General features: G+C 50.3%; 3 protein-coding genes across 4 annotated transcripts in view; 1 reads left to right on the top strand and 2 right to left on the bottom strand.

Annotated features, from left to right (window-relative positions):
* Positions 1-249, bottom strand: part of Rbpms2 (RNA binding protein, mRNA processing factor 2) — a 32,304-nt gene extending 32,055 nt beyond the window's left edge. For both annotated transcript variants that reach the window (XM_059268125.1, XM_059268127.1), the window contains exon 1: positions 1-249. This exon is cut by the window's left edge and continues 120 nt beyond it. The gene's annotated coding sequence lies outside the window, so the exon portion shown is untranslated.
* A 31,741-nt stretch (positions 250-31,990) lies between these two features.
* Pif1 (PIF1 5'-to-3' DNA helicase) lies at positions 31,991-38,292 on the bottom strand. The gene is made up of 12 exons (XM_059266987.1): positions 37,714-38,292; positions 37,232-37,364; positions 37,019-37,144; positions 36,785-36,938; positions 36,567-36,681; positions 36,338-36,444; positions 34,805-34,944; positions 34,439-34,545; positions 33,514-33,601; positions 33,269-33,414; positions 32,260-32,451; positions 31,991-32,050 (listed from the first exon to the last, which is right to left on the bottom strand). The coding sequence occupies exons 1-12, from the start codon at positions 38,257-38,259 to the stop codon at positions 31,991-31,993; spliced, it is 1,914 nt and encodes a 637-aa protein (XP_059122970.1). The 5' UTR covers positions 38,260-38,292.
* A 6,408-nt stretch (positions 38,293-44,700) lies between these two features.
* Plekho2 (pleckstrin homology domain containing O2) lies at positions 44,701-69,669 on the top strand. Its single transcript, XM_059266986.1, has 6 exons — positions 44,701-44,818; positions 50,979-51,128; positions 59,757-59,873; positions 64,548-64,652; positions 66,583-66,681; positions 68,290-69,669. The coding sequence occupies exons 1-6, from the start codon at positions 44,807-44,809 to the stop codon at positions 69,310-69,312; spliced, it is 1,506 nt and encodes a 501-aa protein (XP_059122969.1). The 5' UTR covers positions 44,701-44,806; the 3' UTR covers positions 69,313-69,669.
* Positions 69,670-70,028: the final 359 nt, after the last annotated feature.

Genomic DNA, 70,028 nt, shown 5'->3' with positions numbered 1-70,028 from the left:
CGCCCGGGCCCCGAGGTGGGCAGGGGCGCGGCGAGCGGTGCGCCCCCCGAGGAGCGTGCGGCACGGCTCGTGCGGAGACGGACGGCTGCCGCGTCCAGCTAAGGAGAAAGGAGGGAGGAGGAGGGGGGGGGTCACATGAAGTTTGGAGGGTGCGGGAGGCGGCCGAAGCGGGTGGGGGGGGAAGGCACCGGGAACCCGCGCGCAGCCCGAGCGGCCGCCGCCTCCGGCTTTTCACTGCGGCCCGCGAGTGCGCCCGCGGCGGCGGCGGCGGCGGCGGCGGCGGCGGGGGGCGGGCGCCGGGGGAGGGGGCGGGCGCCGGAACCGGCCTCAGCTGGGGCCCGGCCCGCCCCGCCCCCGCCCCGCGGTCTCCGGGGGAACGCGCAGCCAATCCCCGCAGCCCACTGCGGGCTCGCCCCGGCCCCGGCCGCCGCGCTCCGGCCTCCCTGCCTCCCGGAGCTCCCGGGCGGGCGGGCGGGCGGTTTCCCGTCGCCGCTCCCTCGGCCGGCCGACCCCCCTCTCCCTTCCTCTCTCCCGCACCCGGCTCTCCTCGCCGCCGCCACCCCCACCACCCCGCCATTCCCTTCTCCAAGGCGAGTTTTTAAACTTTGATGAACTCTGCCAGAGAACTTTTCTTAAAGGAGCCGCGCGGGCTTGGGTGGAGCTGGAGGTGCCCGGCACGCTGCATCCCCAGCCAAGGCGGCGGTGCTCCCGGGTTTCAAACCCTGACGTGGGGTTGGAGGCTGTCATGAGCACACACACACACACACACACACACACACACACACACACACCCCAAATTCCGGTGGGGGACCGGCCCGGCGCGTTCCCCTCGCGCGCGCGCGGCGACGGCGGCGGCGGCGGCGGCGGCGGAGGGCCGAGTTCTAGGGGGGAAGGCGGGGAAGGGGGAGGGCGGCAAACACCTGATCTTGAGCGAGGCACGGAGTGGTTCTGCTGAGTGACCTTGAGGAAATCACTTCCCCTCTCTGGCCCGAGGCTTCCAGCCCCGAGGGTTGGGAATTAGAATACCAATTCTCACCCCCCACCACCCCCTATCAACTCTAAGAGGAGGGTTAGGGAGCCTGCTCGTTTTCACCTACAGGAAGAGGTACCTCCAATGACCTAGAAGGTTCCCATTCGTTACCTCCACCCCACTTTTAAGACTCCTCACGACTCGCTCTTTTTCCGCTCCAATTCCGAACCCCAGGGTGGGGGAGGGAAGAGCATGCTGACGCCTAGGGCGGGGTCACCTAGACTCCCACCCAGCGGGGGCTGGGGCGCGGCCTTAGGGTCGGGTTTTCCCCCCGCGGTGTAAATACTGACCAGGACCGTCTGCTATTCTGCACCTAGTGAAAACCCGCCCCTACCTGAAGTCGCACTGGAACAGCAGTGGCCCTGACGGCCCTGCGGAGCCCCGGAGCCCTGGGGTCCTTTCCTGTGCCCCCACCCCCCGCCCCCCGATCATGCTTCAGCAGCCAGAGCTGAGACGGGAGGGGAGCTGGCCCGGGTCAGGCATCCCCGGGTGCGATCTGCTGCCCCGACTTAACGTGGGTCTTAGTATCGGGATTTGGGGCGGGAGCCCGCGCTTAGAGGCGGTGGACATGAAAAGCCTTGGTTTGCACCCTTGTACCAGTTAGGTACCTTGACCTTGGGCAGTGGCTTAGACCCTGAGAATTTCCCTGCGCCGACCTGCCAAATACAGTTAGCTCCATCACGCGTGAGAGCTGAGCTGTGGCCGACCTCCCTGATAGCTTGTCATCCTAATATATCATCTCACAGGTAAGTAAATTGAGGTTTTTGCTGGTGATATATTCACCCATTTGGGAAATATTGTTGAGCCCCTACTGTGGCCTGGGGGAGGGGTACTCCATTCTTCCAGTTTTCGTCCTTCCCGCTTCCGGCATCTCCAGGTGGTACCAATCTTGTGAGTCCTCAGATACCTCTACCACATTTTCCCCTCCTGCAGATCTTCCCATAAGGCCCTTGACGTCTTCCTTTGCCAAAGAGGAATTCCCCTTCCTCCCTCCCCTTAGGATCCTTCTGTAGAAAAATCTTCTGTAGCTCGGGCTTTTTCCAGAAGAGAAACACAGTTTTCTAAACTTAGGTATCCCCTATAGGATTGATTTGAATTTTTCTTTTTCCTTTTTTTTGGGGGGTGGGGTGGGGTTGTTTTTTTGTTTTTCTAATAGGCATCTTGTGGTTAAGGGCTCCATTTTATAGATGGGGAAGCTGAGACCCCAAAGAAGTGACAGATGAGGCATGGGCCCCCATCATTGCATTTTTCACGTTAGGAAACTGGTAATGTTTTTAAAAGTAATACTTCTTTTTAATGCTAATGCACACTTTGTAAGTACTGAAAACTCTGAAAATGAAGCCCGGTCCTGCCATCTGATGCACAAGGTTAATATATCCTCTAGTCCTTTCTCTCTGAATACTTTAAAAACCAAAATTCACCCTATTGAGAGCACACACTTTACACTTTTCTTGTAACAGATTCTTCACTCAATTTTTGGTGTCCACCTCCCCATTTTATTGAGACAGGGCCTGTTTTGTTGAGTAGGTTGAACTCTTAATCCCCCTGCCTCTGACCCTCAAGAAATAGGATTACACGCATCTAAGCACTTCCCTTGAAATTATTTGTGAAGTTGGGACATATATGTCTTGATACTTGTGTGGCTGTTAGAAGACAATTTGAAGATGTTGGTTTTCTCCTTCTCCAGGTGAGTCCCAGGAATCGAACTCCAGTCTTTAGCCTTGGTGGCAAGCACTTTTCCCTGCTGAACTGACTGGCTGGTGCCTTGTCCCTCCATGTCTACAGAACAGAGCTGGGGTATAGGACCAGCTTGGCATGCATAAAGCTCTGTATACAATCTCTAGCACTGGGGGAAAAGAGTAATTGCTTAATCCCCATTATATGTTATCATTTGTTTGTTTGTTTGTTTGTTTGTTTGTTTGTTTTTCAAGACAGGGTTTCTCTATGTAACAGTCCTGGCTGTCCTGGAACTCACTCTGTAGACCAGTCTGTCCCTGAACTCAGAAATCTGCCTCTGAGTGCTGGGATTAAAGGCGTGGGCCACCACCGCCTGGCTATATCTTATTTTTTATTTAACATTACTATCTCTTGTTAAATATTATTTTCATTTTCTTTTTTACTTGCTTTCATAAGCAAAAAATGAAAAAAAAAAAAAAAAAGAATATTCTTTGCTGGGTGTAGTGATGCTTGGCTTTAGTCCCAGCACTGGGGAGGCGGAGGCAGGTAGATCTCTGAATTTGAGACTAGCCTGGTCTACAGAGTGAGTTTCAGGACAGCCAGGATTACACAGAGAAACCCTGTTGTGGGGGGGACACAAACAAAAAAATCTCCTTTTATGTAAGTGTCCGTGCCTGAGTATGTGTAGTGCACCATGTGCATGCATGTGGCCACAGAGGTGAGAAGACAGTGTCAGAGTCCCCTGGAACTTTGGATCTTCTAGAAGAACAGCAGCTGCTCTGAAATGCTGAACCGTCTCTCTAGTCCCATAAATAAGCAACACTTTATGAGGATTCATGTGTATGTGGAAGGAGTGTGTAGCTGACATGCCTGTGTGCATCTGGAGGCCAGAGCAAGACGTCAAGAGTCTTTCTCACTCGGTCTCTCTTTGCTGGGTCTCTCTGAGAGGGAAGCTGTGCCAATTCCACTATGCTAAGGAACTCTCAGAATCTACCTGTCTCTGTTCCCCAAAGCTGGGGCTATAAATATATAGCCATGTCTGGTGTTTTACATCCATGGTGAGGATTTGAACCTCAGCTTGCAGAGCAAGGCTCTTACCCACTGAGCCATTTCTCCAGAACATAAAGATTCTCAACATGTCAGAAAAGCTTCCTGTATGTGTGATACCTCTTAAGCACTTTGGAGGCAACTGTCTTCTGGGCCCCACAACCCCTGGAAATGTATCTCTAACTGCAAAGAGACTTGGAGATGAGGGAGACTAGAAGGCTCAGCCCGGCCACTATTCCCTGTGTGTCGTTAGGATTTTCATACTGCCTGCAGGTTCAGTCCTCATCTGGATGGAAAAGGCAGTTGTGAGAGGACAAGTCTGCCTTCCCGCCTGGAGGATGAGAACTCTCCCCTCTGTCCTCCAGCTGTGACTTCAGTAGCTCAGCCTCTGAGCTGCTCACATTTCTGTTCCCTGCAGTCTCCCCCACTCCAGCTTGCCCTTCCTCAGTTCCCACCCTCCTTTCCACATGCTCAGTGCCTTCCCTCTGTCTTTTGACCCAGGAATACCTTGTTTGGGAATCCTGCCTACTTCCTAGTTCTCACGAGTATCTGCTGGAGGAGTAGCTTCCCTGAAGAGCTTGACCAGTGCTTTTCTATTAGTAGATCTCCAACAAACCTATGAATAATACTAGGGCGGCTTCTGGAGGATGCTTCAGGCTTGTCTGGTGCCTAAGCCCCTTTCTCGGTTTTCTATACATTTATTTCTTGTTATTTATTTACTTACTTAGCCCTGACTGACCTAGAGCCTGTCACGTAGACCAGGCAGGCTGTCTTCACACTCAGAGATCCACCTGCCTTTTCCTCCTGAGTGCTGGGATTAAAGTTGTGTATCACCACTCCCAGCCACAATACTTCTTTCCTTTTTCTTTTCTTTTTTTTTTTTTCCTGTTTTGTTTTTTTGAGACAGGGTTTCTTTATGTAGTCTTGGCTCTCCTGAAACTCCCTCTGTAGACCAGGCTAGCCTCATAGAGATTAACCTGTCTCGCCTCCCAAGTGCTGGGACGAAAGGCATTTTCAGCTGCTGCGACCACCACCACCACGGCAATATTTCATTCTTAAGAATAGCTACACAGAGAAACCCTGTCTCGAAAACCAAAAAAAAAAAAAAAAAGGAAAAAATTCCAGACACCGGCTACTAAAAAAGAATGAAGAAAAAAAGTAGGAAAAAAATCAGATAACCTCACTCCTGAGCAGCACCACCCTGGTCTATCTGGACATTCCAAAGCAGATTGGGAATTCTGACTTCAACTTCCCCACCATAAAATATCCTGGGCTGTAACAGAGGTTGAGGATGACCTTGAGGTTCAAAGGATGGTGTTTCTGAGGCTTATTTTCTTGGTTGCTAATGGGGTTTAAGTTCCAACCTTTTAGGTGAAGTAGGTCCTGAGGGGAAGGGAATAGAGGCTGTTCCCTAGGTTAAAACATCTTCTCTAATCCCCCTCTTGTTCCTGCACTCTATTTACATATTAGAAAACTGGGGCTCAGAACTGTCGGAGGAGCTCTCCTAGCCCTTAGTAAATATTGTTGGATGTCAGGGAAAGGACCTGAGTTTCATTCTCCAGCACCTTGGTGATCCCAGTGCGGAGAGGCAGAGAATGGATTCCTGAGACTCACTGGCCAGCCTGGCCTTATCAGCCAACTCAGGTCCAAGGGAGATACTCAGACAACATGGTGAACTGCTCCTGAGGAATAAACGTCCTTACACACTTTAGTTCCAGCACGGAAGGCGGAGGCAGGCAGATCTCTGTGAGTTCAAGGCCAGCCTGGCCTACATAGCAAGTTCCAGGACAGCCAGGGCTACAAACACGGGCCTCTGACTGTGGGATGTTGAGCAAGCCACTAGCCAAGTGTCAATAAATAAGCTATAAAATGGAAATAGTAGTGCTCGGTTGCAGGAATGTCAGATAAGAGCCAGTAAATCTGGGTCATTGTGTCTCAGAGTCTCTGAGACCTCATCCTTTATTTTATTTTACTCCTTATTCTGAGCCACTTTGTGAACCTGGGTCCCAAGTTCAAATCAAAGACAAATACTACTACTCCCAGAGTAGATTTATCAGAAGACCTGAGTCTGTATTCACATGACCTGGCAACCGTTCCTAAAGTAAAACTAGAGATACCTCTCAGACTCTCCAGAGGGTCACTCTGATTTCCTGAGTATTGAATGAGCTCCTAACCCTGACAGTTCATTGATGGCCACAGAGTCCAAGGCAATGGGGGGTTGGGGGGGGCATGATTATGAGGTCAGGAGAGGGATAGACTAGGAACTTCACTCCAGGTCCAGACTTCTAGAAAGACAATATCTTTTCCCAGCCACACACCAAAACATGTGTTTACTGCCTCTCTCCACCATTGGCTGGAAATTAGGAGACACCCAGAAGAGAGAGATGTGTCTTTCATCTTTATCTCCAATCTGTGACTTCTGGGTGCCTTCCCCGGGTCCTGACAGGAAGAGTTCAGGAATGACTTGTTGAATGAGGGAAAGCGAGTGTTCAGGGGTAAGGCGTATGGTTCAATTGAGTGCTTGCCTGGCATGCTGTAGTGGTTTGAATGTTTGTGAGTCCTATAGGCCAAGCCATTTGAATGTTTGGTTCCCAGCTGGTGGGTTATTTAGGAAGGATTAGGAAGTGTGGCCTTATTGGGGTAGATGTGTCTTTGGGATTTGCTGCCTACAGATCGGGGTCACCTCTCAGCTACTGCTCCAACACTGCCTGCCTGCCCGCCCCCTACTTCCCACCATGATGATGATGGATTAATGCTCTGAAACAAAAGTTGCCTTGGCCATGATGTTTCCTCACAGCAGTAGAGTAGTAACTAAAACACATGCCCAAAGTCCTGAATGTGGTTCGAAGCACTGCATAAACTATTGTCCTAGCAGCTCAAGGTCAACCTCAGCTGTACAGTGAGTGTGAACCAGCCTGGGCTACATTAGAGCACATCTCAATTTTTTTTTTTTTTTAAGAGAGAAAGGAATGGAAAGGAAAGCTAGTGTTCCTGTGGAAAAATCTCTAGAAGTATTTTTTTAATTACCATATCAATGACTGCTTCCCCTACCTAAAAATGGGAGAGTAGAATTCCAGGAACCTGAATGGGAAAATTATACGGGCTGAAGAAATAATACAAGCCAGTTGTAGTGGCTGCTTTTAATCCCAGCATTGGAGAGGCAGAGGCAGGTAAATCTCTTCAACCTAGCCAGGGATACATGGTGACCCCTGTCTCAGAAAAAAGAAGAATCCAGAGAAGTCCTAAGAGGGATGTCTGAGCGGGCCAAAGGTTTCTGACCTCGACACTGACAACCCTACTTAGGACCTCCTCTCAGCAGCCAACACTTGTGAATTCCTGTGTAGCCACAGTGGTCTTTGCAGAGAGAGAAAGTGAGGTTCAGTGGCTGACATCAGGTCACTTGAGTTTACACACAAGATACTGAGTATCCGTTTATGTTTCTATTTTCCCCCAAGGGTCAGTTCTGGTGTCATTCCTCAGGAGCTGTTCATAGTGGTGGTTTTTGTTGTTTTGTTAGGCTAGGATGGTGGGCCGGGGGACTCCAGGGATCCTCCTGCCTTCATCTCCCAATCATGAGACTGTAAGCCTGTGGAACCACACCTGGCTTTTTATAGAGATTCCAAGGATGGAACCTTCAGGTTTTTAGGGTTTTTGTTGTTGTTTGTTTGTTTTTGCTCAGGCCCTTCCTTTGTAGCCCAGGCTGGCCAGGAGCTAACAGTCTTCCTGCCTCTGTTTCCCTTTCTATCTATCATCAAAAGCAGATGGTAAGTACTATGATTTTAAAGTGCCCACTCCCTTCCGTGTTCGTGCATTGGAAACTTCCTCCCCAAATTCATATGTGAATGGTCCTTGTATGTGATGCAGCCCTAGGCTGCTGAACAGATCCTGGTGCCATGATCTTGGACTTGGCAGTCTCCAGAACCATGAGCAAGGTGAACCTCTATTTGCAGATTCTCTAATCGCGGGTATTTTGTTAAAGCAACACATCCACATCGTGAACTAAAAGGGTCACTAGAAGAACAATGAAGGTGATCAGATCTTTCTCCTCAGGAAGCTGAGGCAAAATGGTCTTAAGTTGGGGCCAAGAAGGAAATTTTCCTTCTAGGAAAAAAATAAAATTAATCAAAGATCTTTTCATACGGAACTCTAAGTGATTTTTTTGTTTTGTTTCAACAACTCTCTGGCTTTGTTTTTGTTTGAAATGGGTTATAAGTTCTGGCATCCATTAAACAGCACTTGCTAAACTTTTACTGGCTATTGAGCCCTTCCCAGGGAACCAAAGGTCACTGAAAATACCTCTCTGGCTTGCTTCCCTGAGTGACTCCGTGACCTCCACCCTCTCAGCCAGACAAATTACAGAACTGTTCACCAGGTATGGCAGGCTGACCCTACTAGCCCAAGTTCCCAAAAAAGGCCAAAGGAATTGATGTGGGAGTCATTGCACTTTACCAGCGTCTTAGTTAGGGTTTCTATTGCTATGAAAAGACACCATGACCATGGCAACTCTTATAAAGGAAACTTTAAATTGAAGGGGTTCACTTACAGTTTCAGAGGTTCAGTCCATTATCATCATGGAGGGGCGTGGAGCGTGATGACAGGCAGGCAGATGTGCTGAAGTAGCCGAGGGTCCTTACATCTTGTAGGCAACAAGAAGTCGCCTGAGACACTGGGTGGTATCCTGAGCATGGGAAACCTCAAAGCCTGCCCTCAGAGTGACGCACTTCTTCCAACAAAGTCATACCCACTCCAACAAAGCCACACCTCCTAGTAGTGCCACTCCCTGTGAGATTATGGGGGCCAGTTACATTCAAGCTACCACCATCAGCGGGCCGAGTGGCAATCTTGTGGGTCCTGAGGCACTATAGAAAATGAGAGGGGGTGTTGGGGATTTAGGTCAGTGGTAGAGTGCTTGCCTAGCAAGTGCAAGGCCCTGGGTTCGGTCCTCAGCTCTGGGGAGGGGGTGGGGAGGAAAAGAAAATGAGAGGGGCAAGGAGATGAAGACGGCATAAACCCTTCCCTCTGAAGGTGTCAGTACAACTCCTGTGCCCTCCATTTTTACTCCCATGAAGAGAAGCTCACACTCATTCTCTCCAAGAACTTAAAAGGCAGTGGGGGAGAGAGCAATACCCTAACCTAGATATCTCCTCAGTGGAGGGTACAGGGAACTGCAGGTCACAGGATCTGTCAAGGGTCATAGATATTACCTAGGGTCAGCTGACTCCATTCTTACCTGCAGACCAGATTTTTTTTTTTTTATTACTATTCATGTGTATGTGTCTGAATCTCTGCCATGTGTGTGGAGGGCAGCCGAGGACATCCGAACCCGTGGAGCTGGAGTTACAAGTGGTTATGAACTTTCTGACGTGGGTGCTGCGAACTGGAATCCGTCCTCTGGAAAAGCAGCAAGCATTCTTAACCATTGAGCTGTCTATCCACCACCCACAATTAGCTTTTGAAAAAGGCCAGTTCCTGGGCCACATCTAAGAATATGTCTAGGGGGCTGCAGAGATGTCTCAGAGGTTAAGAGCACTGGCTGCTCTTCCAGAGGTTCTGAGTTCAATTCCCAGCAACCACATGGTGGCTCACAACCATCTGTAATGAGATCTGGTGCCCTCTTCTGGTGTGCAGGCAAAACACTGTGTACATAATAAAGAAGTAAATCATATATATATATTTAAATGCCTTAGAAATTTCCTAGTAGCCCAGCAACCAGAATCCTAGGGCCTAGATCCATTTGTCTACACCAAACATTTGAATTTCCACCAAAAGCTAACCCGATGTCAGAAATGGGGGCGTTCATAGTTCCCACACCATGTTTCTCACACGGCTGCACCTTCAGCCATGGTTACAGAAGAGCTTTCCAGATGACACTTGGCGATATTAGCATTTGTTGAGTACTTGTCCATTGATTCCTTTTTGTTATTTCATTTGGTTTTTCGAGACAGGATGTGACTGTGTAGCTCTGGCTGACCTCACTGTGTAGACCATGCTGGCCTAGAGCTTAAAGAGATCCACCTTCTTCTGCCTCCCAAATGCTGGGATTAAAGGCATGCTCCACCACCGACCAGCATCTGTTGACTTCTTAGCATAGTAGTTAAGCTTCTGAGTTCAGGATGGAGATGGACCTATACTTGTTACACATAGTATTTATTTCTAGGGCTTTAGGGAAAAGACTAGCCACTCAGCCTCAGTTTCTTCATTCATGAAATGGGCTTGGTACCTGTCCCATAGGTTTGTGTGTTTGTGTGCAGTCAAGTGAGACGGTATATCCGGCAAGGGCAGGCCATTCTCCAGTTAAACCCAACTCTGTCTCCCTATGACTTCACCCAGCTTTTCCCTACATGCTACAGATAGGGCAGCCCTCTGCAGACAGTAAGCCCTCGTCGTAACATCTGACCATGGTTCCTGTCACCCGAAAGCATAATTGCCCCCTCTTCTGAACTCGTACTAAAGGGAGAGAAGTATTTTGGGAGGGGGATAGTGTCCAGCTGGGCCAGGCCTCTGGCGGTTCCTGGAGAGTGCAGGCATCAGAACAGCTCTAATAATACCCTGTAGACAACAATGTTCTGCAGGGAGAAGAGCCGCTGTGCCCTGCTAGTAGAAGACCAACAGAGCTGTGTGCTGGGCTCTCACATCTGAGCCCACCTACTCCTCGTTACTGCTCTGTGAGGTAGTTTTTCTGTTTTACATTTGAAGTACAGAGAGGTCAAGTAACCTGCACAGTGATGCACAGCTGTACCTGTCAGGACTGGACTTGAACCCAGGGTGCCATGTGCACACTCCTGAAAGAGAGTGCAGGAAGCAAATTTAATCTGAACTGAGATCTCTGAGTCCAATTTACAGTTTCCTTCCAGGAGTTATCTAGAGAAAGACTTGCTAATTTCTTATCTCATAATAATAATAATCTCCTGTGTTTATAGTACACTCCCTTTCCGTGAAAATATATCCTCTTTTCTATTTTGAGACGTCAGTGTTTCTATATGAATAAAACCTACATGTAGCTTGGGCTACATGAGACTTGTCAAAAAAAAAAAAAAGTCCAAATAAGCAAATACTGTACAAAATAATATTGAAAACAATTTGAGCCAACTACAGCGGCATATCCCTGTAATCCCTGTACTCCAGGAGCTAAGGCAGGAAGATTATAAGATTAAGACTAGCCAGGATATATAAAACCATCACAAAGAGTTAAAATACGTGATTACTATGTGACCAATAGGGACTGAACAGGTAGCTCAGTGATAGAGTGCTTGCCGTATATGTCCAAGGCCCTGGATTCGATTCCCATTGCCAACAAAACAAAATAAGAAACTAGATATGATCTAATAATTCCAATGCTGGTACGTGCTTCAAATAACTGATGAACAGTTTCTCTTCAAACAAATCCCGTATGTGAGTATCCCTACTAGTGAAACAACCCAAATGTTCACCACCTGGCAAATTCATCAACAAAAAGAATCAACGTGAACACTCTGAAAAAATATGGGAGGTGAAAGAAGCCAGAGTCAAAGGTCACATTGTATGGATTCCATTTATAAAGAATATCCAGGCCGGCGGTGGTGGCACACGCCTTTAATCCCAGCACTCGGAGGCAGAGCCAGGCAGATCTCTGTGAGTTCGAGGCCAGCCTGGTCTACAGAGAGAGATCCAGGACAGGCACCAGAACTACACAGAGAAACCCTGTCTCGAAAAACAAAAACAAAAACAAAAAAAAAAAAGAATATCCAGGCTAGCTGGTGACAGTGTACAAATTTAATCCCAGCACTCAAGAGGCAGAGGCAGGTGGATCTCTATGAGTTCAAGGCTATCCTGGTCTACAGAGTGAGATCCAGGACAGCCAGGGCTACATAGAGAAACTCTATCTTAAAAAAAATAAATAAATAAATAAAACAAAACAAAGCAAAAATAATATCCAGAAAGAGGCAAGACACATGTTAGAATTTGCTGGGAGCTGAGGAGATAAAAGACAGGCGTGGTTTGTTTGGGGGTCTATTCTGGTGGAATGGCAGTGTTCTGCCGCAAGACAGAAATGATAATTAAACTACAATGCTCGCCGGGCGGTGGTGGCGCACGCCTTTAATCCCAGCACTCGGGAGGCAGAGCCAGGCGGATCTCTGTGAGTTCGAGGCCAGCCTGGGCTACCAAGTGAGTCCCAGGAAAGGCGCAAAGCTACACAGAGAAACCCTGTCTCGAAAAACCAAAAAAAAAAAAAACTACAATGCTCATACCAAAGTTCTGTAGTTTAACATAATTAATATACGGTGACTTGGTGGGTAAAGGCACTTGCTGTCTAGCCTGACGACTCAAGTTCAATCCCCAGAACCCACATGGTGGAAGGAGAACTGACTCCTTAGAGTTGCTTCTACAGATGCTGCGGCTTGGTGTGCCTACCCCTATAGTCACATCATACAACAACAATAATAAATATGAAACTTTCAAAACAAAAAGATTAATTTTGTGTTCAGCTAATTTTACTTAGTCGGATGAAAGGGATATTGATCCCTAAGATAATTAAATCTTAATCCCTAGTCTTGTCTTCCAGCAACACTTAACATATATATATATGTCTGGAGTGCCAGAAACATATACAGACGTTTGTGTGTATAGTTTTGATGTAAATGGTAGCAGCTTGTGGTACATTGTATCTTTTTTTGTTTGTTTGTTTTGTTTTTCGAGACAGGGTTTCTCTGTAGCTTTGGAGCCTATCCTGGAATTCACCCTGTAGACCAGGCTGTTCTCGAATTTACAGAGATCCGCCTGGCTCTGCCTCCCGAGTGCTGGGATTAAAGGCATGGGCCACCACCTGCGTATACATTGTATCTTGTTTCTTTTTCTCAGCAAATAACTTGGAGGTGAGTCAGTATCTGGAATTTGTACTGGCCATAATGCTATATTCATTCAACTTCCATTTGATGGACGTTTTCTGGTTGATCATCTAGCTTATCCCAGTTGTCAATTAGGTTTCTCCCCCAATCTATTGCTATTTTTTTGTTACTGGATTTTTTTTTGGGGGGGGGTGTTTGGTTTGGTTTTGGTTTTGGTTTTTCGGCACAGGGTTTCCTTTTGTAACCCTAACTGTCTTGAAAAACTCTGTAGACCAGGATGACCTTGAACTCACAGAGATCTGCCTGCCTCTGCCTCCTGAGTTACGGGATTAAAGGCGTGGGCTGCCACAGGCCAGCTATTTTTTGCTGTTTTCCACAAAGCTGCTGGGTTTTACATTTTGAACATTCCTTTGGGTTTTTCTTCACCCGTTTTTCTTTCCCCTTTTGCGTCACTGAAGATTGACCTCAGCCTCCTATCTTTTCTTCTCTCTCTCTGCAGTGCAGGCCATGAACCCAGGGCAGTCTAGGCAAGTGCTCGGCCCCCTCCCCCCACTCAGCTACAGGGTCTCTGCAGCTGCAAAAATATTGCCTGTTTGTTGTACACATTTCAAAGAACTCTGAAGTTCATATACCAAAATGGGAGAACCAACCATACCCCAGTCCCGTTCCTCAGAACTAGATCTGCTCCTTCTTCCTCGGCTTCCCTTCCTGGGCAGCTTCTGGCTGCTGGCCTGCAGCACTCACACTCCCCACAGCTTTTCCTGTGCACAGCCTTCCTTGTCCAGCACAGCAGCAGCTTCCCTGATTCGCTCCTCCTGCCCCACCCCCACCCCATTCCTTCCCTCTTCTTTTAAAGAGACTTTCCCCCAATCTCCCTTTGTTCTCAGGACCGGAGTTGGAACTAAAGTTTACAGTCACCTATGACTTGTTAGGTGGAGTGGCTCATACCTTATCTCTGCACTTAGGAGGCTGAGACAGGAGGATTGCAAGTTTGAGGCTAGTTTGTGCTACATACTGAGACCCTATCTTAAAAAAAAAAAAAATAGCAACTACCAAAAAATACATATATGTGTGCGCAGACATACATACGCATAATGGCTTACACCAGACTCAGCAACAGCCGGTTCTAGCTAGTCTTTTCAGAACTAGTATTGGCCCCTAAGATGGCTCACCAGGTAACAGCGCTTGTAGCCTGGGCACAGGAGTTGACTCCTTGTACCCTCATGATGGAATCAGAGAACCAGCCTACACCAGTTGTCCACAGAACCCCGCCCCCACCTCCCGCATGCATGCTATGGCACACACAGTAAATGTTTCTTTTTCTTTTTTTTTTTTTTTAGACAGGATTTCATTGTGTAGATCAGGCTGGCCTCCAACTCACCAAAATCTGCCTCCCAAGTGCTGGGATTAAAAGTATGTTACAGGTGCCAGGGTAGTGGTAGCACACAACTTTAATCCCAGCACTCAGGAGGCAGAACCAGGCAGATCTCTGTGAGTTCGAGGCCAGCCTGGTCTACAGAGCAAGATCCAGGAAAGGCACCACAACTATGCAGATAAACCCTGTCTCAACACCCCCCACACCCCACCCCACCCCACCCCCCCCCACCCACCCACCCCACCCACCCACCCACCCCCCCCACCCCCCCCACCCACCCACCCCCCCCACCCACCCACCCCCCCACCCACCCACCCCCACCCCCCCCACCCCCGCCAAAAGTATGCTACAGGCTTAGGGGGCTGGAGAGATGACTTGGTGGTACAGAGTACTGGCTGCACTTCTAGAGATCCTGAGTTCAATTCCCAGCAACCACATGGTGGCTCACAAACATCTAAAGTGGGATCTGCTGCCCTCTTCTGGAATAAATTCAATAGAACACTCATATACATAAAATAGATAAATCTTTTTTAAAAGCGTGTGTTACCACACCTAGCCTAGAAAAGAAAAAAAAGAAAAAAAAAGAGGAAAGGTGAGTAAAACAGAAGGCTAAAGGAAGTCAGAAGGTGATCCTGTCTGATTCTGTTTGTGGAGGTTTGGTTTTGTTGTGTTTTGAGATGGGGCTTCTATGTGTAGATCAGGCTGTCCTGGAACTTGATCTGTAGACCAGGCTGGCCTCGAATTCACAGAGATCCACCTGCCTCTGCCTCCTGAGTCCTGGAATTAAAGGCAATCTTTTAGTTTGTTTAATGTTCATTGGTGTTTTTCCTGCATGTATGTCTTTGTGAGGGTGTCAGAAACCTTGGAACTGGAGTGAACTGCCATGTGGGTGCTGGGAATTGAACCTGGGTCCTCTGGAAGAGTAGCCAGTGCTCTTAACCACTGAGCCATCTCTCCAGCCCCAGTACAGGCCAATCTTAAAGAGGCATTTTTTTCAGTAAGATTCTCTGTTCCCATGGTGACATCTGGGCCAGAGCTGCTGCTGAAGGCCATGTCTGGGTCCGTGGTCCTGCTGTAGCTGGGGTCTGTGTTGATGTCTGTGGCCTGGGTCACCTTAGAGGGGCATAGGAACCATGGGTGATGAAATCAGAGGGCCATGCCGAGCCCGCCCTGTCCTTTGCTGGCCCTGACACTCATGGGAGAGCTGTCCCCCAACGCCGAATTCCGGAGAGATGGTCCCACTCCTCACCACAGGAGAGAGAGACAGCTGACCCTGAAGGCGTGGACATAGGGGAGGGCACGGCCCCAGTGCAAAGGACTGACCAGCTCAGCTACCACCCACGCCCACAGCTGGGCCTTGGGTTGGCCCACTCTAACATCTACCCCATCCAGGACCTGCTCGTGAGGGACTGGTCCTGTGGAAAGATCCCCTCAGTATCTGCATGATTGGGGGCCGCCACGTGATATCAGAGAGGTGTTTCCGTGAGGATCCAGTGATGATGATGTAGCAGAACCCAGAGGCCTTGCACCAGGCCAATGACTCACTGCAGTGAACATTTGCAAGTAAAGCTGATTGGACAAAAGGGTGTGGGTGACACACTGCAGCTCCCGATGCCACCAGGACAAATGAAGTGTGGAGAGGTGGGAAAGATGGAGGATCAAAGAGGTGTTTTGTTTTGTTGGGTTTGTGTACTTGGTTTGGTTTGATTTTTTTTCTTTTGGGGCAGATACGGGGTGAAGGGACTGGGAGGTGAGAGGAATTAGGGTGCATGATGTGGAATTCCCAAAGAACCAGTAAAGTTATGTTAAGTTAAAAAAAAAAAAAAAGATTCCCTGTCCCCAGATATGTCTAGGTTTGTGTCAAGTTGACAAAAACCAACCAGGACACATCTGTATAATTATAACCATAAAGAGCTAGTTACACACGACTCCGTAAGCCACAAAACCACATGTCTGTTATAGCTACTACAGTCAGCCCTTGTAACCTTAGTAGGAAAGCGGCCATATGGAACAGAAAAACAAGGGGCATGGCTATGTCCCAGGAAAACATACTACCAGTGCCATAGAAAGCATGTGTATTAACTCCTTTGTCGTAAGAGGCTGGATAGATTGCTCTTTATCCCATTGGAATCTTAGACCCCATTCAGACTCGGGTGTTTCTTCATGCCTCTCCAGAACCCTCACAGACATGTAAATATGTGGGCCCAACTGGAGAACAAGGTGTTTGGTTGGTCTGGTTGTTTTTGAGACTGAGAGCAAGGTCTCTCTGTGTAGCTCCGGCTATCCTGGAACTCCCTATATAGACCATGCTGACCTTGAACTCACAGAGATCTGTCTGCCTCTGCCTCCCGAGTGCTGGGATTAAAGGTGTTTGCTTCCATGCTTGACGAGAGAACACGTGTTAAAAGCCCGAAGGGGCTGGGGAGATGGGGCGGTGGTTAAGAACATTTGTTTTTTTTGCAGAGGACCCAGGTTTAATTTCCAGCACCTACATGGTGGTTCATGACCATCTGTAGCTCCAGTCCCAGGGGATCCAGTACCCTCTTCTGGCCTTGGCAGGTACTGCATGCATGTTGTACATAGACAAATGTAAGCAAGCAAACAAACAAAAACACCAAACTTAAAATATGAGGGGAAGAAAAAAATTTAAATATTTGTATCTGTGTTATTTAGAGGTATCTTACTATATTATAATTTTCTTTTTTCCTTTTTAATTTTTTAGACAGAGTCTTGTCATGTAACCTTGGCTAACATGGAGTCCCATATATAGACCAGGCTGGCCTTGAATTTATAGTAATCCTCTGGCCTCAGCCTCCCAAGAGATGAGGTTACAGGCATGTGCCATTCAGTACACCCACACACAAACATCCCTTCCAGAGACAGAATCTCATATAACCCAGGCTGGTCTTGACCCCACTGTGCAGCTAAGGATGACCTTGATCTCCTGATCCTCCTGCCTCTACCTACCACGAGTGCTGGGATTAGAAGTGCTTGCCACAGTCTCCAGCTGGTCATCTGGCTAGTGTCCAGGGTGTGAGACCACCTGGTAGGATTTTCATTGCGATGCTGTGCTTTTCATCTCTACAGTTCCAATTAAGTGTTTGGTCTTGTGTCTTGTTGTTGTTTTTGAGACAGGGTTTCTCCGTGTTCTGGTGCCAGTCCCGGATCTCAATCTGTAGACCAGGCTGGCCTCGAACTCACAGAGATCTACCTGGCTCTCCCAAGTGCTGGGATTAAAGGGGTGTGCCACCACCGCCCGGCGGTTTTGTGTCATTTTGTTTGCAGTGCTGAGGTGGAAATGAGGCCGCGTGTTACACAGTGCTCTGCCCCTGCTCTCTGTTTTTTATACATACGGAATATGTCCAACTGTGTACATGTTCTTTTTTAGCTCTCTGACTTGAAAACCTGGCCGTTGTGTGTTCATTTCAATGAAGAGGGGTTCCTAGAGCACCTCCTCCCCAGGCTGAGATCTGGAAACTGTTTAGGCAACACGAAGGGACATTCATAGAACTGACCTCACTGTTTCCTACTGAGCAGTCACTCTTTTTCCTTGTCTGGCTTTTAGTGTCTGGAGAATCCTTGTTTCTCGAATGCAGTGGGTGGAGATGGTGTTTTGTGTGTCTTACATGGGAATATACATCATCTAGACTGGAAGCAGAAATACTTACATGTTTGTGGGGTTTATGGTTATTTTTGTTTGCTGTGTTGGTTGTTTTCAGAAATGGTCTGGCTGTGTAGCTCAGGCTGACCTTGAACTTGAGGCTCTCCTGCCTTGCCTCAGTGCTGTGACTATAGGTGTGTGGCACCTTGTCTGGCTATGATCTCTTTTTTCATTTGCTCAACTGGCATTTATTAGAAAGCAGTTTGCCATGTGCCCATTTTACACTGGTCTTAAGGTTCTGCAAACATCCAAAGCTTTCCTATCAGGGCTTTGTATACACCCTTTTCTCTCTCTAGAATGTTCTTCATAGCCATAGATCCCTTTTTCATCTGGAAAGAGGCCTTCTTGGCCAGGAAGTGGTGCCACACGCTTTTAATCCCAGCACTCAGGAGGCGGAGGCAGGTGGATCTCTGCATTCGAGGCCAGCCTGGTGTACAGAGTGAGTTCTAGGACAGCCAGAGCTACACAGAGAAACCCTGTCTGGTGGGGCGGGGGAGCAGCTTTCTTAGACAGTTCTATAGTACTGAATGTCTTATTATTTTCTAACACGTTTCTGCTCTCTTTGACCGTTAAAGCTACTGTTTTGTTTTGCTTTGTCTTTTTCAGCCCAGGCTGGCCTCAAACTTGGAAACTGCCTCAGTCTCCCAGCTCCTGGAAACCAGACATGAACCACCACACTCAGTTGCTTCTCTTAGACTGTAGGAAGTAAGTTTTGTCTGATTCCCTAGAGCCATTTCAGAGCCAGGTGTGGTGGACGTATATGTTTATGTTTTGTTTTTTGTTTTTTTTTTTTTTTTTTTGGTTTTTCGAGACAGGGTTTCTCTGTGTAGCTTTGCGCCTTTCCTGGAACTCACTTGGTAGCCCAGGCTGGCCTCGAACTCACAGAGATCCACCTGGCTCTGCCTCCCGAGTGCTGGGATTAAAGGCGTGCGCCACCACCGCCCGGCTTTTTTTTTAATTTCTATGTGTAATTATTTTTGAGGTAAGTCTCATGTAGCCCAGGCCTTGAACCTACCCTGTCACCCTTGAACTCCTCATCCTCATCCTCCACCTCCTGAATGCAGGGTTACAGGTGTGTGCCATCATGCCCAGCTGCTGAGTATTCAGTTTATTAATACAAGGATGAATGAAAGAGCGCACGAAAGAGTGAGTCTTTGAGAGCTTCCCAGGGCTTGTCGCGTAGCAGTACAGTCAGACCGGGGATGCTTGGCTCACAGGAGCACATCTCCGGACTCTGACTACATCTGCCTCTCCCTCAGCCATGCCGTCTCGAGTGATAACTGCTGGCCCCTGCATACTGGCCAGAGGAGGGCTGACAGGTGAGGCTGACAAGTTCCAGGCCCAAGAAACAGATGCTGGGCAGAAGCCAGAGCTCAGCTTCCATGATGTCACTGCCTTCAAGGGACACATCCCTCCCATTCCTTCTGAGTGCCGCCTGCCACTCTGGAAAGAGTCTCAGGCAGGCATGGTGGTACACGCCTCCTATCCCAGCACTGGAGGGACAGAGCAGGAGAATCACTGCAAATTGGATGCCTGCTCATTCTGCGTGGTGAGCTCAAGCCAAGCAGGGCTCTGTAGGATAGCGAGGCCATCACAAGAGCAAACGAATGAAAGATACGGCCTCTCTCCTGGTTCTAGGTCCAAACCCATTTGTGACCATTGACAACCGTTAGCATACACCAGGCCCCGGGTTCAGTCTTCAGGACCAAGAAACAAAGCAACCATTGGAATATAAACAGAACAAGAAGGAAGTTGTTTGATAAAGGAAGTTGTTTGAACAGTGGGGCTGGAGAGATGGCTTACTGGTTAAGAGCACTGACTGCTCTTCCAGAGGACCCTGGTTCAATTCCCAGCACCCACATGGCAGCTCACAACTGTCTGTAACTCCAGTTCCTGAGACCCAACACCCATGGCAAAACACCAATGTACGTGAAATAAAAATAAATAAAATATTTTTTTTTAAAAAAAAAGATAAAGTGAACAGTATTACTTAAAACGTTTTTTACAATTCTCTGAGTTGGAGAGGACTCGGGAAACTTGTCTCAAACCCCTTTTAACAGAGGAAGAAACGGACTTCAATGAGACGATATGTATAGGTTGTTTAGCATCGTGTTTGAGACTTTGCGTTTACTTTGTCTTCTGAACATCTTCAGCAAACCACCTAAGATTGACTTCCTACAATATCCACCCGCAGCAGTTGTCCAGATCAGTAGTAGAGGGTTTGTCTGGCATGGGCTAATGCCCTGGGTTCAGTCCTCAACATCACAAAACATCCCAAGAGCTACAGCTACCAATTTTTATTTATTTATGATTTTGTGTGTGTATGTGTGTGTGCGTGTGTACATGCATGCCATATCATACATGTGGAGGTCTGCTATACCATACACGTGGAGGTCTGCCATACCATACATGTGGAGGTCTGCCATACCATACATGTGGAGGTCTGCCATACCATACATGTGGAGGTCTGCCATACCATACATGTGGAGGTCTGCCATACCATACAAGTGGAGGTCTGCCATATCATACATGTGGAGGTCTGCCATACCATACATGTGGAGGTCTGCCATACCATTCATGTGGAGGTTGGGACAGCCTTCAGGACCTTTGTCACCTTCCACTGTTCAGGCGGGGTTTCAGGGTCTCCATGGTTTCTGCTGCTGCGCCGTGTACTTCAGGCTACTTGGCCCATGAGCTTTCAGGCAATTCTCTGGTCTCTGCCTCCCATCTCATCAAATTCTGGGATTACACCACATCAGTGGGGTCTGAGGATGAACTCAAGGTGCCCCTCCTTGCTGAGCCAACTCCTCAGCGCCTCGATTTGTTTTGTGATATGTAGTTTCACTGTGTTGCCTAGGTTGGGCTATACGACAGGCATGCACCACTGTACCTAGTCTTACTGTTTTGTGTGTACACCAGTGAGGTGCCAGGCTTTGAGCTAGTCAGTTTGTACACATCATTTGACTCCTGTGTCCTGGGGTAGAATAGGCACCAGCCCTATGTTACTGATGAGGAACCTGAAGCTTGGAAGCATGTGGCCTCCCCAACATCTTATAATTCGCGAGCAGTGTTCAGACTCTGCTGAACGTTCAGGTTCTGGCTTCTCTCTTAACCATCCAAATAGCTTCCTTTTCCTGTCAGCTTGTCCCTGGGCTCTAGAGGCGGGGCTGTCCCAAGAGTTCATTGGTCAGTCACTGAAACGAGGCGAAACAGGGTCAAGACTTCCAGTTGGGAGTCTTCGCTGAGGCTCGACTCAAGTGTCTTTACAGTTGGCAGTGAAGATGTTTCTGAGGGTCAAAGACAATCTCACATGAAAACCACAGACAGTGGTGTGCCATTCCTACAGCAAGTGTCCCGCTAGTGGGGTCTCCAGGAGCCCCCGGTTCTGCATCTCCATAGGATGAGGGAGCTGCCCACAGAGGCAGGATGGTGGACGTCCCCTCTCTCTTAGGCCTACAGAAGGGGACTGGCCTCTCTCGAAGAGTGGGACTTGAACCGAGCCAGCTTGAGTGAAGAAGCCTGGGAATGGAGTGGGCAGCTATACTTTTAGGAGAGAAGCTAGAGGCACTGGCCAAGACACCCAGCATTGGCCAGACTCCTCAGGGAAAAGTCTTGGAGCCCTCCAAGTGAAAGGTTGGGTTGCTTTGCTTTGTTCTGAGGTGTGTGTGTGTGTGTGTGTGTGTGTGTGTGTGTGTGTGTGTGTGCGCGCGCGCGTGCGCGCGCACGCGCGCGCAGGAGTGAGTTGCTCTCGAAGGCCAGAAGAGGTCAGGTCCCCTGGAGCTGGAGTTACAGGTGCTTGTGAGCTGCCTGGCATGGCTGTGGGAGCCAAACTCAAATCCTCTGAAAGAGAAGCAAGTGCTCTTAAGTGCTAATCCACCTCCAGACCTCAAGTGAGGGGTTGTTATCGTCCCTGGCAGTGAGGAGATTGGGTGCAGGAGGGCAGGCTAAATGCTGGATGATGACGTGGATTGTTCTGAGTCAGGCTTTGAGAAACCTGGAAGGTTCTAAAGCTTCAAGAACTCAGGGTCATGTGGGGGGCAGGTCTTCCCAAGGAAGAGAGTGGTAGCCAGAGATATTGGAGACTCCCAGTGGGCTCTGAAGGCAGGCTGGCATCTGTGAGGATGTGGCTGGACTGGCAGGAGACTGAGGTCTGCACAGGATCTCAGAGATGTGGCTCCGTTGGTAGAGTGCTTGCTTGCCTCGCATGCACGAAGCACCGAGTTCAGCCCCCCAGTGCCATATCAACTGGGCATCTAGATGCAAGCCTGTAATCCTGGCACTGGGGACGTGGAGACAGAAGAATTGGAAGTTTAAGGTCATCCTTCACTACAGTTTGAGGCCAGCCTAGGCTACATGAGACCTTGTCAAAAACAAAACAGTCTATATGATCCATCCATGTGGCAGAGGCCCAAAGAGGGGAAGACCTTTGACCAAGGATGTAAAGGGTTAATAGAGCCAGACTAGAAAGACCTTGACAAATTTAAGGACCTATTAGAGTTCACTCCTATGCAGCCCCCCAACACAGGCATTGAGACGGGCCAAATCTCCTATAGTAGACCCCAGGGACTGAGGTTCACCTGAGGTCCCAATCAGACCCACCTAAGCTTATTTCTCACTTTGGGACCCCCAAGGGCCATTCTCAGGGCCACAGTCTGCTCCTCTGTACTCCCAGGCCACTAATTGGACCACTGTGGCTCTCTCAGCTCTAAGTGACCAGAAGAAAGCCAATCCAGGGCTTTCACTCCTCCTGTCCCAGCTGCAATCCAGTCTGACACAAGGTGGGGGCCAGCTCGCACTGTGGCTTACACAGCTGTGAAGTGAGTGCCTGGTTCTTCTAGGCAACCTGATCTGTAAAAGACCCTTGATGTCTCCTTTTGAACCCTGGAAAGGTATCAGTCATGTGAGGACCCCAGGTGGATTGGCAATGCAGAGCTGGGGATGGGGAGGGCCTGCCTGGGGAAAACACACCAAGAGCAAGAGAGGAAGAAATCCAGGTGGTCTGGGGCAGAGCTACAGGTGAGAGAAAAAGTTGATCTGGTGGGCCTACCAGGAGCTAGAAAGAGAAAGGTGGGGGTGGGGGTGGATTCTGAATGGTGCCTGGCCTGGGCTAAGAGTTACTGTGTCCCATGTGTCCCAAGCAAAAGAAACCTGGCAGGGTGGGGCAGAAAAACATCAGCCCTGGTGTTCACCAGCTGTGCTGCCCTTGGCAGGTCTCTTGGATGCTCTGAGCCTTGAGTTATAGAATCAAACGGCAGTGTGGTTCATCCTTCACATTGGGCTGTCTGTGAGGTCAGTCAGTGGTCAGTCCTCCTGCAGGCTCTCCCACTACCCCTGCTGGACACTCTGGGTGTGTTCCTTCACCCGAGCATACATCCCTCCTGCATACAAAATCTCACCCCTTCCCACCCCACTCCACCTGGACGCCAGCTAGGGACACACTAGCATTCTGGGAGTACCTCTCTCCTGGATTGGAGCCAGTCCTGAGAACAAATGGAGGGTGGGGGTGGGGGGTTAGGGGGTGGGCTGGGATCTTTCCAAGACACCCTGTGGAGGAGAGAAATTCACATCTGCACCTCCTCACTCTTGGTCTTCCCCACCCCATCCTCTGAGCAGTTATTGCCCCACCCCCTTTTCCTAAACTCTGACCTGGTCTGCCTTCTTCACAAGGAGCGAATGTTATTTAAAAGATCTGGAGATTTGCCTTAAATAGGCATGATGTGTTGTGCCAGGGCCAGGGTGAGGGGTGCGGGGAGGCTGTTCTGGTGGAGGAAAGAGAGGAGCTGGTCACAGCAGAGGATAACAGCGTCCCCAGGGTTGGGAATAGCCCCTTACGTTTGACTAGGCACAGCCCCACTGTCCCAGCCGATGCCATGGTCTTTATGCCCCAGGAATGGAAACACGTGTTGAGGGCAGATGGTTGTATGCCTCCTTGACACCAGTTCCTAGTACGTCAGTCCTGCCCTCGGGCTGCCCCACGGGCTGCCCCACGGGCTGCCCCGGTCTGACCTCCCAGCCCTAGTTTGTAACTGGATACTTGTCTCACTAGGCATCTCCCCAGGTGAGCTGGGTCTCTACTTACTGAACTTGAGAGCCACCCCAGGGGTGTGGCAGGCGTCGGCTTGGATGCTGAGAGGCGGACGAAGAGCTGGAACCAAGGGCATGTAGAGCAAAAGGTGGGCTGGCCTGTACAGACACACGTGCACATCTAGCAGACTTTTTACCTGGCTGCCCTGCTGCTCCCCTCTGGACCTGCTGAGACTCCTGGAATGCACTAACGGGAGTCTTTTTTTTTTTTTTTTTGAGCTGAGGATCGAACCCAGGGTAGGCAAGAGCTCTACCACTGAGCTAAATCCCCAACCCCTTTTTTCTTTATTATTATTATTATTATTATTATTATTATTATTATTATTAAGGAAATTTTCTATTCATCTTATATACCAACCACAGATCCCACCCACTCACCCCCATGGGAGTCTTGACTGGGTGTGGTGGCACAGACCTTTGATCCTAGTACTCAGGAGGCAGAGGCAGGTAGATTTCTGTGGGCTCAAGGCCAGGCTGGTATACATAGCAAGTTCTAGGCCAACCAGGAAACACAGTGAGGCCCTATACAAAATAAATAAAAAACAGAAAAGAAAAAATGGGTTGTTTTTTTTTTTTTGCTGGGCATGATGTCCCAGCAAAACACTCAGGAGAGAGAGAGAAAAAAAAAAATAACATCTTACCTGTGGAATTTAAGGGACAAAAACTAGAGGACAAGAAAACATTCTGGGGTGGGGGTCAAGATCATGATGGGGAAACCCACAGAGACAGCTGACCCAAGCTAGTGGGAGCTCATGGACTCTGGACTGACAGCTGCGGAACCTGCATGGGACCACACTAGGCCCTCTGAATGTGGGTGACAGTTGTGTGGCTTGATCTGTTTGTGGGTCCCTGGCAGTGGGACCAGGATTTATCCCTGGTTCATGAACTGGCTTTTTGGAGCCCATTCCCTGTGGAGGGATACCTTGCTCAGCCTTGATGCAGTGAGGAGGGGCTTGGTCCTGCTTCAACTTGGTAAGCCAGACTTTGTTGACACCCCAACAAAGGTAAGAGGGTGGGGTCAAGATCATGATGGGGAAACCCACAGAGACAGCTGACCTTACCCTCTCTGAGGAGTGGATGGGATGGGGGTGATGGAGAGAGCGGGAGGAAGGGAGGGAGGGGAACTGTGGTTAGTATGAAAAATGAAAAAAAAATTAAATTAAAAAAAGAAGAAAGAAAATATTCTGAGTCTGGAATGCCTTTAATCCCAGCAGGCAAGCAGATCTCTGAGTTCAAGGCCAGCCTGGTCTGCTCTACAGAGCTAGTTCCAGGACAGCCAGGGCTGCACAGAGAAAACCTGTCTTGGAAAAAGAGAGAGAGAGAAAATATTCTGTATTAGGTCCTTTTCATGGGTGCCCATCTTCCCATCTTCTGTTTACAGCTGTATTGCCTTGGCCCTCAAATCTGTAAACTAGGTCAGAAGTCTCTACTCCGTTCTGGTGAGAAGGTGACCAGAGGACAGAGGGACTTTGAAAGGGGAGGCTCTCCCATTTATTGGGTAAATCTGAGAGACAAGACTTGCTTCTCCCCACCCCACAGTGGGTAGGCACTGCCTAGCTCTGCTGGAGACAGTTGGAAGGGAAGGCTGTGGAAGCCGACTTTCCAGTCCTTCAGACCGGGTTAATTCTTTTTGTTATCCACAGAGGCACCTATGGAGTGAGTCTGAGGAAGGGAGCTTATATCCGGGGTGGGGAGTTACCCCTCCGGGTGATTGTAATAAGGACAATATGAGCCAATCTGGAGGGTTTCCCTCATGCTGGTCCCAACTTGGCTCTTTTTCAGCCTTTCTGAGATTTATTTTGTTTAACTGAGACAAGGTATCAGCTCATAGTCTTGGTTGGCCTTGAACAGAGACCTATCCGACTCTGCCTCGGGAATGCTGAAATTAAAGGCACACACTATATGACCTGTGTCCCTGGGCCTATCGTTCTAATTCTGTTGACTGGCAGGTGACCCTGTTTCACTAATGTTGAAACCAAAGTTCAGGAGACTTTAAGCAGAAACTCCTCCCAAGGTCACACACAGTCCAGAAGGGGAGAACCAGGATTTAAACATAGGAATCAGCCTTTGGGAAACCCTATAACTGGGACTTGAGTTCCAGACCCAGCTAGCAAGCATGGTCTTGGCCAAATCACCTAACTGCTCATCCATCAGGGATCTTTCTCCATCAGGGAAACAGTTGTCCCATTCTCCTCCCAGAAAAAAAACAAGGGGCTAAGGAACCCCAAACACGAGCTTAACGCCCAGTGGAGGCTTCTGAACAAAGGAAACTTCCAGCTCAACATTAACTCAACGCCCCCTCCCTTCCCGCTCCTGAGGTGAGGGTGTGCCCCACTCAGGCTGGAGACTTTGGGACAAAGGATTTGCAGGGTCTCCAGAGAGGCGTTGGAGTTGGACTCCTTGGTACCCCCTAGTGGTGTGAGTGCTTAGACTAAGAGGGCCTGGCAATATCCATTAGCCGGTATGAATTAATAAGATATACCAAAACAAAACAAAAAAGAAAAGGATACACTAGGGTCTTACAAGGCATAGCATTCTACATAGCTGACCACCCCACCCAGGCAGAGGGTAGACATGTACTCCCTTTGTCTGTGAAATGTTCAGAGTGTCCACTTATTATTTTTATTTTGTTTTTTTGAGACAGGGTGTCTCTGCGCCGCTCTAGTTATCCGGGAACTCACTCTGTAGACCAAGCTGACCTCAAACTTCAGAGATCCGCCTGACTCTGCCTCCCAAGTGCTGGGATTTAAGGTATGCGCTGCCACCACCAGGCCAGTGTCCACTTTTTAAAATGTTGTGCTGAAACCTGTGAAAATACAAAAATGCTTAGGCCAGGTCCCTGGAGACCAGGGGATGGGGCCTTGTCCTGAGACAACTTATAAATTGTTAGTTACTTCAGATGCAGATCCCAGGGGTCATCGAGGCAAAGGAGTAAGCAGCCAGAAGTGGGGCTCCCTTCCTGCCAGGGGTATTTTTGGGAAGCGGCAGGGACTGTGGCAAGCATATCTCCTGCCTGCCTCTTAGCAGGGATTGGCTCCCCCTTGTGCTAAGCTCTCAGGCCACCCTCTCAAGGACAGGTACATGTCTTGCTTGAAAGTGGACTATCACTGGGCTAGGCACATAGCTCAGTTGGTAGAGTACTTGTACAGTGTTCCATCCCCAGACTGCATAAGCCCAGCATGGTGGTGCACCCTGCCATCCCACCACTCCAGAAGTGGGGGCGGAAGGATCAAAAAACTCAAGGACATCCTACATAGGGAGTTTGAAACTAGCCTTGAATATATGAGAACAGCCTGGAATATACGTGATCCTGTCTGTATTAAAAAAAAGAAGAAGGAGAAGGAGAAGAAGAAGAAGAAGAAGAAGAAGAAGAAGAAGAAGAAGAAGAGGAGGAGGAGGAGGAGGAGGAAGAGGAAGAGGAGGAAGAGGAGGAGAAGGAGGGACCAGGTGGTCGTGGCATACACTTTTATTCCTAGCACTCGGGAGGCAGAGGCAGGTGGATCTCTGTGAGTTCAAGGCCAACCTGGTCTACAGAGCTAGTTCTAGGACAGCCAGGGCTATACAGAGAAACCCCGTCTCAAAAAACAAGAGGGGGAAAAGTGTACTATTGAGCTCCATAGGGGGTAATACACCATGAATGTCTATCTTAATAATTTTTTCTCTCATCCACCTGAAACTGTCCAGCTCTCCTATTGGAGAGTGAGACTGGGAAATCCCATTACTAGGATGGAAACCGAGGTACCAGAGATGTCCCCTAGCAGCAGCAGGATCATTTAGCAGGGTGCTTTAACTGTAGCCTTTTGCATTCCTGCATCCTTTTATTTATCCATTCCCCTGCTGTGGTCTGCCCCACTCCAGATTCTACAGCTGCTTTGTGCTGCAGAGAGTCTGGTGCTCCACCACTAGCCTGAGAGGCTTTCTCATGAAACGGTCCCATTGCTAAGGACAGCCCGGTGCCTGTGCTCAGACTCAGGATCATTCTGCCTAGAAAGCCTGAATCCTGGGGCATGGCGCTTGAACCAGTCTGGAAGGACTAATCTGGATGTTCCAGTCTTGAAACCAAGTCCGGGCCAGAAGGTTATCCAGGGACACAGGCGCCCTCTGCTGGGCCCCCATCTGCTCTGCTTCTAGTCTTGGCTCAAATGTCGCCTCCTCAGAGTCCCTTTGTGATGACTACTCTTAGAAGTCAACTTGACTACATCAGTGGCTGGGTACACCTGTGAGGGAGGGATTTTTTTTTTCTTTTTTATTAACTAAACCATTTGAATTGGGAAGACCTACCTTAAATCGGGATCTTTTGAAGTGGAAAGTGTTGTTTGTTTTTCACTCTTTTGGGGGGCTGGCCACCCAGCTCCCAAATAAATCACACACAGAGGCTTATTCTTATAAATGTCCAGCCTTAGGTTGGCTTGTTTCTTGCCAGCTTTCTTTAACTTATCCTGTCTACCTTTTGCCTCTAGGCTTTTCCCGTTCTCTTACTTCTGTAAATCTTACCTTATTCTGTGGCTTGCTGTGCAGCTGGGTGGCTGGCCCCTGGATTCCCCCTCCTTCTCTGACTACTTCTTTTCTCCTCCCAGATTTCTTCTTCTATATATTCTCTCTGCCTGCCAGCCCCACCTATTTCTCTCTCCTGCCTCACTATTGGCCATTCAGCTCTTTATTAGATCATCAAATGTTTTAGACAGGCACAGTAACACAGCTTCACAGAGTTAAACAAATGCAACATAAATAAAAGTAACACACCTTAAAATAATATTCTACAACAGTGAAGATCCTTTAATCTGGGACATACCTCCTGCTGACAGCCTATATAAAAGACACGGAAGAAGAAGAAAGCTTCTCTCTTGGTCTGCCATCTCTGGCAAATCCATCCCTTCACTGGCATTAGAATCTACTTCTGCAAGACTGGCATATACTGAAGACCAGTTGAGACATCCAGCTTCATACACTGAACAACTATCGGATTACTGGACCTTCCATTGGTAGACAGGCATTGTTGGATGAGCCGGTAAGCTATTCTAATAAATCCTTTACATATGTAGGTGTAGATACATTCATTCTATAACTTCTGCTTCTCTAGGGAACCCTGACTAATATGCCATCCTGTAAGTGAACTCTTTATTTTTTTCTGATTGCGTAGCATTGTCACAGCTTCTGGGATGGCTTTCTAATTTTTACCACTGTAATAGATCTCCTTCAGCATCCTGAGGTGGGCTGGGTCAGCTCTGTGTACTGTGGGATCTGCAGTGCAGAGCCCAGCACCTAACACGTTAGGGGTAAATGATCGATCTTTATGAAAAAAAAAAATCACAAGATGGACAGGTAGTTCCCTTTATCACCCACAGTAAGATGAGCACTGAATCTGTTCATTCTGTTCTGCTTTTCTTGTTCCCCTTCTTTTCCCCCATTCTAAACCATCCTCACACTGGCTGCTTTGTTTAAAGTCCTGAAGCTGCCTAAGGAGTCCTGACTGAATTTGCTTTCTAGCTCCTGTTTCTTAAGATGGTGCTGTGGGGAAAGGCAGAAAGGAGGGGCCTTGAGATTGGGGAGAGAGCCCCCTGAGAGCACCCAGAAGGTAACAGGATTACCGGGGTGTGAGGCATCTAGATAGGCTGCCCTTTCTCCCTCTACCCCAGACGTCATTGTTGCTTGTGGATCCTGGTCACTGCAGGTGTCAGTAGCCACGACAAAGCCCTGGGTGATGTGACTGAACCTGTGTCATGCTCAGTGTGGAGAGTCTTGACTCCTAACTGAAGTGAGATTTCACTCTACCCCTCAGGGATACACATTCCAGGATAGATTAAATTAGATGTCGTTTCCCCCCTCCCCCCCAATAAAGAACTCCTAGGTTTACCGTGTTCCCCTCAGGGGCAGGGATATCTGCAGCCCCTCAGGGAACATGCCAGCCTTTGTTGTCCAGGAGCATCTTCACAAGGAGATTGCCAAGGAGAGGACTTCCGGGCACCCCAGTGGTCTCAGGGAAAGGCATCTTTAAGCAGATCTTTCCATGACTTCTCCTGGAAAGTAAGGAAACATTTCTTCATGGGCTAGAGAGAACTCAGTGGTTATCTGAGGGTATACTGCTATTTCAGAGGCCCCCAGTTCCATTCCCAGCATCCCAGATAAGCGGCTCACAACCACCTGTACCTCCAGCTTCACGGGGACCAGACACCTCCTGCCTTACTGGCATCCTGAAGCTGGAGTTACAGGTGGCTGTAACTATAACCAGATACAAGTGCTGGAAACGGAACTGCCGTCCTCTGCGAGAGCATAATAGGCTATTAACCACCAAGCCACCTCTCCAGCCCCTCTACCATGCGATAGTTTGTTGATGGCTCTTTCCCTCTCCGACTGGAAAGCCAGAGTCTCAGGGAGAGCCCGAACTTAGAACTTCCCTCAGCGTATTTTTGTCCTAGCTTTTGGGTGACAGATACTCACCTTGTGGGTCCATCATCTGTCACCACCTTCAGATACCTCAGGTTTTCAGATGACAATTGCTATGGACAGAACCTCACAGGCCTCACACCAGGTTGCTGTGATTTAGGACCTCATGGTGGCTGAACAAACATCTCTGTGTTTACCCCCTCAGTGAGGGAGAGAGACCAGGCAGGAGTCACAGTTACACAATTCACAAGTTTATTTGGCCTAAATAAATACAACCTGAGAACATTCATTTCAGTGCCCTAAACACTACCTCTCCCCTCAAAACAGCCCATTTTGCAGCGTCTGTTCTCAGGACAGGCTCAGAAGGGTGTTTACTCAGGGCTGTGTTAGGCTGAGCTCAGCTGTGAAGGTAATTAAACTTCTGCCTTGGGTTTGTGTCTGGCCTGTATCCCCTTGAGGCTCCTGCCATGGCTTGGATGGTTTTCCTTATGGGTTTACGTGCCGGAAGCTTGGTCCCTAGTTAAGATGATGTAACTCTTTAAGAGATGGATCACACATGGAAGGTGAAGGCCAGCGGGTGCTATGGGATGGTCTGTATGTCAAATTGCTCTGATTGGTCAATAAATAAAACACTGATTGGCCAGTGGCTAGACAGGAAGTATAGGCGGGACTAACAGAGAGGAGAAAAGAAAGAACAGGAAGGCGGAAGGAGTCACTGCCAGCCACCGTCATGACAAACAGCATGTGAAGATGCCGGTAAGCCACGAGCCACGTGGCAAGGTATAGATTTATAGAAATGGATTAATTTGCCGGGCGGTGGTGGTGCACGCCTTTAATCTCAGCACTCGGGAGGCAGAGCCAGGCGGATCTCTGTGAGTTCGAGGCCAGCCTGGGCTACCAAGTGAGTTCCAGGAAAGGTGCAAAGCTACACAGAGAAACCCTGTCTCGAAAAACCAAAAAAAAAAAAAAAAAAAGAAATGGATTAATTTAAGCTATAAGAACAGTTAGCAAGAAGCCTGCCATGGCCATACAGTTTGTAAACAATATAAGTCTCTGTGTTTACTTGGTTGGGTCTGAGCGGCTGTGGGACTGGCGGGTGATAAAAATTTGTCCTGACTGTGGGCAAGGCAGGAAACCTCTAGCTACAAGGGGGTCCTGCCCTCAGGAGTGGATGGATGCTGTTCCACAGTCTTCCGATGCTTGTCTCACTATATGGTTATGCCTGCACATGGACCTGCTGTGTGGTGCCAACTGCCATGAAGCCCCAGCATAGCTAAGTACAGGCTGGTTCTGTGTTCTTAGTCTTCTAGAATTGTGAGTTAAATAAACCATTTTTTTTTTCATCAAGTACCCAGCCTTGTGTATTTTGTTAAAATAACACAAAGAAAATTAAAACAGACACCCGGGGCTGGCAAGATTGTTCATGAGGTAAAAGTGCCTGCCGCCAAGCCCCATGACCTGAATTTAACCCCCAGGACCCACACGGGGAAAGAGAAAACCAACTCCCTCAAGTTGTCCTCTGATCTTCCCATGTACACAAAATAAATCAGTGCAATGGGCTAAGACAGGTCCTGCCTGCGGGGTGTGATGCGGCCGCTGAAGTACCTGTCTCCACTGCCTCCACAGTCTACGGCTCAGAACTCTGCGGGCTTGTCCAGCCTTACAGAGAGCTTTGTCCTCTGTAACAATCACCATTTCCAACGTCTGACCCTGGGAGTAGTTTCCCCAGGGAAAGGGGTGATGCTGAGACAAAGCTGGTAAATAGGGAACTATGTCCTTCCCCCCCACCAGAAGGCTGAATGAGGGAAGAAACAGAGCCCCCCCCCCCCATCCCCCAGGTATTCCCTAGGGCCTTGGCCCATGAAGAAGCCGCAAGTTGGGTAGTCCACTGTCTTCTTTCAGCCGGGTCAGAGGTTTGGGTCCATGTTCTCCAGATCAGAGTCTGCTGCCTCGTCATCCTGGGACTCCTAGGTCAGAACCAGAAAGCCAGTCATAGGTTTGTGCCCATGCCGTTCCCAGGGCCACAGCCTGAGGGCCAGGACCTCTTTCCTTCCGTCTCCATCCCAAAGGAGTCAGTAGAAGGATTTGCCGTCTTAGGGGTCTACCTACCAGGCCTTCCCTTTGTCCTTCTAAGCCTGCCCACACCCAGAAAGCCCACCTTTAGGTGACTCCTTACCAGACGGAGGCCCCTGCCCTGCCGCAGGGTGGCATAGAAGTGCAGCACTCGGGAGTCACAGCGAACCACCGTGGGGTCAAAGTCCAGCACGCGGAGGCCCTGTAGGCTGCGGGCCCTGGAGAGGGCCACATAGGCTTGACCACTGGCAAACACGCGGCCCAGAGAGATCTCCACACAGTCCAGAGACATGCCCTGGGTGAGGGAGGGAGGGAGAGTCAAAGCCAACTTAGCCTGAAGTCTCTTGCATTCGAGTGACTTTTAATCAGCCTATCCGGAATCTCAAACAAGGGAGAGCTGAGTATTAGTTGGGTCTGAATATGATGGGCGTGGGGAAGCAGGGGACAGGAATCCAGGGTAAGAGTTGAGGGACCGGTAAGAGAAAGAGCTCTAGCAATGGTTTAAACAGGTACAGAGCTAAATCTGTACGGAGCTAAACTCCGTCCCTCCACTAGCTGTAGTTTTTTTTTTTAGAATCTTGGTTTTCTGCCTAGACAACTATTACTGGTTGTCTCTGCACTTCATATGGTTGTTATAGGGATTAACCTATTCCGGTCATGGTCAGGAAATGGTAGAGGAACGCCTAGAAACGGGGAGAAGAAAGTAGACTAGGAAGTGCACTAGAAAAGCTTAGGGCTAGGGGTGTGGCTCAGCTGGTATATCATGCTTGCCTAGTAGGCATGAAGGCCTGGGTTCAATCCCCAGCACCCACGTAAACTAGATGTCGGGGTGCATACTTGTAAAACCAGCTTTCAGGAGACTGAGGTAGGAAGATCAGAAGTTCAAGGTCCTCTATAGCTACATAATGAGTTTGAGGCTAGCCTGGGCTACATGAGACCCCATGGAAAGAGGGGAAAAGGAAGATCGGTAGGTTTATTTTGTTCTGATCTGGAACATTCCATCCAAGGGCTATTCAGTTCCCCCTAAAGCCTTTAAGACACATTCCAGAATGTCCCAGCATATCCTGCCCACTCTCTGCCCTGTTTTGCCCACCCCTGCACTGGGTAGTCACCTGGCTTTTGTGGATGGACATTGCCCAGGCCAGCTGTAAGGGAAGCTGCTGCCGGCTGAGGAACTGGCCCCCAGTGACCTGTATCGTCCAGCGGTCCGTGCGGATGACCTCGGTGACCCCACACAGGAACCGTACCTGGGGAAGCCCTGAGGAAGGCATGGAGAGGTCCCACCTTTTAGCCACCCTATGACTTGTCCTGCTGTGAAATAAACCCAAGCAGTACGACTCCCTCCATCATCACTTACCTCTCCCTTCTGACTCAAACCCAATGACCACTCCCCGGGCTCCATTCACCAGCCCCCGAGACACTGACAAGTTCTTCACCAGCATGACCTGCAGAGGAGGAAGTGCAGGGATGGAGGGGGACCCTCCTTGTGCCTGATTCCTCTCTGGCACTTAGGGTTCAGAGAGAGAATGAAGGCTATCATGGAGTTGAGTCCCAATTCTGAGCATGACTCCAGCTGACTGTGACCTCTCGGACAAGCTGTTTTCCTGGAAATATCTTGGCCTTATCTTGTGTCAGAGGGGCTTACTAGTCATCAAATTTGCCTGGCAAGAAGGTGGTAAAGCAAGGAGGGTAGCCTGCATCCCAGGACTTTGAGAAGAGTTAGATCTAGCTGGGTGTGGTGGCGCACGCCTTTGTTCCAGCACTCAGGAAGCAGAGACAGGTGGATCTCTATGAGTTCAAGGCCACCCTGGTCAACATAACAAGTCCCAGGCCAGCTGGGACTACATGGTTATCCTGTTTTAAAAAAAAAGAGGAGGGGGGATTACGTCTGCTGAGAAGACCACAAACCTTGAGGAATAACACCAGCTCCTGCCTCCTCTCTTTCAGCCATGCTTGCATCCCCCCTGTGTGCCCCGTGGACAATGAGGAAAGTCTACCGTTCTTGCCCATCCCATAAAGGAGGAGTCAGAACCTGCCCTCTATAAGGCATACTACTATAGACCACCACAGGGGAGCCATGCCACCTGGGAGCTGAGCTTCAGAAAGGGAAACTGACTTGCCCCAGGTGGCATGGCTTGACAGGGCTCTTGATGTTGAAGAGAGAAGGGGAAAGCTGAAGGCAGGACAGTGGGGGAAAGTGGACACAGTAGGTCCATCAACTATCGAGTGGCCTTGGTAGAGTGTTAATAATCAGAGATCCCCCACCCCCGCTCCTTTCTCACCTGAGCCCCCAGCTTTAACTGAAGAACACGGCTAGCCGGACACTGGGCATCCAGGGTCCGGGCTAGCTCAGGCTCACTGTCGATAGCCTCAAAGTTGTGTATCTCACCTGAAAGAAAAGGAAAATTGGAAAAACTTATTGACTCGTGACTCCGCTTGCAAAAATGTATTAGATCAAGATGGTTCCTGGGAAAGGACTGGGGCAGCTCAGCTGGGGCCTTGGAATCAGCTCACCACAGCTTTTGGGTGAGAGTTTCGTCTGTAAATGTACACAGAACATGGGCCCAGGTTTTTGGGGATGTGTGTGTGTGGGGGGGGCGTTGACGGCCCCTCCCAGCTGGTTTCGCCAGCCCAAGCTTTCTGTTTACCTGGCAGCTCCTTCAGCCGCTTCTCATTGGTAAGGGCCACATCGTCCTGGTGGGTACAGAGTCTTGTGGCGACAATTCCATCTCTTCCCACCTTATGGGCAGCTGTGGCCCTGAGCTGGCGGGTCACTTCATCTGAACATCTGTGGGGGCTGCACTGTCAGACCAGAGATCCCCTGGACACCAGAAAAGGTGGGGGCAGTATGGTCTGCTGCACAGGCCAAGCCTTGGGACCCCAAAAGGGCACCAGGACAGGATTTGTTGCTACCCAACCCCCAGCCAGTCTGCTTGTCCCTCAGATGTGGACAGTGACATGGGAATAAGAATGCTGGACTCTGAAAACTCCTGTGTCTGCCCCAGGAGGAACTGGCCACCTCGGAACCCACAGTGCTCCTGAAGAAGCAGGAAATCATGAGGGAGCTCGGGCCTGAGGTTTGCAGGCCTGGAACAAGACACTGGTGTTGATACCCTGTAAAAACCATCTATTCTGTCATCAGACTGGCCTTTAGGGTACAATCTTCTAGCCACTTGCCTACTGCCTTGGCTGAAATAGCTAGCCTGAGTATTTTTTTTTCTCGTGTGTGTGTGTGTGTGTGTGTGTGTGTGTGTGTGTGTGTGTGTAGAAGAGTGCTTGCACTTTTACAGGCTGGAAGTAAATGTTTTACTTTTAGCCTTTTTTCCCCCTGAGACAGGGTCTCACTATGTAGGTCTGTCTGTCTGTCCTGGAACTCTCTGTAAACCAGGCTGGCCTCGAAATCACAGAGGCCTGCGTCTGCCTCCAGAATGCTGGGATTAAAAGCCTGTGCCACTTTTATTTCTTTGTTTGTTGAGACAGGTCTCTCACTGAACCTGGAGCTTACTCACCAGGCCAGCAAGCTCAGGAATTCTCCTGTCTTCACCTTCCCAGCACAGGGATTTACAGGCATGTGCCGTCACTCCCAACTTTTTACGTGGGCACTGGGGAATCCAAAATTGGTCCGCATGCTGGTATAGCAGGCTCTTTACTGACTGATCCGCCTCCCCAGCCTGCTCGCCTATGTTTCTATGTGAGGTATGGTATTGATGGTAAGTTTGTTGTTTGGTTTGGTTTAGTTTTTTTTTTTTGTTTTTTTTTTTTGTTTTTTTTTTTTTGAGGTAGTGTCTCCCTAAACAGCCCAGGCTGGCCTCAAACTCACGATGCTACCTCAGTCCCTTGCATCCTGTGTGCTGTGTGCTACAGTGCCCAATGCTATAACATTCTTGACTACATTCTATCCTAAGTTGTCCAGTGTCCTGTCCAAATCTTGTTTTTCTGTACAGACTACTTGCTCCCGAGGACGAATATCTCTCCCACTTCCCTAGACCCAGCTGTGGTTACCAAAGCCTGTAAATCTAGGACCGAAGGCGTGAAGGCAGGAGGATCATTAGTTCAAGGTCATCCTTGGCCACATAGTGACTTCTAGACCAGCCTAGGCTACACAAGGCCTGCTGCCCCCAAACAAACAATATAGACCCATCCTTGCATCCTCATCCCATGGGCCCTTTTCCAGTACCCACCTGCCCAACCTCACAGCTTGCAGCAGAGAGATGAAGGTCTGATCTGCCTGTCTCCATACCTCAGTCAGCTCCAGAGTCACTGGCACACACCTCCTCCAGCTCTTGGCCTGGTGGGGCAGGGTAGAGGTTAAGTCAGGGAGCAGAGAAGACTCCCCCCAGAAGCATAGGATCGGAGTCAGGGTATAACTCCCCCAAAAGCACAGGTCAGGGGCCAGGGTGTGGCCAGTACCTGGAAGCAGAATCGAGGGTGCTGGGAGCCTTTGGTCACTGGTGGCAACTGTAGGAAGTCCCCACAGATGATGAGCTGGATCCCTCCGAATGGCTTCTTCTGTTGCCGGACAGCTCTGGATAGGAGCAGAGAATGCTTTAGAGAGGTTGGGTGGGCAGGCTCCTTGGGGACATCACCAGATTCAAACCTCAGTGACTGCCCTTGCTGTACATACTGACCTGGCCACAGCTTCCAGCTTGTCAAACAAGTCTGCCTCTACCATGGAGATCTCATCAATGACCAACCGTTGGCAGTTCAGCCAGCCCTGCCGCACACCTGGCCGATGGGCCAGGGCCACACACTGGGCCAGGGGAGCCTGACCTGAGCCGATGCCTATGAGTGACACTATTTAGTCTTTGCCGAAACCCCAGCTCTCTTGATCTCTCTCTCCTTTCCCATAGGCTCGCACTTACCTGCAAAGGCATGAAGGGTAGTGCCCCCGATGTGGCAGGCTGCTACCCCCGTGCTGGCAGTGGCCACAGTGCCAGTAGGGGGCAGGGAGCCCAGGATATGCTTCAGCAAATAGGACTTTCCTGTCCCTGGACAGTAGGCAAAGTCAGGATTGCATGCTCCTCCAGGCCACCCTAGGGCTACCCCCAACCTCCACCCCATTCTACCTCTGTTACCTGCACTCCCCGTGAAGAAAATGCTCTGGCCTTTCAGGACTGCACGCAGCACAGCAGCCTGCTCCTCGGAAAGCTTCGGTTTGCTGGAGCGCATGCTCAGCTTCTTCACAGGCAGCGGCCACCTTGGAGCTTCCTGGAAGGAACAGGGCTATCTCAGAACCTTCTGCTATGCCACTTGGTCAGTATGCACTGCAAGACAGCCCTTTGCCTTGCTGTTGACTTCACTTGGAACTTTGAGCAGATCTGGTTCATCTGGAGTTCGTCCCAACAAATACTAGCCTCCACCTCCGGCTTTTCACCAGTTCGGTGCCAGGCATCTTAGATGGGTGACCATACCTGATTGAATCTCAGATGCCGTACGATGGGCATTTCAGATCACCAGCGGTCCCCTTAATACTGCTGACCACCTTTCCCCAAACTTAGGCCTCCTGGGTCTCTTCCATCCTCAACAATGGCACATCGATTCCCTTTCTGGTCCTCACCGTACTAGGCTTTGATTCTGTTGGCTGCTTCTCCGGAGAGGAATCTGGAGCCCGGGTGGCCACAGCACGCCGCAGTTCCTCCGGTTGCACTGGACTGATGGTGACAAAGTCTCGAGGCCGCGGGCCCAGCAGTTGCGCGCGGGCAGAGGCGGGTCCTGGCCCGGGGGCAGCCGCCAGCTTCAGGCGCAGTGTGCGCAGGAAGCGGCGCAGACGCTCCGGGGGACAGTCGGAGAGCAGCAGCTGCACTGAGCCAGCCCGGGGGACACCATCCGCTGGGAGCCGCAGCGTGCTGCGCCCGGCCGCAGCGAAGCGGGTGAAGAGGCGCACGGCGCGCAGCGGGAAGCAGCGTGGGCGCCCCGCAGGTCCCGGTGCCTGCAGTCGCAGCATTAACTCTCGGCGTTCGTTTCGACCTAGGCTCAGCTCGGCAGTGCGCAGGGCCTGGCGCTTGCGAGGCTGCCCTCCAGGACTCAGCTCCTCCACGGCCACCCGGCACCGCAGCTCCGCGTCGTCACATTCACCTGTCGCCGCCTGGGTGCTAGAAAGCATCTCCAGTGTCTCTGCAGGCGTGCAGAGACCGGAGCACACAAGTTATGGTAAATCGGGATGTTATAGGTGGTATGGATGCCGTGACTAACAAAACAAAACACCAAAAACCACAAAAAAACAAAAAACTGTCCAGAACACTTAGAGGGTCAAGGAAGTTGTCACTAGTAGCAGAAGGAGCCACTAAGATACTACAAGCACTCTGGGGCGAGGAGAAAACAAATACTCTAGATATGTCCTCTGCTGCAGTTCTTGGAGCGGTGGAAGGTGGCGTCAAATGCGCTTAGGGCTGGCGAGCCTCAGTTGTCCTGCAATGGCCACATCAGAAAGGGATTCCTGCTCAGAAAAGCCTGCTTGAGGAGACCCACCCAGGCCAGTGTGGGACTCGTCAGGGACCTGTGAAGGAAGCAGAGCAATCACACATTGGGCGATGGGAAGAAAACTGGCTGGAGGTGGAAACAGGCTGAGACAGGCACATCCTCTTCATCAACTAACTAGTAGGTATCTGGGTCAGTGTGATTCCCGTGCTTTGGAAAGGATGCACGTTTAGCTAGAGAATTTATGAAACCTCCGGGCCCAGTAATCCACTGTCTCTCCGTCCGACCCACTCATCTATACCTCTTCCGTCGAGGATCCCTAAAATAAACCCGTTCTTTGCCTCCCACCTCAGGGATCCAACTCACTTGTTGCTTTCGGAGGAAAAATCAGACCAGAACCGGCCGGCAGCAAAGCTACAGTACTAAGAACATTCAAATACTGGAAATAAGAAAATCACCCTATCGCCGGCCTGGTCTTTAAATTCTCTAGCCAATCAGGGATAGGGGCGTGGCCACAGGCGGGCCTTCCCTCGGCCTTCAACTCTGGGTGGCTTATTGTGCTGGAGGAGCTTGCCTTTGGAGTTACACGAGTGGGCGTGGTGGGTAGGGAAGCCGCTGCGGCTGCGCGGCGCGTGGCGTACTGTCACCCAAAGCGGCTCTGAAGATTTGAGAAGCCTTCTATTGACACTGTCCCCGACACCTGATTGCTTGGCCTTAGGGAAAATCTCCCTCGTCCCTTGCACATCCTGTTCCACCCACAGAACCATTGTTGTCTTCTGGGAAGGCCATTTCACTAGCCAGCCAACTCGGCTTCTTCCCTCGTCCCCTGATTCTTTTCACTCTTCTCTGTCCTCCTAAGAATTATTCTATACACTTGTCTCTTTTACCCTGTCGAGACCTGTGGGTAAAGAACTTTAAGACCAGTGTCAGGTGTCCAGAGAGTAGCGAACGAGTCCTTGTCTTCAGGGAATTCTTACTCCTCTTGTTGCGCTCAGAGAATTTAATCTCTTTCGGTTGGGGTCTTGCTACACTGTGTAGGCTGGTCTTGACTTCCAGGGCTCATCTTCCTTCAGCCCCTCTAAGTAGCTGTGACTACAGGCGCCTGACACGATCCAGCTTTGAAAACTTACTTATAATTATTATTTTTCCCTCACTGAAGTTTGAAATTACCTAGCTGGAAGGGTGAGTCGAGCCACCTCATTTTACAGATAATGATAACCACTACAGACTAAATTGCCACCCCCCTCTTTGTTCTCCCCTTCCCCTCTTCAGGATATCGTGTATCCAAGGCTGACCTCAAACTTATCAAAGTTGCTACTTGCAGGGACATGACACTGAGTTTCTAATCTTTCTAAATGTGATTCCATGCATCTACCACCACGACCAGCTAGTTATGAGGTACAAAATGTACAACCATAGTTACATTCTATATTCAAATTTTTTCTTCTTTAAGAATGATATTATGTGTATGAACGTTTTGCCTGCATGTGTACCACTTGTGTGCCCGTTGAATGCCTTGCAACTGGTGGTTGTGAGCCAACCATATGGGTTCTGGAAATCGAACCCAGGTCCTCTGCAAAACCAACATGTGCTCTTTACTGCTGAGCCATCTCTCTAACCCTCAAAACCTTTTCATCAGAACTGGAGAAATGGCTCAGAAGTTAAAAGCACTTGTTCTCAGCATTTACATAGTAGCTCACAACCTTCTGTTCCAAGGGATCCAACACCTGGTACACATACAAGCATGTAGGCAAAACAATCACATACATATATATGTGTGTGTGTGTGTGTGTGTGTGTGTGTGTGTATGTATATATATATATATATATATATATATAAATAAATATTAAAAAAACCTTTTTCACCATCTCACAGATAAAGGCACCTGCCACCAAGCCTGACAACCTGAATTTGATCCCAGGGACCCATAGGGTGGATGGAAAGAACCAGTTCTTTTAAATTGTCCTCTGTCATCCACATTTGCTCCCCCACCCCTCTCTCTCTCTCACACACACACACACACACACAACTGTAATTTTGTTTTGTTTTGTTTTTGAGTCAGAGTTTCTCTGTATAACAGCCCTGGTTGTCCTGGAACTCACTTTGTAGACCAGGCTGGTGTGGAACTCACAGAGATTCGCCTGACTCTGCCTCCTAATGCTGGGATTAAAGGCGTGTGACACCACCACCCACTGAGAGCTTATTTTGTATATCTATTTAGTTGTGCTGGTGATAAAATCCAGGGCCAAACACATGCTGATCAAGTGCTCTACCACGGAGAAACACCGCTAGTCCCACTATTTGTTTTCTTTTGTGTTTTTGTTTGTTTGTTTGTTTTGTTTTTTTGAGTCAGGGTTTCTCTGTGTAGTCCTGGCTGTCCTGGAACTCACTCTGTAGATGAGGCTAACCTTGAACTCCACCTGCCTCTGCCTCCTAAGTTATGGAATTGAAGGTGTGAGCCACCACTGTCAGGCTTCTTTTGGGTTTTTGAGATAGGGTCTTGCTATACAGTTCAGACTGGTCTAGGACATGCTATGGTACAGCTCCAGCTGGTCTTGCACTAGCAATTCTGCCTATGCCTCCTAAGAGCTAGGATTACATGATGTCACCATGCCTGGTGTGTGTGTGTGTGTGTGTGTGTGTGTGTGTGTGTGTGTGTGTGTGAAGTTTTGGAGTTTTTTTGTTTTAACTATTAAATTGATTCATTTTATGTGTCTGTTTTGCCCGAATGTAAGAATGTGTACCGAGGTCAGAAGAGAGCGTTGGAGGCCCTGGAACTGGAGTTACAGATGGTTGTGAGCCACCTTGTGATTGCTTGGAATGGAACCCAGGTCCTCTGTAAGAGCCATCTCTTCAGTCCAAGCATCTACGTTTTCTGACTTATATTTTAATTTCTTTTAAATAAGCACGTGGGCAAGGATTTATGGGATATTCTAGGTACGATTCGGTATTATTTGAACGTGTTAGACATTTTTCCCACCTAAGTTTTTGTAAGGGCAACAACAGCGAGTCCTTGTAAGAGAAGAAACCCAGAGCTCAATTTGGCGACTCTAGAGAATTAACGTTCCTTGGACTCCGCCCTCCTGCCCGCCCTAGCTCTGGGGTTTTGTCATTTGGGTCTTGATTGACGGACACAGAGGGGCGGAGCCAGGGGGAGTTCTTACAACTGCGGTCCAACTTCCTTCTTCGCTGCTTTGGGTTGTAGTGCGCATATGCGATGCTGTGCTTGCTGCTACCGCTGAGGTCACTTTCGAGGGAGGCACAAAGCTGCTTTTGAATGTCCTTTTCTAAAGCCCAATCCAGGGTTGGAGGCACACATTTGAAGGGAGGGGTTTCTCCCTTATAAAATTTCCTCTTGTAGAACTCTTTCCAGGTCTTACCCGTTCTCTCCCACGGCAAGGTCCCAGTCCACTCTAAAGAAACAACTGTAACTTTAGCAAAGGGCGGTATCATGTGATACTAAAAAGAGCACCACCTCTCCGGGACCTTAGGATCCTTTCCCTCCAAGTTTTTGCCTTCCCTCTTCCGCAATCCGAAGCTTGCAAAGAAAATGTGGTTAGAAGACATGAACGGGGAAAGAGTATTGATTTTATGACTTTTGTATCTTCCAGAGCACAAACCAGGCACAGTGGCTCACACCTCTAATCGCACTTCGGGGACGCTGAGGTAGAAGCCAGCCTAGGCTATAATGTGAGACCCAGTCTCAAAAGCAAAATATTCACACCCACATACATAAACACAATCCCCAAACAGAGTAGGACTTCACCTCCTACTGCTTCCTTACCATGCTAGGGGTTCACTCTCTCCCTTCCCCCCACAACGCCTCTGCCTCTCCGCCCCCCTTCTCCCCTTTCCCATATACACACCTCTGTCCCTGTCTCTTTCAATTTAATGACTTAATTATCATTTGCTGACTATCAATATTTTACCTGAGCCTGCCCATCTTCACTCAGCTTTCCGATAGAGCTCGATGTGAATGCCAGTCGGCATGTCAAACTCACTTTCTCCAGAAAAGAGCTTTTAGTCTTCTCCAGCGCCACTGAACACACCTGCTTTTCTCCTGTCTTCACTAAGAAGCACCAACATTTGGGGCTCCAGTTGAAACCCTACACCCTATCTTTGATGCCCTCCTCACCTACTACTGAAACTTGATCTTGCTCCAAAATGTATTTAGAGTCTATTAATTTCCTCCCATCCTCATTCCTCATCCTGTGGTTAGAAGGCATCACCTCCACCCTGAATTATAGCAATAGTCTCCTAGCCACCTGGAGTCCCAGCTTCCACTCTTATAATAACCCATTCTCCAAGTAGCAGTAAACACGATTGTTTGTTTGTTTGTTTGTTTTGAGACAGGGTTTCTTTGTGTAGCCTTTGCTATCCTGGAACTCACTCTGTAGACCAGGCTGGCATTGAACTCACAGAGATCTGCCTGCCTCTGCCTCCCAAGTGCTGGGATTACAAGCCTGGTACAAGTGGGATTTTATTTGGAGTTGTTTACCTTCCTGTTTAAGGACTTCATGCAGGAAGGAATGTTTCAATCTTGGAGGAAGCCGTTATACAACACTGGAGTCCTGGTGCATTGTTTTCTTCATCCTTCAAAAAATTATTCTATTATTTTATATCTGCAGGTATGTCTCTGCATCACTTACATGCCTGGTATCTGAAGAGTCCAGAACAGAACCTCAGATCCCCCTAGAACTGGAGCTACAGACAGTTGTGAGCCACTATATGGGTACTGAGACTCAAACCTGGGTCCTAACCAATGAGCCATCTCACTAGCCCTCTTCACCCTTTAGGTTAGGAATGAGCGGCAGTGTGCTCCACCCTCTTCCATGAAGAGCTCAAAAGGACCCAGGAGCCCAAAGGCCAGCAGAGGGCAGTGGAAGAGAAGCTTGGTCAACTGGTGTGGCTGAGGCTAAGGCAGCCAGAGTCAAAGGAGGTCACCATTGATCCATCCCACACGCACGAAATTCTGCGTGCTGTAACATGGGGCACGCCTGACCAGGAAAGCTCTTGTGTGTTTGTGTGTATGTGTGTGTGTGTGTGTGTGTGTGTGTGTGTGTGCGCGCGCGCGCGCGCGCGCGCGATGCTGGAGGTTTGGATGTGGCAGTCACCCCCAGGCCTCTGTTTCTCCAATATAAAATGAAAGTGCATGATAGAATTTATAGGCTTTCTCACTGGTCTCCAGCAACGTGGTCAGGTCAGGGCTGGAGGGAGTAAGGGTGATGAAGTCACAACTTGAGAGCCAAGGAGGGTTGAAAGAGGGAGAGGCGAGCATGGGAGTCTGGGATTTCAGAGAGCCAAAGACAGACCCTCCATAAAGGACTGGAGTCCCGACTCCGACTCTGGCCATAAACCCCAAGCTCATGGCCAGGGCCCCACCCAAACATTGCACAAACTAGAAACCATCGCCACTATTCCGACTTCGGGAGGACAGAGGAGAAACCAGCCAGGCGGTGGTGGCGCAAGTCTTTCATCCCAGCACTTATGAGGCAGAGGCAGTAGGATCTCTGTGAGTTCTAGGACAGCCAGGATTATTACACAGAAAACTCCGTCTCGAAAAACCAAAAGAAAAAAAAAAGGAAAGAGGAGGGACCTCTCGGTGCACTCATTTCTGAACTGCCCTGGCAGCTGATCCAGTCCCACAACCCGGCCCCACTCGGTTAGGCAACCTCAAAGGCATCAACCACCCTCCGCCTCCCAGGCTTGCTCTGCTAGCCGCGCCCCCGCCCCGCCTCCGCCCTGCCCCACCCCGCCTGCGTCCCTCGCCTCCGCCTCTGGGCCGGAAGCCCCCTCCCCCTCCGTATCCCCCACCTCCCCAGTCTGTACCCCCTCCCAGTCCCTCTCCCTGCTTGGGTCCGGGGAAACCTCTCTCCGCCCTCTTCCTGCTACTTCAGCTCCGCCCGAGTTCTTCCGTCCATTCCCGGAGCACAAGACCAGCCCCTCCCAGGATCCTCCCCGGCCCCGCCCCTGCACCCCCACCCGGCCACGCTCCTCACTGCGCTGCTGCGGGCGCGGGCTGGGGGCCGCTGCACCCCACCCCGGCCCCGCCCCCGGCCCCCGGAAGCCCCTCCCCGGCCCCGGCCCCGCCCCCCGAAGTTTCTTGGGCCTCGGGCGGCCGGCGGGACAGAAGATAGCGAGCCGCCGCCCGGCTGCGCACAGATGGAGCAAGCGGAGCCCGCGCCGCGCGGGCAGCACTAAGCGGCTGACCGGCCGGACCTCACAGACTCGCCATGGAGGAGGAGGTGAGGGCTGGGCCAGACGGAGCAGGGTGCTGGACTGGGGTCCTGCCCGCCCTACTTCCACCGGTCTCTGCACGCTCTTTCCCTTCCTTCCTTCAGGCAGAGCCTGGACCGATGGGGTACGGGCGGGATGGGGGTCTCGTCCTGCACCTCGCCGACGGCATCCTCGGTTATGTTTTGCGCGTTTCTCACCAACTGGAAACAGTGCCTGTCATGATTCCCATTGGATTGGCGGGGAGACTGAGGCTCTGGAGAGTTGGGTGACTTGCTGAAAGTAGATTGGGTTGTTGTGCCTGAATCCCGTTACACCCTTTCTTGGCTTTTCTTGCCTGCCAAGGCCAGGTCTCCTCCTAAGGGGTCAGACTGCTTATGTTTGTGTGCTAGGGGAGGGAAGTTCTTCGGGGTCCTGGGCCACTGTCTCAAGGAATGAGGCTGTAACGGAGCCTGGCGGCAGGACCGAAGAAATTGCTTTTGTCTTCCGTGTGTACATCTCTCAAGAGTCCCCACTGCTCTTGCCCTTGTCTATCTGAGGACGTTAGTTGAAGGGTCAGGTCAGCTAACTCTCCCAGAAGCAAGGGCTGGATTAGCAATGCCCCTTGAGCCTCACCGCCCTCGGCTCTTGCACCATTCCCGTTATCCAAGGGTCCAGTATACAGCAGTCACCTATTGCGTGCTCATGAAATGAGTAAAAAGAAAACTTTCTTGTCCTTTGAAGGGTGGGGAAGAAAGATGAAGCTTTCCCTCCCGGAGCCACCCTGCCAACTGGGGGGTGCCTTCAGTGAGCTCAGCTGCCTGTGTTCCTGTCAGTATCCACTTGCGTATTTCCTGGAGCAGCAAGGCTCTGTTCCATCTAGGCTAGACCCTGAGTTTGTGTGGGATGGTAGATAAGTCACTTCCCCTCCCAGTTTGTGTTTCCTCTTCTATAAAACATAGGGCCTAGCCTTCCTCCCCTAGACCTGACAGTATTTTGTGGTCCCTGACCTCAGAGTGGGTGCAGGTAGGGGGCAAAGTCAGGCTACTATGTTTCGCTATGGTTTCTCTAGCTGTCACGGGTGGGGCTGCAGCCTGCCCCTCCGTTCCCTCCTGCAGCGGGCTCTGCTCTCTGTCCAAGGCCACTCCCCTGTTCCCAGAGGATGTGGGTCAGGATTACTCCATCTCCTGATCTGCTCTGGTCCCCAGTTAAAGGAAGTTCTCCTCGGGCTTCCTGGGCTCAGCACAGCCCTGTCCTCCCTCTGGTTCATAATCGCTAACATTGCTACTTTCTGACTCCCAGATACCAAGAACTCCTGACACATCCGGGTCATTAAAGTCTTGCCCATGCTACTTCCTCTATCCAACCCCCAGGTCTCATCCACAGAGTCAGGAGCCCTCTGTGCCTTCCTCTCTTTGGTACCCCTAACTCTTGTTGCTTCCTGCTTAATAGTGTTCACTTGTTTCCCCGTGCCTCTGTGTTCAACCTTCTCTTAAATGCCTCTTGATTATGGTCACTTACTCTGCCCCGACCTCAGGCCACCGTTTCACCTCACTTTCCACCCTCACGCTTTGCACTTCCTGGGTCCCAGGCACCCTGGGGCCAAGCCTCCCGTGGCCTCTGTGTAGGATGCAGGATGGTGGTCCCTGTCAGGCTGTGGCTTGGAGAGGTGCTGCTTTGGGTTCTGGCATCTGTCTATCTGTGTTTTCTGGTCCTCATTTTCCCAACTGTAAAATGAGAAGAGAAGGGGAATCCAGAAATTTGATAATGTGTGTGCAAAAAGCTTTGAAAACCAAAAATATCAATGGAAGTGTTGTTGCTGTCCCTGCAGTAAGGTTGGAAACCTTAGCTCTAGGCCTCCCTGGTTCTGCCCCATTGCCCTCCCAAACTCATACCTTTCCCTGGCTCCAGACTGCCCACCGGCCCGGACCCTTATTGAGACAGGCATGTCCTGTCGAAGCACTGGTTTTGTGATGCTGGGCTAACTTCTTGCTCTTTCTGTGAGCTTTTCTTTCTGTGGTAAAAGGGTTGAGAATGTGAAGTCTTTTAAATTTATTTATTTAGTGTGTATGGGTGTTTTGCATGCATACGTGTCTATCAACTACTGTGCATGTGGAGGCCAGAAGAGGACATCAGATACCCTGAAACTTGGAGTTACAGATGGTTGTGAATTGCTGTGTAGGTGCCAGAAATCAAACCCAGGTCCTCTGGAAGAACACCCAGTGCTCTTAACTTAGCGCTTCCTCTCCAGAGCCATGAGAATGTCAAGTCTTTGATGCCTTTTTGCCTTTACTTCTCCACATACCCCTGCCTTCTGAGAGAACTTCTGTACCAACCCCAGGCCCTTGCCCCAGCAGAAGGCAAGGATGGGGAGATCCCTCAGGGTAAGTGCCATGAGTTTCCCAACAGACAAGAGCTCCCTCAAGTAGGAGATAGCCACCCACCCTCCTAAAGCTCCCCACACAGATTGTACGCTGTCTTCATTAGCCCAGAAGATCCCTTAGGGCAGGGCCTGTATTTTTTCCTCTCTCCATACGCTTTATTCTAAGGCTCTGATAGAGTAGGTCCTTAGTTTTTTTTTTCTTTTGAGACAGGGTCTCACTATGTCATCCTGGCTGGTGACCTAGTACTCCCTAGATAGACCAGGCTGGCCTTGAACTCAGAGATCCTCCTGTCTTTGCCTCCTAAGTGCTGGGATTAAAGGCATGCGCCACCATGCTTGCCTTGGAGTGAAGCTTTTAGGATTTAGGCAGACTATGATTGGGTTTACTTGAAGGGCAGAAGTCATCACAAGCTGCCCGTCGTGTGCCGCGCCAACAAGGTTTCTTCTGCTGGCTTCTGTCTGTTGTAACTTGGTTGTAGCTTTTCATCTGTCTCTTTCCTACTCAGGGTCAGGGTACCCTGTCTTCTTTTTCTCCCTTGCTTTTTTAAAGAATAGCCCGGAGACACTCGCATCTCAGGCCTTGGAAGCCAGGCTAATGCCATGGGGTACATCAGGAGCTGCTTGCAGTAGACAGGAGAAGGCCTGCTGAGGATGGCTGGGAGGGGAACAGAAACAGTGGTCAGCTGGTCAATAAGAAGAGAGGAGCTGGAGAGACTGGGCTGAGCAAGACAAAACCTCCCCTGTGAACCCTGCCAAGGGGAGGGACGCCATGTTAAAACTTACTGGGGTGTAGTCAGACCCCTGGTGGGAGGAGGTCTAAGGGGCAGGGAGGGAGTTTGGTGGAGGGTGGAGGCAAGTAGGACCCTGGCGTTTAGCCAGGCCTCCCGTAGGATAGCTGGGCTTTGCTTCACACCATCTGCAAACTCTCAGCTGTCCCCCCCCCCCCAACCCAACATCCCCTCCTGCCCAGTCCATCCTGGTCCCACCCATCCTCACAGACCTTGGACTTAGCTTCCGTAGCTAATCTAGTCTTGGTATTTATTCACTAGGCACTAGTGTGCATACGCAGTCCAGAGGTGACAGCGACCAAGGCCCAGGTTCCAGCCTTGGCCTCCAGAGCTTCCAGCTGATGTGAAGTTTTACATGTCAGGCTGTGGAGGTGGCGGGTAGGGGAGATCCCAGGGGCGTGAGATTCCCTTTAAAAACCGTGGCTGGTGGGTGGCACTCCCTGGAATCAGAAGAGAAACTTGGAGCTTGGAGGTTGGAGATGTGATCAGCAGCTTCGCATTCCACAGTCCCCACCACCTTGTTCAGGAGACACGGAGAGCTCAGGGCCTAGGAGGTGCCCATCAGCGCTGGCGTGCTGATAGAAGTGTGCGCGTATGCAGTGTGGGCATAGGGATTCCTGTTCTGTAGTTCTTCTCTTCCAGCCCTGGACCTTGTTGCAGCCTGCCTGGGTCACTGAGAGACTTAGGTCCCTGGGCATCCCCCAGCCTATGAGAGCCTAGTACATGGCGTGGTATCAGCAGTGGCTAGGGAGAGGCAGCTGGGTACATGATTGAATGGGCGAACCTCCCTGTTATTGTCAAAGAGCCCTGCAGTCTCTTCCCTCTTCCCCTGGCAGGGTAGCTCATAACTGTCAGCCTCCTCACTTCCTCATTCCTGCATCGGGAAGATCATCTGGAACCAGCCCACTTCCCCATTTCTCTCGCCATCCACAAGTTAGAAGACCAGAAGGGATAGCCCACATTCCTGGAGATGTGGGGCCAGCAGATATAGCTCAGCTCTGGTTCTAAATTGAGAACCGGATCTGGAGGGAAGGTCCCCGAGACTCCAAGTGGGGCGGGCAGTGATGGGCAGTGACGAGAGTAACAGGAGTGGCAGCTGCCAATCACCAAGGTTTCCTAGGACATGTGCCTTATTTTTGTTCAGTAACAGGCGTGTATCAAGCCCTCCACTGTGTGCCAGGCACTGTCTAGGCAACAGTCTGGGGACAGCAGTGAACAAAACAAAGCCCCCCCCTCCCCGCCTTCATGGAGTCCTGTTTCTAGATTGACCTTGGTCAAAAGGGAGAAAAGCAAGATGGATTCCTATTCATACAGGAACTGTTAGCCTCTCAGTTCCCCAGGTGAACAAACGGAGACAGATGCAGGAAGAGGTGGCGCCGTTTGCTCCACCTCTTTCTGCTCTGTGTGAGTTGGGCTCCAAAGCCCATGCTCCCCGTAAAGCAGAACGTGTGGAGGGAGTTCCAGGAGGGAGAAGGGCCACAGTGACAAGCAGGCTGGAGCCTCTCTGCCATAACACAGAAGCCAGGCCCTGCCCAGCTCCTGACAGCGCACCACACTTATATCTGCCTGGGCTTGTCCTTCCAAAGACATCTGTGGCCACAGGGTATCTCTGGGGAGAGGCGTGCCTTTAAATGGGGCCCCTTTTTGGAGCTCTATGTAAATTACAACGTAGTTGAAATTCGTCGGTGTTGATTTCCTTCTAGTATCCTCTAGATTCTGATTCCCTGCTGACCCTTTCTCTACTACCCTCTTTCCCCCTCAGTACCCCAGGAACCTCTAAGTTCAGCACCGTGGTTAGCAAATAGGGTATATTTAAATTTTTATTTTTGCAGATAGAACCTCGGCTTTCATTAGGTATCAAAGGAGAAGACTAAGTGTTTTGGACTGAGAGGTGAATCTGACCCCATCGGGTAGGCATGTAGACATGTATGTACCTATGTACCCAACACCCAGCCATCGGAACAGGTTGTGGGTGGGGCATTAGATGTGAGTGACAGACCCTGAGGCTGCCATGTCGCTACCTTCTACAGAATGATTTGAACTTAATCCCTATACCAGCCTGTGATCGAAGAGACGGTTCCCCGAGTCCTCATCAGAGGAAGTAGCCACCCCACAATCCTACCCTGGCATGGAGATGAGGACTAAGGAGTCCTCTGCCTCAGGACAGGAGGCTAGATTGGATTCTCTAGGAAGTCAGGAAGGTATATATAGAGAGAGATTTCTTTACACTGCCTGGTCCCTCTTGCCCTTCCAGGCCTGGCTTAAACAGTCTCTATTTCAGGAGGTCTTTCTGGGCCACCAGGTCCCAGTGTCCTCTTATACACCAGTGCCTACTTGTGACCTTTGCTTTTTTCATTGCATTTGTGTGTGTGTGTGTGTGTGTGCGCAGAAGATTGGCTCTCTTCTTCCACCGTGTGGATTCTGAGGATGGAACCCAGGTCGTTAGGTTTGGTGGCAATTACCTTACTCACTGAGGTGTCTCACCTGTCCCTTCATGGCACTTTGCACTAGTTAACGTGTACATTTCTGGGCATTTGCTTGCTTAGCTGCTCCATCTCCCCATGGTGTACTCCATGAAGGCAGATTGTATTGCCTTTGTTCTCTCTCCTGTGACATGTGACGTTATATGGGCTCAATACATTTGCTCGCCAGTTTAATAAACACCAGGAGGCACAGGAGTGGGAAGACAATGAGTTCGGAGAGACCTGCTTTGAATCTTAGTTCGATCTAGCTACACAACCTGAATTTCAGTTTGCTGTGACTTGTGGCTAACAGGGCCGCCATCTTGGAGAGCAATTGTAAAGGTTAGGCGCAACTGTGTGTGAAGTGCAATACCGTGGCTCGTGTATATGGTGGTGGCTGTTACTATTGCTGTTTTTTTCTGGTATCTGCTGTGAGGGTTCCTTTAGGAAACTTCATGTAGGATGAGGTACCCAACACGAGATGCATCCCCTGTGTGGTCTGTGGACCATATGGCTTCATGGCAACAGCCCTCATGTGTGTCCCGGTGCTGTCTTGCAGAGTGTGAAGGAGGGGAGTGAGAAGCCTCGCGAAGCACGGACTGCAGACAAGGCCGGCTGGATCAAGAAGAGCAGTGGGGGGCTCCTGGGCTTGTGGAAAGACCGATACCTGCTCCTCTGCCACGCCCAGCTGCTGGTCTGCGAGAACGAGGTGAGGACTTGCGGCTGGAAGATTCGCTCCAGTTTTGCTTTTGTTTCTTTTGTTTTGTTTTTGTTTTTGTTTTTTTGAGACAGGGTTTCTCTATGTAGCTTTGGAGCCTCTCCTGGAACTCACTCTGTAGCCCAGGCTGGCCTCGAACTAACAAAGATCCGCCTGCCTCTGCCTCCCGAGTGCTGGGATTAAAAGCGTGCGCCACCACCGCCCGGCTGAAAAATTTAAAAGTGTTAAATATATAATAAGAGTGGTAGTGATGCCTTTAATCCCAGCACTCACTGAGGCAGGAGGATATCTGTGAGTTGGAGGACAACCCGGTTTTATATAGTGAGTTCCAGGATAGTCAGGACACTGTCTCAAAAACAACAATAACAAAGAAACAAATAAAATGTTAAATACTGCTTACCATCTTCAACAACAGATGTAGGCCTGAAGGCTTTTCCAGTTGGAATTGGTACTAGAAACTTCCACTGAGGCTTGGAATCCTTTATCAGACTTTGTAACTGCCAGGCTGTTTCACACTGTCTCCTCCAACACTGAGCTAACAATTGATACTTATTAAAGATTTATTTATTCTGTATACATATATATGTGCACAGCACATGTATATGTATAAGTATTCGTCTGGGGCTTGTATATGCCAAGGCACATGTATGGAGGTTGGAAGACAGCCTTGGGTGGCAGTTCTCACTTCTACCTTGTTTGAGGCAGGGTGTCTCTTGTCTGTATACTTGCGGCTAGCTGGACCACAGGCCTCCTGAGGATTTTCCTGTCTCTGTTTCCCATCTCACTGCAGAAATGCTGGGGTTACACTTAGACTCTCGTCCCCTTCCTAGGCTTAGGATTTGGACCACCAGGAATACTAAAGTTGACAGCCTATAATCCCAGTGAGACAGGAGGATTGCCCTGAATTTGAGGTTAGTCTAGACTACAGTGTGAGACCCTGTCTCAAAACAAAAGCTAAAATTATTAATTAAGGAAGCATCAGAAATGGCTGTTCTATGAAGTGTTGGAGGAAGGGTGGCTATTCCTTGGTCCCGGGGCTTGAGGCTTCCAGAGGGCTGGTCACTAAGAATGGGGTAATACTGTATGCCTTCATGGACAGAATCCATGAAGAGGGGAGGAGCTGGCATCTCACCTGTCAGCCTCTCTCAGCTCCTTTAAGCAGCTTCGAGAATCCCTGAGTGCCCTGGGCCAAGAAAGCCCAGTAACCTGATATAAGGATTTCAAGGAGTTGCCTTTGAAAAGCACCTTGCCAGCCGGGTGGTGGTAGTGCACACCTTTAATTCCAGCACTTGGGAGCAGAGGCAGGTGAATCTCTGAGTTCTAGGCCAGCCTGGTCTACAGAGTGAATTCTAGGTCAGCCAAGGCTAAACAGAGACCCTGTCTCAGAAAAAAAACAAAACAAAAAAAAAGAGAAGAAAAGAAAAAGCTCCTTGCCTGTCCTTTCCTGCTGAGTCCCCAGGAGTCTGGATGACGGAGAAGCTGTGGGAGAACAGTAAGGAATGACGATGAGCAGACAGCCTCCCAGATGTTCTGTGCTTACCAAATTAGGATGTGCCACAGCTGGGAAAGTGGCAGACTAGGGATATTTTTATTAGAAAAAGAGAAGGGGGAGGAGGGTTGATATGTTTTTTCCAGTGCCAGCTGCTGCAGGAGTTGAGTGATAGGCTCTCAGCTGTCAGCCCATCAGGCACTGCCATACTTGTCCTAGACTGCCTCTCCACATCTGGCCACAGCTGGGAAGCAGGGAGGGTTTCACATTCCCTAAACATGAAAAATCCAAATCACACTTAAAAAAAAATCACTATTAAAAACTCACATGTAATTCCAAGAACTTAGCACCCAGGGATGGAGCTTGGCTCGGGAGAAGGAATTGAGAAATGCTTATTAGTTCAATTCCTCTTTCTGATGTAAGGGACCAGGCGAGTGCGGACGGCTCTTGGCTGTTTCTCTGCTGTCAGAGGCTGATGTTCCAGAACTGTTGCCCCCGCCCAGTGCCTCCTGCTTTATCCTTTCCTCTGAACTGCAGAAGGTCCTGGATGATTCAGCACTTCGGGTGTAGAGGAGTTGGCCCAAGCCAGGCAGTGTTGGGGAGCTGGGTCGTGAAGACGACTGAATTTGTTCCTTAAGAAGAGGGGACATTTGGACCAGTAGTTGTCCACTGGGGAGGCGTGGGTGTGGTGGTGTTGCTGGTGCTTCTCCTGGATGCCCAGGAAGACTTTGGAGGTCTTACTCTAGGCTGTGCATCATTCTGGCAAACTGATTACCACCACCACCACCACCACCACCACACCCCCACCCCCACCCCCGTGTGTGTGTGTGTGTGTGTGTGTGTGTGTGTGTGTGTGTGTGTGTGTTTGGTTTTTTTTTTTTTTTTTTTTTTGGAGCTGAGGATCGAACCCAGAGCTTTGTGCTTGCTAGGCAAGCACTCTACCACTGAGCTAAATCCCCAACCCCGTAAGGGCTATGCACAAAGAATGTATGTATGTATGTATGTATGTATGTATTATTATTATTATTATTATTATTATTATTATTATTTTGGTTTTTCAAGACAGGGTTTCTCTGTGTAGCTTTGCTCCTTTCCTGGAACTTGCTTTGTAGACCAGGCTGGCCTCAAACTCACAGAGATCCACCTGCCTCTGCCTCCCAAGTGCTGGGATTATAGGTGTGTGCCTCTGGGCTGGCTAGTTGTCATGTCAACTTGACAGAGGCTGGAGTCATTTTAGAAGAAGGAATCTTAGTTGAGAAAATTCCACCACCACACTAGCTTGTGGGCAAGCCTGTGGGGTCTTTTTCCTGCTTGATTATTGATGTTGGAGTGCCCACCCCACACAAGGTGGTGCCACCCTTGGGATGGTGGTCCTGGGGGCTATGAAAAAACAGGCCGCACAAGCCACGGGGAGCAAGCCAGGAAGCAGTGTTCCTCCATGGCTTCCATCAGCTCCTACACCCAGCTTCCTGTTCCTGCCCTAATGATGACTTCCCTGGATGATGGACTCCAAGTTGTAAGATGAAATAAACCCTTTCCTCCCCACGTTGCTTTGGGTCATGGTGTTTATCACGTGATACACTATGACAGCTGCCAAGCTTGATGACCTAAATTCGATCCCCACATGGTAGAAGGAGAGAAGGGACCCCCTCAAGTTGTCAGCCATTAAGCCGTTGTGCCTGGTTTATGTGATGCTGAGGAGGAAACCCAGGACTTTGTGTATTCAAGGCAAGTGCTCTAGCCCCTGAGCTGCAGACCCTGTATTCCTCCTCGGAGAACTACTTCATGTGGAGTGCCATGGGGAGCATAAAGGAGACAGAACATGGGAGAACCATGCTCCTCTTGTCAAGGCTCAGTGTTCCTGGCATCTGGCGTGGTACTTGGCAGGCGCTTTACAGATGTTTGCAACTCCCTCTCCCTTGTAGTGGGTAAGACACAAGAGTACTAAAGTTTGGAGGATCATGGCAGGGTAGCATCCCAGAATAGAAGCATTTTTCTGTTCATATGCTTCATGGAAGAACCTGGACAGGATTGAGGATCAGTGGTTAAAAAGAGATGTGTGAGCCGGGCAGTGGTGGCGCACGCCTTTAATCCCAGCACTCGGGAGGCAGAGCCAGGCGGATCTCTGTGAGTTCGAGGCCAGCCTGGACTACAAAGTTAGTCCCAGGAAAGGCGCAAAGCTACACAGAGAAACCCTGTCTCGAAAAACCAAAAAAAAAAAAAAAAAAAAAAAAGAGATGTGTGGAAGAAAAAATGGGAAATGACACCTGATGGAACCTGGACGGAGAGATAAGGCGCCCTGGCCATCCAGTCTTTTTCGCCTTTAAAGGCTGAAGAGAAAACAGGTCAGTGGTTAGCCACCTTATCCATATAGCCATCTGCCTTGAAAAGTACTGAGGTCTGAGCCTCACCCCTAACGTTAATACGAGATGTTATTTGGGTGGGGGGGGGGGCTCTTATAAAAGTCCTTTTGCCTTATTTATTTATTTACTTAACTTACTTGTGGGGTGGAGGGACATGTGCCATACTGTTACTGTGGTAATCAGAGGACAACTTGAGGGAGTACCTCTCTCCTTCCACCATGTGGCTTCTGGGGATTGAACTCAGGCTATCAAATTTGGCAGTAAGAATATTTACCTTCTGTCTTATTTAGGGTTTCTATTGCTGTGACGAAACACCATGGCCAAAAAGCAAGTTGGGGAGGAAAGGATTTATTAGGCTTACACTTCAGTATTGCTGTTCACGATGGAAGGAAGTCAGGACAGGAACTCAAACAGGGCAAGATCCTGGATGCAGAGGCCATGGAGGGGAGCTGCTTACTGCCTTGCTTCCCATGGCTTGCTCAGCTCACCTTCTTATAGAACCCAGGACCAGCAGCCCAGGGATGGCACCACCCACCATGGCCTGGGCCCTCCCCCAGTGATCACTAAATGAGAAAATGCTGTACTGCTGAATCTCATGGAGGCATTTCCTCAGCTGAGGCTCCTTCCTCTCTGACTCTAGCTTGTGTCAAGTTCACACATAAAACCACCCAGTACACCTACTCAGCCATCTTGCTGGCTCTGTTTTTCTTTTTAATTTTTATATATTTGATTATATATATATCTATATGTATATATATCTATATGTATACATATAGATATATGTATATAGATATATATACACACACACACACATTATTTTACTGTGATCCTTCCCCCCTCCCCCAGTTATCTGTGTATCTCCCTCCAACTCCTGTTGAACTCTTTCTTCCTAACAAGTCCCTCATTTAGTTCCATATTTGGTTGGAGTTTTTTTTTTTTTTTTGTTATAATTCAAGATCTCAGTGTATAGCACTAGCTGGCTTGGAACTCAGTATGTAGACCAGGCTGGCCTCAAACTCAGAGATCCTCCTGTCTCTGCCTCTCTAAAGTGATGGGATTAAAGGTGTGTGCCACCATACCCAGTATGTTTTGTGTGTGTTTGTGTGTGTGTGTGTGTGTGTGTGTATACGTACGTACATACATACATACATACGTATGCGCCCCACTACCTTTAACTAGGATTGCTTACATGGCCATAAGTAGGGGGTTATTTACTTAAGCAAGGGTATGTTAACAGTGATGACACCACCAGGAATATGACTCCTTTCTCAGCAATCATTGACTGCCCTGCTCCTCGGGGTTGGGTGGGGCCTCATGATCCCCTCCCCATCCATGACAGAATGTTGATGGGCCTAGTCTTGTGAGAATGGTGTGCAGGTAGCCACCGCTGCTGGGAATTCATGGTTGCAACAGTGTATCATGTCCAGGAGGCAGCGTTTCACAGCTCTCCTTCCCATCCACTGGCTCTTACATTCTCTCCACCCACACTTCCGTGATGTTCTCTGATCCTTAAGGGATTGATATAGATGTCCTGTTTAGAGTTGAACACTCAACAGTTATTCTCAACACTCTGATCAGTTCTGACTCTCTGCATTAACGTTCGCTACTGTAAACAGAAATTCTCTGACCAAGGCTGAGAGCAACACTAATCTGTGGATTATAGACATATATGTAAAAGGCAGTTTGACAATATGTGCATTTAAGAAAACAGTAGTAAGTTCCCAGCTTGGACTTCCCCAACATGGTCTTTGACCAGGTGTTTTTTATTTTATTTTATTTTTTGTTGTTATTGTTGTTTTAAGATTTATCTTTCAAGGCAGTGGTGGTACACACCTTAAGCCCTAGCACTCAGGAGACAGAGGCAGGCAGATCCCTGAGTTCCAGGCCAGCCTGATCTACAGAGGGAGTTTCAGGACAGCCAGAGCTGCACAGAGAAACCCAGTCTCAAAAAAAATTATTTTATGTGCTTGAATGTTTTGCCTACATGTATATATGTGCATCACATTCATGCCTAGTGTCTATGGAGGTCAGAAGAAAAGTCATCAGATCTTCCCCTAGAACTGGAGTTATGGATGGTTATGAAACACCACGAGGATGTGGGAACTGAACCCAGGTTCTCTGCAAGAGCAACAGTTGTTCTTAACCTCTGAGCCATCTCTCCAGACCATGACAGGTTTAATAATAGCAGATAAGAATTCTGTTCTGTAGAGCAGGCCTCAGCTCCGGTCAGAAAGAAGTTGGTTATACCCGTAACAGCTGTGACATTATTGCATCAGTGAGCACATCTTGCCTGGCAGATTGACTTGTAGTTTGCAGGCTTTTAGCTGGAAAAGACCACTGATGACTGTTTTTTCCCAGCAGTCTAACACCTTCCAGTGCTATGGAAGCTAGCCAGCTGGGAGGCAGTCTACTGCTCAGTTCCCTGATTTCTCTGTCCTGCAGCCACAGTATGTGGTGTTTAGCAGGTTTAGATGTTATTAAAAGCCTCAAGGCTGCTGAGATTGAATAGGTCTGGCATATGGTTCTCAGGGGTTTACTTACACCAGGGTCACCTGGAGTGATAGTTAAAATTCACATTGTCCCCAGCACTTGGGAAGCAGAGCCAGCCTGGTCTACAGGGTGAGTTCCAGGACAGCCAGAGCTGCACAGAGAAACCCTGTCTTGAAAAACAAAACAAACAGTTCACATTTTCAGGCCCATGCTCCCAAAGTTTATGATTGGGTCAGAAGGTGCCCACAAAGTTGCATTTCTAGCAACTTATCAAGTGGCATTAATGCACTGGATGGTGCTTTTGTAGATGTTTGCGTGGCCCTGGCTGTAAGTGACGGGGACCTCAGAGGCATGAGAGCACTAGATCCTACACTGGAGGGCCACTGGCACAGAGCAACCAGTTAAGAAGCATCGATCAAGCCAGGCAGTGGTGGTGCAAGTCTTTAACCTCAGTACTCGGGAGGCAAAGGCAGGCAGATCTCTGTGAGTTCGAGGCCAGTCTGATCTACAAATCGAGGTCCAGGACAGTCAGGTTTATACAGAGAAACCCTGTCTCATGTGTGTGGTGTACACTTTCAATCTCTATTGCTTAGGAGGCAGAGGCAGGTGGATCTCTGTGAGTTTGAGGCCAGCCTGGTCTACATAGCAAACTCCAGGCTATCCGGGGCTATACACACACACACACACACACACACACACACACACACACACACACACACACACACACACCCTGCTTCTGCTTCCCAGGAAGTTTTACCAACTGGGTCACCTCCAGAAGAGGAACCAGTTGACCACTATTAAGGGAGAGCTTATTCTAGGCAGCTTGCCCGAGAGGTATCCTATGCCCCAAACCTTTCTAGTGTTGGGGCTGGCAGGCAGGAAGTTCAGAGGGCAGCCTGGTGTTGTGTGACAAAAATTTTCCTGGGGAGATAAAACACACTCATCTACTCACCCCAGACAGGGAACCCACAACAGACCAGAGTACGGACACCACCAAAGTCCAGCTTGGAGAACCAGTGAGTTTTCTTGGGGTGACTTACAGAACACGGGTAAGAGGTTTCTTACAGAAGCAGAAATGACTCACAGACAGCCGCATCACCAAAGGCCACCCAGCATGGGTGACAGCTCACAAAAGCTGGGGACCTGGAACCCACTGCACAGCAGGCAGCTTGACAGGTTGGAGAGCGTCCTCCTCAGGTGCCTCGGTTGGTCTAAACCTCTTCCAGCTCAGCTTGTCTGAGTCCTTGCAGCTGGGCTCTGCTTACCGTGCCAGGGAAGGGGCCTACTGAATCTGGTCATTTTCAGGGAGTTCTTGAAGCTATGTTGTTGTTGTTATTTACCTCACTGCTTAAGGAGCTCCCCTGAGGGATGGAAGGTTTTGGTCTTGGCGGAGACTGTCACAGGACAACTAGCCAGTGGTGGAGACCAGGCACTGCTTGGCCACTGTCCTACACAGTGATGAAGCTAGAGTGGTAGTCTGGTGGAGGAGGGGATGTCCTTAACGCTCTTCTCTCTGTTGTGTGCGGCCTTCAGCCTGGGGTGAGGGGCCCCTCTGCCTAGCTAGCTGTCCGGATGGGGAGATGTCAAGTGAGGGAGCTGGATGACTCTGGATCACGGGGCTGAAGGCAGGGTGTGTGAGCCCACGTCTGTCTGCTTCATGCTCTTCATGGGAAGCTCTTACCATGTTTCGGGTCATCCTGGATTCTTCTAGGCTTCCTCTTCTACAGCTCTCTGCCTGGCCACTGTGCCTGTACAGATCCCCAGGTACCCTCTGCCACTGTGCCTGCACAGATCCCCAGGCATCCTCTGCCACTGTGCCTGCACAGATCCCCAGGTACCCTCTGCCACTGTGCCTGCACAGACTACCAGGCATCCTCTGCCACTGTGCCTGCACAGACCCCCAGGCATCCTCTGCCACTGTGCCTGCACAGAGTACCAGGCATCCTCTGCCACTGTGCCTGCACAGACTACCAGGCATCCTTTTCTAAGCCTCCCTAGCTTCCCCTACATTTGCCTCTGGTTAGGCCCACTGGACCCAACCCTTAGGCACAAACCCACCCCAAACCGTGTATCCCACTTCTTATCATCATGGTGAATACTGTGGACACCTGCTGCCAGCATACACTGGCACTGTTTCCTCTCTAGGGTCTGAATACCACATCTTGGTGATACGATGTTCTTGCTGAGTAGAACCAGAGTCTGGCATGGGTATTCAGTGACTGAGGCTATTGGAGGATCTGACTCACCCGGCCACTTCTTTCACCTCTCTCTCCCCAGGATGAGCAGAAATGTGTAGAGACTGTGGAACTCGGAAGCTATGAGAAGTGCCAGGACCTGCGCGCGGTCTTCAAGCGGAAGCACCGCTTTATCCTGCTGAGATCCCCCGGAAATAAGGTAAGGGCAATCCTGAAGGCTGCCTCCCTCCAGGCCAGGATCTGCCTGGGAAGATTAGTGTCCAGAAGAAGGCAGGCTGGGCCCCTCTGGGCAGTCTACAGGTTCCCCATTAAGTGGGCCGAGGCTTAAATCTACCAGCATCCCCTGGTTGATGGGTGATGTGGTCTGTGCTGGAAATTCTCCCTTTCTCAGCCCTGAGACAATGGTTGCAGGCTGTAATTGGAAGCATGCACTGGAAGGCAGACCCCGAATTCTGGACATAGGAGGCACAGGCTGGGAGAGGGCAGCTATGGAGAAGTCCTCTACCCTGACCAGTCCTTCAGTGCCCTGACAGAGTCAGGAGCAGAGGCGAGAATATGGCTTCCTCTCCATCCTCCCCTCCAGGCTTCTCCCGGGCCCAGAGCTAGGAGGACCACAGCCCTGGCTTTTCCTCTTTTTGTGGTTTGCTTTTTGGCCTGAGACTCTCTTCTTTAGGTACTACAGGTGAAGTTTGCTGTTTGTACCATTCACATTTGTTTTAAGGTTTTTCTTTTGTGAGTGTGAGTGTTTGCCTGCATGTATGCCTGTACACCATGCGCATGCCTGGTGCCAGGTTGTCAGCTCTCCTGGAACTGGAGTTACAGAGGGTTGTGATCCACCAGGTGGGTACTGGGAATCGAACCCAGGTCCTCTGCCAGAACAGCTGGTGCTCTTCACCACTGAGCATCTCCTCAGCCCGTCTACCACTTTTCCCTGGAGGGAAGTCTGCTGGGTATTGTTGACACATGTACAGGTTCATGGATGTCAGGAGGAAGATCAGATCTGGAGCCAGCCAAAGTGCATGGTGCTTCTCGCCAGCTGCTGCCACACCTCACCCTAACCTCTCCACATCACGAGGAGCCTGCCAAAGCAAGGCCTCATCGCAGAAGCTGGGTGAGGGGAACAGGTCTAGTCGGGGCCAACTAGAACCATCCCGTTTCTCTCCCACTTTATAGGTTAGGATCCTAGTCTTCTGTGGTCCCTGACCCTGGAAGACATCACAGTGCTTTCCTCATTAGTCTGTTCTGCCCAAGAATGTATCACCAAGACAGGGGCAGGTTTATGGTGTCCTGAGGGTCAAGGCCAGGGCCCAAGTTCATTTGATAAGCTGTGGCTTGGGGTACTTTGAGGACAAGAGAATGGTCTTTCAGGCCCTGTAAGCCTTTGCTTGTCCTAGAGACCTGCTGCCCTTCTGAGCAGGTGTGAAGTATGCATCTGTGTTTGAGAGGTGCAAAGTCCATAGTTCACAAAGGTCAGCAGCACCTTCGTCTGCCCGGCATGTTCACTTCCCTATGTGCGAATACCACTGAGCCCTGAGGTCATTGTGTGTGCGTGTCTTCTGTGGATGTGGGATGACAGGAGATGTTGCCTCTTTATCCTTTGCCCACGGCACCTACTTTGCCGGCTAGTGGTATGCGGGGGTGGTGTGTGTGTGTGTGTGTGTGTGTGTGTGTGTGTGTGTGTGTGATCCAGCAGTAGGACGACTGACCCCTTCAGAGAAGCCTGTCTGTATAGCAGCCTCTCGGCTTCTGCAGTAACAGCCTTCCTCCTGCCCCTTACCCTTCCAAGAGTTGAGTTGGTTGGTTCTGGGGGATGGGGAACAGGACAGTTGGGGAGATGGGCAGGAGCCAATGGTGCCGGCTGTGGAGACGCAGATACAAGCGGGTTCCCGCTCCAGGGCCCTTGACCCTCATCATTCCACACTAGAGTGGGGCTCCCCAGAGGCCCTGCACATCCTCCTGCTGTGCCTGCTTTTCCCATCGCCCTGGGTGTTCCCCAACTTCCTTGTGGCCTCTAGCTGGCCAGGAGGTCACGTGACCCTGGCTGTCTGGTCCTGAGGCTGCCTTTTTTTCCTCTCTAATCAAATAAACAAAGACTCCAGTGTCTTGTGTGCAGCACTCCCCTGCCGCTTCATCCCCACGCCCCTGTCCGTGAGGTCACAGACAGCGGCTGCCAGGAAGCAGGGTGGCCACTGCTGGGCCCTGCTGCCCTGCTGGTCGAGGCCAGCTTGGCCCTTTCCTCTTTCCGGCCTCCTCGTCCCCTCCCCCGCTTTTCCTATCTGCCACTCTGCCCTTCCCCCTTTCCCAGGCCTTGGCTGCCTGTTCTGCAGCCATTCTTATTAGCATGGATTATTCTCCTGCTCGAGTCTGTGTTCTTAGAGCTTCTTCAGAGGGCTTGCGACACAGAGCTGTAGCCTGAGTACACCAGGCGGGGCTTCTTGGTGTCCATTCCAATTGTCCCTATGACAGTCAACCCCGTGGTATGCGGAGCTCATTGAGTCAGGGTTACACAGTACTTTAGCTCCCCATGACACTGTGTTCTCTCGTCCCTGTGAGCCCCATTGGCCAGCACAGTAGGTTTTCCCTGAGGCCATATCTCTCCTAGGGAGCTAATACCCACCCTGCAGTCTGTGGCTGGTGAGCTGGGCCAGTGGGGAAAGGGCAACTGAGTCTAATAGTTCTCTTCTCTGCCCTTTGAGACCAGAGTTACTCGGCACCTGACTATTCCCTGTTCCACCCCTGCAGCTACTGACGTCCACTGTATGTTCCTCAACTCTGAGACGCCTGTCTGTTCCAAGGAGGGAGCCCCACAGACTCTGAACCCCTAACAGGTGCAGCAGCAGGGGTCAGAAGGGATGCCTAGACCCCTAGCACATCACAGGATTGGGTGGCCGTTGGAGCCCTGCGGGGTATGCCGTGTGGTCTCTCCCTGAGACCCTGCAGCCCTGAAGGCTGGGCTGAGAGGAAGTTGCCAAGGTGCCCTAGGGTTTCTGACTTAACTGCAGATCTGCTGCCAGGATCTAATTTAGCCTGGTCATGCAAATGAGCATTTGGCTGTGGCTGGCGTGGAGGGGGACCTAGGGTCCTGTGTGAGGAGGAGGTGGTACTGCCAGGAGGAAGTTATATAATGAGGATGCTGAGGGGGCCGGGCCAAGCACACTGTACTGTGGTGTTACATAACTGACTGGCAGAGGGGCAGGAGGTGCTATCTAATACCAGGGCGGGGGATGGGCAAGCTGGCCACAGCAACAGAGAACTAGGGCATCTTGAGGTCAGAGAGTAGGCAGCCGCCCAGAAACGGGGTGAGGGAAGGAACCCAGGGCCAGTTCATTCATGTATTGTCTCATTCACTCACTACTTACTGAACACCTACTATGTGCCAGGCCTTAGTTTTGATCATGTTTAATTCCTTTAGCGTTGCTTTGTAGTAAACTGTGTTATCCCATTTTATGGATTAGAAAAGTAAGACTGCCCAGGTGAAGGCTGGGGTGCTGTGCGCACCCATTCTGGCCAGCTGCAGATTTAGTTCCTTTGGGATTTTTTCTTGAGACGATTTCAGGTATACAAGCTGGCCTTGAACCTCTAAATCTGCCTCTGCCTCTCCCTCCCAATGGCTGGGATTGCGGGCGTGCACAGCCACAGCTGGTTTGTGTGCTGCTGGGGATGGAAGCCAGCCAGGAGCCAGGGCTTGGTGCTTGCTCTACAAGCACTCCACCAATAACTGAGCTGCATCCCCAGCTCTAGATCCATCTTTTTGAAACAGTTCTGTGGCAGGGGAGATGGCTCAGTGTCAAAGGGCTGACCACGCCAACTTGTATACCAGAGTTCAGATCCCCAGTACGCCTGTAAAAACCATTGTAACCCCCGTGCGCAGCAGGCAGAGACGCAGCATCCCTAAAGTAAGCAGGCTAGCCAGATCAGCCGAACTGGGAGCTCTGGGTTCCCCAAGAGACCCTGCAGCCCGTACAGAAGACAGAGAGTGATGGATTGAGGAAGACACTGGATCTCGGGCCTGTCATAACCTTGAACCTACACACACACACACACACACACACACACACACACACACACACACGATCACACTTAACACCTGTCAGCATGCAGACACACATTCATGCTCCAAAACATATGTGAGCATGCAACACACACACCATATACATATACATATGAAAGAAAAAATAAGAACTATGATCAAACACAGAGAAATTTTTTTTTTGGACATGGTCTCACTATGTAGCCCCTGTCCCTGGCTGGCCTGGAACTCTGTGTAGACCAGAATGGCTTCAAACACGATGAGATCTGCCTCTACCTCTTGAGTGCTGGGATTAACGACATGCACTATTATTCCTGAACAAAATGCCCTTAACTTTTGAGCAAACGGTTCAGAGGCACTCACTTCACTCTTAAGGTGGCGCCATCACGACCATCCTCCTTCAGAACTCTTTTAAAACTCATGGAACTGCAACCACATCCATTAAACACTGGCTCCCATTCTCTCTTCTCCCAGTCCCTCCTGGTCACCGCTCTATTTTCTGTCTCCAGTTTTGGTTTTCCTAGGTACCCTATAGCGGGAGGCACTCCGTCTCTGGCTTGTACTTTCTTCACGTAGCAATGATTTTATTTATTTATCTTATCCCGAGACAGAGCCTTATGAAGCAGGACCGTATCAGAACCCTTTCTACAGGACAGAGGCTGATTCCCTCCAAGCCTCTGGAAGCTGCCGACTGGAGGGGACCCCTCCCCCCACTTAAAGCCAATGTCAGAACTGCTCTGGGCCATTTAGGCTTCACTTTGGAATCTGGGTTGGGATGCTTCCTAAAGACCCCAAATGTGAGCCCTAAAAATATCTGCCATCCTCCCCACCTGTCTCTCTCAGGTCAGTGACATCAAATTCCAGGCCCCCAGTGGGGAAGAAAAGGAATCCTGGATCAAAGCCCTCAATGAAGGGATCAACCGCGGGAAGAACAAGGCTTTTGATGAGGTATGGGGGTGTGGTCCTCTGGATGGTTCTTTGTTCTCTGACGCATCAGTTTAGGAGAAGAGTGTGCCCACCTCGCTCCCAACTACCCCCAGTTCTGTTATAGCTTCACACACTGGGGCAGACTTCATTTCGTCTCCCAAAAGCCCTCCAAAGTGAGTGGTAGTCTCCAGTTTCGACCAGTGAAACCAAGGCATGCGTAAATTAGGTAATTTTTTTCCCCCCGATTTGAGACAGAATGTCAGCTTGTGCATTCTGGTTTTGAACTCACTATGTAGCCGAGGATGACCTTGAACTTCTGATTCTCCCGCCTCCACCTCCCAAATGCTAGGATTACAGGTGTGCCACCAAGCCTGGTTTCATGACGTACTGGAGATTAAACCAGGACGTCCTGTATGCTACACAAGCGCTCTCACAGCTGAGCCACCGTCCCAGCCCTGAAGTCATTTGTTTTACATTAAAAAGCATGTGGGCTGGGAGCATAATTGTGGGCATCTGCCCAGGGTCTTGGGCTCAATCACCCATATCGAAGGGGGAAGAAAAGAATGTAGGTAGTGGGTAGAATTTAACTGGCTGAACTGTCTGTATGTCCTTCTAGCCCTACCTCAGTGGGTAAACAGTGGCAGCCCCAAGCCTGAGGGCTGGGGGTGAGCTTAGCACCCATGAGCACCTTCCCTTTTTTTTTTTTTTTTTTTGAGACTTGGTTTCTCTGTGTAATCCTGGCTGTCCTGGAACTTGCTCTATAGACCAGCCTGGCCTTGGACTCAAAGATCTGCCTGCCTCTGCCTCCTGAGTGCTGGAACTAAAGGTGCGACACCACTGCCCAGCCCATGAGCTCCTTCTTCAGTTTGCCTACAAGCCTTGGCCGGCAGGGTTTCCCTGTTTGTCTGCAGTGACCTTCCATTCCTGAGGCCCCTGTGTTGTAGTGGTGGCTATGGTTATGGTGGTTTAAAAGATCAGGCTTGTGCCAGGTGGTGGTGGCAGATCTCTGTGAGTTCAAGGCCAGCCTGGTCTACAGAGCGAGTTCCAGAACAGCCAGGGCTACACAGAGAAACTCTGTCTCGAAGAAAGAAAAAAAAAAAAGTCAGGCTTGGGGTCAAGATGTCCCGTGGGGCCAGGATCTCCTAGGAAGGATCTGTCTTTGATATCATGAGTCCTTAGCTGTTTGGGCTAAAATGTATTTTGAAAACAACTTGGATGGCAGAAGATGAGACTTGAGAGAAGCCTCCTTGCCCTGTCCCAGCCTGTGAGTCCTGTGTGTTCACCCATGTCACCGTATCATGCTCAGCCTTTCACTATATGGAAAAATGTTCCTATATGGGAGAAGGGATGGCGGGCCACATCATGGATGATAAAGTGGCCACAGAAGCCATGGCCTCACAGGTCACTGGCAGTTTTGGCAGGTTCCGTCTGTTCCTCAGTGGAGTAGGAGTCCCACTCCCTCACAGGAACAGACAGTTCTGGCATCCAGAGTCCAGACCTCCCATGTTCCGTGCCCACCTTTTCCTGACTCAGAGAAGAGAGGCTACCTTCCACACAGTCAGGTCCAGCCATAGGGGCCCTGCCCTTTCCTGGCCTGAGCATGGGTTAGAAGAGTAACAGAGGTCAGGGCAAGTCTTTAATGCATGCTAGACACCAGAGGGTCATGATCTGGCATCCCCCTCCTGCCCCAGCTGAGCCCCAAAGCAGCCTTGGGGCTGCTTAGGTATTTGCACTGGACTGAGCTGAAGAGGCTAACTGCTGAGAATGAGAATGTTTCCCCCTCAGCAGAGCGAACACCTGTGACAAGGTAGACACCCAGAGAAGCAGAGGCACATGGTGGGGAGACACATGGGGAGGGGCTGACCCTACCGGGTGAGGAGTCTGAGCAGTGAGTGTTTTCCTATCTTCCCAAGACCTGGCAGGGACTCACCTGCTTCTCACACCTTCCCAGGTAAAAGTAGACAAGACCTGTGCCCTCGAGCATGTGACACGGAACCGGGTACGTGGGGGCCAGCGGCGCCGGCCACCAACAAGAATCCACCTAAAGGAGGTAAGGTCTTCCCTTGGCTTCAGTAATGGGAGGTCAGCTGAGCCTGGGGATTCCAGGTCCTTAGGGCGGCGATCAACGCTCAGGGCTAGCCTGGGGTTGAGGCTTGCTAAGTGGAATGTGTTTAGGGAGGACAACAGAGATGCCTGGGCCCTTTTTCATTTGGGGTTCACACAGTGGCCTGGGACAGAGGAAACAGGCTGGGGAAGCTGGTACCTGTGACCGATCAGCTTCCAGCAGGAACGCTGGCCTGCTCCTATTAGCTGTGACCAGTGCCAGGGGTAGAATAACTCCTGGAGACTGGGGCAGGAGGGACTATGGAGGAGGAATTGTGTTTTAAGATGACAATAGCTTAAAATCCAACAGCACCAGTTTAGTTAATGGGCAGGAGTGAGTGGGACTCTGGTTGGAAGAATTGGTATGAGCTGAGGCACCAGGCCTGACAATTTAGGGTGTGCCGAGGGCCTCAGTTGGCTCGGGGATTAGGCTGGGAATGAAGGGGGAGGAATTACGGAGGCCTAGGATGCAGGAGTTGGGGATAGGATTGAAGAAATGCTCCAGAGATCAGTTTGAGATCCTTCGTAGGGTGGATTTGGAGGAGAAATGAAGGGAGAGGGATTCCGGGCTCTGTCAGGGGTTGAAGAGGAAGAGAAAGGACTGATAATACACAGTGGGAAGCAAAAGATGTCACAGGCCCAGGTACAGGCAGTTTGGGAGCAAGTGTGGAGAAGGGGAGCGGTAAGGAGTACCCTCTAAAAGACTGTAGAGCTGATGGGGAGAGGCTTTAAAGGCCAGGAAGAAATCCTCAGCAAATAAGACATTTAAGGGCCGCCAACAATGGCTACCGCAGAAAAGAAGGCCTTTTAAAAAGGAGAGGGCTGGTGGCCAGGACAGAGATCATCAAGAAATGCTAGCAGAAGCAAGTGGACTTGGGTGACTTGGGCTTAGGATTTGGGGGCATCAATACAGGACCTGGCAGCCACAATAGCAAGGGAGGACCTGGGGAGAAAGTAAGTGGTCACACGTGCAGCATGTTTTCAAAGAGAAGGAATCGGTTCAGCCATAGGGTACAGAGCTGCAGGGGCCCCCAAAGAGGGACCGTAGTCAGGAAGGACACAGGGTCCTTGGAAGGTTTGTTCTTGATGTGAGATAGCCTGTTCTTATCTGTCAGCTGAGAGAGAGGAGTCACAGAGAGAAACTGAAGAAGGGCTACCCAAGGGGAGGGCGTGGGGTAGGTTGAAATCCAGCCTTGGAGAGGAGACTGAGAATCTAGGAAGGGGCCTGCCTCAGTAGTGGTCCCAAGTGTTGGCCAGACCATGTGGTGAATGTAAAAGGGTGTGAGAGTCCCAACCTGGACTCTACTCACCCCACCCCCATACCATCTGAGGGACCTTGGAAGGGGCTTCCGGCTCAGCCCTACTTCATGACCTCTGAAGCTCCCTGGTAGGTTCCCATACTCTGAGGAAGGTCCCAGAATCAGGCCAAGTCAAGGGCTGAAAGACTGGAGAGAGGTCTCCAGGCAAGCAGAAGGAGGTGAAGTAGGCATTTGGGGAACCTATATTTGACCCAGTGGCCATCCACGATGACACCTGGATACCGTCCTCACACCAGGTTGCCAGTGCAGCTTCTGATGGGCTTTCGCGCCTGGACCTTGATGTCCCAGACAGTGGACCACCAGTGTTTGCTCCTGTCGATGAAGCCGGTGAAACGGAGCCCCGGGAGCCACCTCGGGCTCTCATGCCTCCCGTCAAGCCTTCCCCAGGACCAGAGCCTTCCAGCGCTGCTGCTGCTGATACCGTGGACACTCCTGCTGGAGAGAGAGCCCCGACTCCTGTCTCAGCCAGCCCCGAGGCCAATCCTGAGGGTCAAGACCGTGCAGAGACTCCAGCCGAGGAGGACAGTGGCTTTAAGAGGCTCCCCAACAGCACATTGTCAGAGAAACTGAAGGTGAGCTGGGAGAACCCCAGCCCAGAGGAGCCTTCTGCTCTGGAGAGTGCACAGCTGCCCAAGGTGCCCTCTTCAGAGACCCCAGAGGCTACCCCCAGGGAGACCAAAAAGCCCCCTGCACCCCCTCCCAAGATCCTGTCAGAGAAGATGAAGGCCTGCATAAGTGGGGTGGATGCTTCTGGTCCATCCCAGAGTTCTGAGGCTCCTGAGACCACTGCCCCAGGCCCAACACAGGTCTCTGTGAATGGCCTGGATGACAATCCTGAGTCTGCCATACCATCTGAGGCCACGGGCACCCCTGGAACTGCCCCAGAGGGTGCAGCAGCATCCCCAGCACGACCCTCCTGGGACTTGCCATCACAGTTTCATCCTCGCTCCTCGTCCCTCGGGGACCTACTCAGAGACGGACCTCAGCATCCACAGCTGCCCAAGGAAAAGTTGTACCGGGCCCAGCTGGAAGTGAAGGTGGCCTCGAAACAGACCGAGCAGTTGTTGAATCAGGTGCTGGGCAGCGAAGCACAGCCTGTGTGTGCGGAGTCATTGCTCAGCCAGGCTGTGGAGCAGCTGAGGCAGGCCACCCAGGTCCTGCAGGAAATGAGGGATTTGGGAGAGCTGAACCAGGAAACGCCTGGGCTAGTGCAGAAACGGAAGGAGCTGGTGACCCTCTACAGGAGAAGTGCACCCTAGGTGCCAAGCCCGAGGCACAAACTCACCTACCCCCGAGTCACTGCCCAGCCTTACTAAGAAATGAGCTACAGCTCAGGCTGTAGACGCACCATTGGGGACATCCAGTTTGGCCAGGACTTGAAGCTCCTGATGTCCTTTCTACCCTACCCTGGCTAGTGGTGCCAGGTCTCACCTAGGGCTACCTGTCTGGCTCCCTGTTCTGGCCTCTTCCAGGCTCTGGGCTTGGGATGGGGCACATACTCTTGTGGTCTGTGTGGTTGTTGCAAACCTCCCCAGGGCTTTGGCACTGTGCTTGGAGTTTCCGGGATGGTGTCATCTCTGTTCTCACCCCCAATAGTTTACATTCCTGACTTCTGTGTAGAGCACAGCTGAGCTGCCTGAGGCTCCCTGTCCTGGTCAGCAGGCAGTTTCCAACCAGCCACACCCACTTGTTATGGGTAGCTATAGGGGCCTTGGGTCCAGGCTGTAGGGTCATCCATCTGTCAGCTGAGGGAAATCTGGCCCTTAGCTAGAGCCTAAAGATGGGTAAGCGTCTGGGTGAAGGAGCCATTTACTCTGTGGCGTTTCCCTTTCTGCAAACTGCAGATCTTCTCTGTAGTGTCCTTTCCTCTTTGGAGAGCTATGATTAGATGATCAGGCTTTCAGGGGAGAAGAGGATCTCCAGCCTCCTGGAGCAGTCTCTGCTCACAGGCCAGCTTCTGTCCATCTTTGCACAT

Source organism: Peromyscus eremicus, chromosome 7 (assembly GCF_949786415.1).
Source record: "Peromyscus eremicus chromosome 7, PerEre_H2_v1, whole genome shotgun sequence".
NCBI classification, from domain to species: Eukaryota; Metazoa; Chordata; class Mammalia; order Rodentia; family Cricetidae; genus Peromyscus; species Peromyscus eremicus.
This window is presented reverse-complemented; position numbering and strand designations above follow the sequence as displayed.

Excerpts from the sequence above, each read along its gene's own strand:
- Plekho2 (XM_059266986.1), top strand. Across the intron at positions 59,874-64,547 it reads TGAGATCCCCCGGAAATAAG|GTCAGTGACATCAAATTCCA; the intron begins GTAAGGGCAATC and ends TGTCTCTCTCAG. Across the intron at positions 66,682-68,289 it reads CAAGAATCCACCTAAAGGAG|GTTGCCAGTGCAGCTTCTGA; the intron begins GTAAGGTCTTCC and ends TCCTCACACCAG.
- Pif1 (XM_059266987.1), bottom strand. The coding sequence starts at position 38,259 with ATGCTTTCTAGCACCCAGGCGGCGACAGGTGAATGTGACGACGCGGAG. Across the intron at positions 37,145-37,231 it reads TTTCTTCACGGGGAGTGCAG|GGACAGGAAAGTCCTATTTG; the intron begins GTAACAGAGGTA and ends CCTACTGTCCAG. Across the intron at positions 32,452-33,268 it reads TGTCCATCCACAAAAGCCAG|GGCATGTCTCTGGACTGTGT; the intron begins GTGACTACCCAG and ends TCCCTCACCCAG.